The sequence below is a fragment of the Tamandua tetradactyla genome, chromosome 13 (genome assembly GCF_023851605.1).
Source record: "Tamandua tetradactyla isolate mTamTet1 chromosome 13, mTamTet1.pri, whole genome shotgun sequence".
NCBI classification, from domain to species: Eukaryota; Metazoa; Chordata; class Mammalia; order Pilosa; family Myrmecophagidae; genus Tamandua; species Tamandua tetradactyla.
In genome coordinates this window covers 96,419,250-96,491,338 of record NC_135339.1, presented here as the reverse complement: position 1 = coordinate 96,491,338, position 72,089 = coordinate 96,419,250, and the positions used below count along the sequence as shown (strand labels likewise).

General features: G+C 40.8%; 1 protein-coding gene across 1 annotated transcript; it reads right to left on the bottom strand.

The window, feature by feature from the left end:
- Positions 1-43,948: 43,948 nt before the first annotated feature.
- On the bottom strand, positions 43,949-44,881 carry LOC143654481 (olfactory receptor 13A1-like). The gene has a single exon (XM_077126466.1). It carries the CDS (start codon positions 44,879-44,881, stop codon positions 43,949-43,951), a length of 933 nt encoding a protein of 310 aa, XP_076982581.1.
- Positions 44,882-72,089: the final 27,208 nt, after the last annotated feature.

The window sequence follows — 72,089 nt, the reverse complement described above, 5'->3', positions numbered from 1 at the left end:
GGAAGTTTATTAAGTTACAAGTTCATAGTTCTAAGGTCATAAAAATATGCAAACTAAGGTATCCAGAGAAAAATACCTTGATTCAAGGAAGGGCAGATGAGTTTGGGGTATCAGGTTGGTATCTGCTAGATTTCTCTCCCAGCTTCTCATTTCAAAATGGCTTCTCCAAGGGCATTTTGTCTCTGCATCTCCAAACATCTCTGTCTGTCAGCTCTGAAGCTTTTCCCCAAATGGTTTCCTCTTAAAAGACTCCAGTAAGCGACCCACCCTGAATGGGGGAAGACACAGCCTCATGGAAACCACCTAATCAAAAGGTCCCACCCACAATTGGGTGTGTCACATCTCCATGGAAGCAACTTAATAAAAAAGATCCCGCATAACAATATTGGATCAGGATTAAAGAACATGGCTTTTTCTGGGGTACACAACAGTTTCAAGCTGGCACAGAAGGGCACAGTGAGAATTGCCTGTCCCTACCCCACTGACATGAGGATTCAGACCACCTAGTTGAACATTGAGGACCAAAACGTCCTTCACAGATGGGCGCTGGAACTGAGTTCCCAAGTTCTGGTAGAAGAGGTTGGTTTCAATTGGGCCACATTATGTACCTGCCACCTGACACATGGGGTTTACAATAATTAAAAAGGAATGAAGTTGTTCTTTTCTCATTCCCCTTCCCTGGGTCTGTGCCAATGTTTACATGCAGCTCTATGTCACTTTTTTTTAATTAATTAAAAAAATTAACTAACACAACATTTAGAAATCATTACATTTTACATATGCAATCAGTAATTCTTTATATCATCACATAGATGTATGATCATCATTTCTTAGCACATTTGCATCAATTTAGAAAAAGAAATAGCAAGACAACAGAAAAAGAAATAAAATGATAATATAGAGAAAAAATAAAAATAAAAATACAAAAAATATATTTAAAAAGACTATAGCTCAGATGCAGTTTCATTCAGTGTTTTAACATAATTACATTACAATTCGGTAGTATTGTGCTGTCCATTTTTGAGTTTTTGTGTCCAGTCCTGTTGCACAGTCTGTATCCCTTTAGGTCCAATTACCCATTATCTTACCCTATTTCTAACTCCTGCTGGTCTCTATTACCAGTGACATATTCCAAGTTTATTCTCGAATGTCGGTTCACATCAGTGGGGCCATACAGTATTTGTCCTTTAGTTTTTGACTAGTCTCACTCAGCATAATGTTCTCTAGGTCCATCCATGTTATTACATGCTTCATAAGTTTATTCTGTCTTAAAACTGCATAATATTCCATCGTATGTATATACCACAGTTTGTTTAGTCACTCGTCTGTTGATGGACATTTTGGCTGTTTCCATCTCTTTGCAATTGTAAATAACGCTGCTATAAACATTGGTGTGCAAATGTCCGTTTGTGTCTTTGACCTTAAGTCCTTTGAGTAGATACCTAGCAATGGTATTGGTGGATCATATGGCAATTCTATATTCAGCTTTTTGAGGAACCGCCAAACTGCCTTCCACAGGGGTTGCACCATTTGACATTCCCACCAATAGTGGATAAGTGTGCCTCTTTCTCCCCATCCTCTCCAGCACTTGTCATTTTTTGTTTTGTTGATAATGGCCATTCTGGTGGGTGTGAGATGATATCTCATTGTGGTTTTGATTTGCATTTCTCTAATGGCCAGGGACATTGAGCATCTCTTCATGTGCCTTTTGGCCATTTGTATTTCCTCTTCTGAGAGGTGTCTGTTCAAGTCTTTTTCCCATTTTATAATTGGGTTGGCTGTCTTTTTGTTGTTGAGTTGAACAATCTCTATAAATTCTGGATACTAGACCTTTATCTGATATGTTGTTTCCAAATATTATCTCCCATTGTGTAGGCTGTCTTTCTACTTTCTTGATGAAGTTCTTTGATGCACAAAAGTGTTTAATTTTGAGGAGCTCCCATTTATTTCTTTCTTTCTTCATTGCTCTTGCTTTAGGTTTAAGGTACATAAAACTGCCTCCAATTGTAAGATTCATAAGATATCTCCCTACCTTTTCCTCTACCTGTTTTATGGCCTTAGACCTAATGTTTAGATCTTTGATCCATTTTAAGTTAACTTTTGTATAGGGTGTGAGATACGGGTCCTCTTTCATTCTTTTGCATATGGATATCCAGTTCTCTAGGCACCATTTATTGAAGAGACTGTTCTGTCCCAGGTGAGTTGGCTTGACTGCCTTATCAAAGATCAAATGTCCATAGATGAGAGGGTTTATATCTGAGCACTCTATTTGATTCCATTGGTCGATAAATCCATCTTTATGCCAATACCATGCTGTTTTGACCACTGTGGCTTCATAATATGCCTTAAAGTCCAGCAGCGTGAGACCTCCAACTTCGTTTTTTTTCCTCAAGATACTTTTAGCAATTCGGGGCACCCTGCCCTTCCAGGTAAATTTGCTTATTGGTTTTTCTATTTCTGAAAAATAACTTGTTGGAATTTTTATTGTTATTGCATTGAATCTGTAAATCAATTTAGGTAGGATTGACATCTTAACTATATTTAGTCTTCCAATCCATGAACACGGTATGCCCTTCCTTCTATTTAGGTCTTCTGTGATTTATTTTAAGTTTTTTTAGTTGTCTTTGTATAGGTTTTTTGTCTCTTTAGTTAAGTTAATTCCTAAGTATTTTATTCTTTTAGTTGCAATTGTAAATGGAATTCGTTTCTTGATTTCCCCCTCAGCTTGTTCATTGCTAGTGTATAGAAACACTACAGATTTTTGAATGTTGATCTTGTAACCTGCTACTTTGCTGTACTCATTTATTAGCTCTAGTAGTTTTGGTGTGGATTTTTCAGGGTTTTCGATGTATAGTATCATATCGTCTGCAAACAGTGATAGTTTTACTTCTTCCTTTCCAATTTTGATGCCTTGCATTTCTTTTTCTTGTCTAATTGCTCTGGCTAGAACCTCCAACACTATGTTGAATAATAGTGGTGATAATGGGCATCCTTGTCTTGTTCCTGATCTTAGGGGGAAAGTTTTCAATTTTTCCCCATTGAGGATGATATTAGCTGTGGGTTTTTCATATATTCCCTCTATCATTTTAAGGAAGTTCCCTTGTATTCCTATCCTTTGAAGTGTTTTCAATAGGAAAGGATGTTGAATCTTGTCAAATGCCTTCTCTGCATCAATTGAGATGATCATGTGATTTTTCTGCTTTGATTTGTTGATATGGTGTATTACATTAATTGATTTTCTTATGTTGAACCATCCTTGCATACCTGGGATGAATCCTACTTGGTCTTGATGTATAATTCTATTAATGTGTTGCTGGATTCGATTTGCTAGAATTCTGTTGAGGATTTTTGCATCTATATTCATTAGAGAGATTGGTCTGTAGTTTTCTTTTTTTGTAATATCTTTGCCTGGTTTTTGTATGAGGGTGATATTGGCTTCATAGAATGAATTAGGTAGCTTTCCCTCCACTTCAGTTTTTTTGAAGAGTTTGAGCAGAGTTGGTACTAATTCTTTCTGGAATGTTTGGAAGAATTCACATGTGAAGCCATCTGGTCCTGGACTTTTCTTTTTGGGAAGCTTTTGAATGACTGATTCAATTTCTTTACTTGTGATTGGTTTGTTGAGGTCATCTGTTTCTTCTTGAGTCAAAGTTGGTTGTTCATGCCTTTCTAGGAACTTGTCCATTTCATCTACATTGTTGTATTTATTAGCGTAAAGTTGTTCATAGTATCCTGTTATTACCTCCTTTATTTCTGTGAGGTGAGTGGTTATGTCTCCTCTTCCATTTCTGATCTTATTTATTTGCATCCTCTCTCTTCTTCTTTTTGTCAGTCTTGCTAAGGGCTCATCAATCTTATTGATTTTCTCATACAACCAACTTCTGGTCTTATTGATTTTCTCTATTGTTTTCATGTTTTCAATTTCATTTATTTCTGCTCTAATCTTTGTTATTTCTTTCCTTTTGCTTGCTTTGGGGTTAGTTTGCTGTTCTTTCTCCAGTTCTTCCAAGTGGACGGTTAATTCCTGAATTTTTGCCCTTACTTCTTTTCTGATATAGGCATTTAGGGCAATAAATTTCCCTCTTAGCACTGCCTTTGCTACGTCCCATAGGTTTTGATATGTTGTGTTTTCATTTTCATTCACTTCGAGCTATTTACTGATTTCTCTTGTAATTTCTTCCTTGACCCACTGGTTGTTTAAGAGTGTGTTGTTGAGCCTCCACGTATTTGTGAATTTTCTGGCACTCTGCCTATTATTGATTTCCAACTTCATTCCTTTATGATCCGAGAAAGTGTTGTGTATGATTTCAATCTTCTTAAATTTGTTGAGACTTGCTTTGTGACCCAGCATATGGTCTATCTTTGAGAATGATCCATGAGCACTTGAGAAAAAGGTGTATCCTGATGTTGTGGGGTGTAATGTCCTATAAATGTCTGTTAAGTCTAGCTCATTCATTGTAATATTCAAATAATCAGTTTCTTTATAGATCCTCTGTCTAAATGTTCTGTCCATTGATGAGAGTGGCTAATTGAAGTCTCCAACTATTATGGTAGATGTGTCTATTTCCCTTTTCAATAATTGCAGTGTATTCCTCACGTATTTTGGGGCATTCTGATTCGGTGCATAAATATTTATGATTGTTATGTCTTCTTGTTTAATTGTTCCTTTTATTAGTAGATAGTACCCTTCTTTGTCTCTGTTCACTGTTTTACATTTGAAGTCTAATTTGTTGGATATTAGTATAGCTACTCCTGCTCTTTTCTGGTTGTTATTTGCATGAAATATCTTTTCCCAACCTTTCACTTTCAGCTTATGTTTATCTTTGGGTCTAAGATGTGTTTCCTGTGGACAGCATATAGAAGGATCTTGTTTTTTAATCCATTCTGTTGGTCTATGTCTTTTGATTGGGGAATTCAGTCCACCAACTTTTAGTGTTATTACCGTTTGGGTAATACTTTCCTCTACCATTTTGCCTTTTGTATTATATATATCATATCTGATTTTCCTTCTTTCTACACTCTTCTCCATACCTCTCTCTTCTGTCTTTTCATATCTGACTCTAGTGCTCCCTTTAGTATTTCTTGCAGAGCTGGTCTCTTGGTCACAAATTCTCTCAGTGACTTTTGTCTGAAAATGTTTTAATTTCTCCCTCATTTTTGAAGGACAATTTTGCTGGATATAGAAGTCTTGGTTGGCAGTTTTTCTCTTTAGTAATTTAAATATATCATCCCACTGTCTTCTTGCTTCCATGGTTTCTGCTGAGAAATAAACATATAGTCTTATTGGGTTTCCCTTGTATGTGATGGATTGTTTTTCTCTTGCTGCTTTCAAGACCCTCTCTTTCTCTTTGACCTCTGACATTCTAACTAGTAAGTGTCTTGGAGAACGCCTATTTGGATCTATTCTCTTTGGGGTGCACTGCACTTCTTGGATCTGTAATTTTAGGTCTTTCATAAGAGTTGGGAAATTTTCAGTGATAATTTCTTCCATTAGTTTTTCTCCTCCTTTTCCCTTCTCTTCTCCTTCTGGGACACCCACAACACGTATATTTGTGCGCTTCATATTATCATTCAATTCCCTGATCCCCTGCTCGAATTTTTCCATTCTTTTCCCTATAGTTTCTGTTTCTTTTTGGATTTCAGATGTTCCATCCTCCAGTTCACTAATTCTAACCTCTGTCTCTTGAAATCTACCATTGTAGGTTTCCATTGTTTTTTTCATCTCTTCTACTGTATCTTTCATTCCCATAAGTTCTGTGATTTGTTTTTTCAGACTTTCCATTTCTTCTTTTTGTTCATCCCATGCCTTCTTCATGTCCTCCCTCAATTTATTGATTTGGTTTTTGAACAGGTTTTCCATTTCTGTTCGTATATTCATAATTAGTTGTCTCAGCTCCTGTATCTCATTTGAGCTATTGGTTTGTTCCTTTGACTGGGCCATATCTTCAATTTTCCTGGTGTGATTTGTTATTTTTTGCTGGTGTCTGGGCATTTAATCAGATTTCCCTGAGTGTGGGACCCAGCAGGTTGGAAGACTTTCCTGTGAAGTCTCTGGGCTCTGTTTTTCTTATCCTGCCCAGTATGTGGTGCTTGTCTGTCTGTGGGTCCCACCAGCAAAAGATGTTGTGGCTCCTTTAACTATGGAAGACTCTTGTTGCTGGGTGTGTGGTGGAGACAGAGGAAAGTTTGTAGGTTGGTTTTTTTTTTTTTTTTTTTTTTTTAAAGGAAAGACAGAGAGAAGGAAGGAAGGATAGAAGGAAGGAAGGAAGGAAGAAAGGGAAACATTTTTAAACATTTTCTTGTTTTATTGTATTCTGTTTCTCCGTTTTTGTTACATGGGCTGGGGCCGGGAATCGAACCGAGGTCCTCCGGCATAGCAGGCAAGCACTTTGCCCGCTGAGCCACCGCGGCCCGCCTGTAGGTTGGTTTTAATAGCTTCAAATTGTGAAGTCCTGGGATCTGAATTCCTTGAGAGAGGGATTCCACCTGAGTTGCATTTCACCCCTCCCGCGGGGAAGGTTCAGGTGGTAGAGAGCCCTGAAAGCCGCCTGTTTCTGCGTTCGGGGTAGTTGCAACCTGTGTAATCCCAGCACTGAGCCCAGAGAACCAAGCCTCCGTAGAAACAGCCACAGAAGGCTTTGTTTCACCCCCTTTCCTGTTTTTCAGTTAGCCCAATAGGCAACTTCTGCCTTGATCCGTTTTACCTGAGCTGAGGGCCTATTTTCAGTAGTCAGAAGTTGTTCATTAATGCCACTATTTGTGTTAGGTTGGGCTCAGTCTCTACTACTGTTGGAGACTCTTTCCTTTCCCTCTGGGAAGTTGCCTGTGGGGGAGGGGTGCCCGGAAAGCCGTGTGTGTGGGAGGGGCTCTGGTCACTGGCCGCCGCGGCTTGAGGAACCACCGATCCGAGGCTCCCAGCTGGCCTGGGAAGGCACACGTGGGGGAGGGGCGATGGCCGCTGCGGCTTGGGGAACTGCTGATCCAAAGTTCCCAGCTGACCCGAGAAGGAGGGAGGGAGGGGCTCCAGCCACCAGCCACTGCAGTCCAGGTAAGCGCGCTGCTCAGGGGCCTCACCACAGTGGAGTCTCCCAGCCAGTCCAGTAATCCCAGACTGGGGTACACTGTGCATCTGGTTTCTGTCACGGCACCGGGAGCTGTTCTGTACTGTTTCTAGTCATCTAGTAGTTGTTCTGGAGGAGGAACTAAGACGCGTGCACCTTACTAAGCCACCATCTTCTCCAGAAGTCCTCTATGTCATGTTTTAACCACATTACCTGACTGCACAGCACTTTCCCAAATTCTTCTCATGGGCTCAGTGCCCTCTGTGTCCAGCCCTTAGGAAGGCTGAGATCTGTACTAGTGGAAGACTCCACCTCTGATATTCTGCTTCTACTATGGGACCTGAGGATGCTCTAAAAACTTGCTTTTCAATTCCAGACCACCTGACATCCTTTACCTGGTGGTAGGCATTTGGGATGGAGCCATCAATCTTCTAAACTTGGCCCAAGCTCTATCCACAGGTGAGTCTTGTCTTGCACCCTGAGTTCTGCCTCCCTAGAACCTGCTCCTTGTCACATTGTTCTTCGATTCTTTTAGCCCCCTCCACAACCTCTGCTTACCATCCCATCCCACACCTGTCCTGGGAAGATTAATCCATGTCCACAAACGTATAGAATCTGTTTTGAGTTTTGTTTCACCTGATTTTTGGCACCCTTTGGAGTATTATGGATTCAATTGGACTTAAAACAGCTTAATTGTGCCCATTTTCTACTTGCTCCAGATTTGCTGAGCTGCTTTAATCAGGGTTTGAGAAACTGTCTTCATTCTATGAATCCTTATGATGTCCCTGTGATATGCCATACAGACTTCAGACCCTGGGTAGACAGTGGTGAAGGCAGAAGGAAACTTCCATTCCAGAAGGTTGAAAGCCCCAACATTCCCAACGAGAACATCCTCAGAATCACCATGATCAGCCATTTCCTGTAGACCTCCAACCTGCCAGGACACACAAGCTCATCATTTCATGTTTCTTTGTTTTATCAATAAAGAAATTGAGAGGAATGGAAGCCACACATTTGCTCAATTATTCAGTATTGATAAATGGCACTGACAGTACTCAGACTGGGTTCTGGTTTTATAACCACAACTTTAACTATGTAAGGCTCCATTGTTGTCAAATCCAATGGCATTGAGGGAGTAATAGGAAATAGAAAACAAGTGTTGGAGACTTCCATACCCCATCAAAAAACTCAGAGTTTTGAGAGAAGGTGGCAGAGTAGGAAGCTCCATGGATCAGTCTCTCCACCAAAACAACTATTTAATTGGCAGGGACTATCTGAATCAACTATTTTGGAACTTTGAGGTCTAGTGGAACACTTTGTAGCATCCAGGGAAGAACGGACAGAATAGTCTGGTAAATTTCAGTAAATATCTGTGAATTTCACCCTCTTTGCAGTGATTATGTCCTCTATTCCTCAGCCATCTGGCAGGCAGCTGTGGGGCTGAACTCCAGGTTTCTGGTTCAGTTTTATAGTGCTGAGGTAGACTATAATGAATTATACAATAAAATGTGGTGGAGGGTTGGGTGTGTGTGTGTAGTCTGATTAACATCATACTTTGGATCACCTCCTTCAGATTGCTGGGTGGAGCCAGCTCTGAGCTCAGACACTTTTCCAACCCCTTCTTTGGGTAGAGAAGCAGAAAAGTCTTAAAGAAGCAGTACAATGTTTTATCCTTTTCTCTTTATGTTACCCCATTGGGAACAAAAATAATTTGAAAATGTCCCCACAAATTGATGGCTCCATCCTTAAGCAACCAGAAAAAAGGTAGTGATCCAGAAAAGTAGAAGAATTAGATTTCCACAGAAGTAACATAATATTCTGAATGTTCAGTCCTCAAAAAAAAAAAATTGCAAAACACACAGTGAGACAAAACAGTCTAAACCATTCACAAGAAAAACATTTTGCCAGAAACCCTCCATGAGAAGACTTATACACTGGAAATATATCTTCCATGAACTAAAGGAACCCATATAAAAGGAACCAATAGAAATTAGGGAAATATGGTCTCAACCAAGTAAAGAAATTTCAGTTACAAAAAATAAAAGAAACTAAGCAGAAATTTTGGAGTGGCAAAGTAGAATAATTGAAGTGAAACACTCATTGGTTAGATTCAACAGAGGTTTGAACCTGCAGAAGAAACATGCAGTGAATTTACAGACAAAACAATTGAAATTATCCAATGTGGAGAAGCAGACAGAAAAAATGAAGCATATGAACAGAGCCTGAGAGACCTGTGGGACACCATCAAGCATACCAATTATTCTAGTTTGCTAGCTGCCATAATGCAATATACCAGAAACGAAATGGCTTTTGAAAAGGAGAATTTAATAAGTTGCTAGTTTATAGTTCTAAGGCTGAGAAAATGTCCCAATTAAAACAAATCTATAGAAATGTCCAATCAAAGGCATCCAGGAAAGATACCTTGGTTCAAGAAAGCCAATGAAGTTCAAGGTTTCTCTCTCTCATGTAAGAAGCCACATGGCAAACACAGTCAGGGCTTCTCTCTCAGCTGGAAGGGCACATGGTGAACACAGCATCATCTGCTAACTTTCTCTCTTAGCTTTTGGTTTCATGAAGCTCCTCAGGAGGCATTTTCCTTCTTCATCTCCAAAGGTCACTGGCTCATGGACTCTCTGCTTCATGGTACTGCAGCATTCTCTGCTCTTTCCAAATCTCTCATTCTCCAAAATGTTTCCTCTTTTATAGGACTTCCATAAACCAGTCAAAACCCACACAAATGGGTGGAGACACATCTCCCTTAATCCATCTTAACAACCACTCTTGGTTAGGTTACATCTCCAGGGAGGTGATCTGATTACATACAGTATTGAATAGGGATTATTCTGCCTCTATGAAATGGAATTTTGATTAAAACATGGCTTTTCTGGGGTACATACATCCTTTCAAACCAGCACACCAATATACACAACATTGGAGTCCCAAAAGTGCAATAGGGAGCAAAAGGTGTACAAAAAGCATTTCAAATAATAATGGGTAAAACTCCTAAATCTGGTGAAAGACATTAATCTACACAACTGGGAATTTCAATAGTCTCCATTCAGCAGAGACTATAAGAGATCTACTCCAAGACACATTTGAGTTATATTATCAAAATCCAAATACAAAGAGATGATTTTGAAAACACCAAGAGAGAATTGGCTTGTGTATTACAAGGTTCCCCAATAAGAAAAACAGCAGATCTCATCAGAAACCATGGAGGCCAGAGATAGTGGGATGGCATAAAGTCCTTAAAGAAAAAACAACTGTTAACCAAGAAGCCTATATACTGTAAAATAATCTTGCAAAAATCAAGGAGATATCAAAACATTTACAGGTTAACAATAGCTGAAATAATTCATTACCAGAAGATCTGCTCTATAAAAAATGCTAAAGGGAGCCCTTCAGACTGAAATAATAGGACACTAGACAGTAAATCAATGCCATAAGAAGCCATAAAGAACTTTGGGAAAGGTCATCATACAATTAAATATAAAATCCTGTATTATTGAACTTTTGGCTAGTAATTGCTTTTTACCCCATATGATTTAATAGGTAACTATGTAAAATAACATTTTAAATCAAAATTAATAAATAACAATGATAAAGATGCTATCTGAGATTATAATAATTAAAGGGGGAGGGATGAAATATGCATAGGTTTGTACATAACTGAAACTGTTAGTAATAGTTGGACTAAGTTGTTCTCTGTTTAATATGTTAATTGTAATTGAAAAAGTAAGCCCTGGGAAAATGTCAAAATATATAGGGAAAAAGAAAATGCAAGAGAATAAAAATGATACACTATAAAAAAGCAATTAAATGCAAAAAATGGCAGTAATTGAGGAACAAAACATACAAGACACAGAAAACAAACAGCTATATTGCAGAAGTTAATCTTTCCTTCTCCATTATTACTTTAAATTTCAGTGCATTAAATCCCATAAATGGCAGAGTTTGGTGAATTGATTGAAAAAAGCATAATCTATCTATATGCTTTATACAAGAATCTCACTTGTGAAAAGAAACCAAGAATCTGAAAGTGCAAGTGTAGAAAAGATATTCCTTGTAAATGGTAACCAAAAGAGAGCCAGAGTGGCTGTATGATTGTCAGACAAATTAGACTTCAGATCATAAAAGATTACAAGTAACAAACAAGGATATTTATATTGATGCAAGTTTCAGTCCATCAAAGATATAGGGATTATAAACATATATGCACCCAACAGGCCCCTAAGATATATTTTTTTAAATGTCAGAATTGAAAGGAGAAGTAAATAATTCTATAATAACAGTTGCAGACTACAGTACATACCTTTCAATATTTGAAACATCAATAATGAAACAGAGAACTTAAACATTATTAACCAAATAGACTTAATGAGCATATACTGAATACTCATCCAGCTGCAGACTACACATTCCTCTCAAGTGCACATGGATCATTTTCAAGAATAGACCATATATTATGCTTTAGATTCAGTCTTAATGATTTGCAAAATATTGAAATTAGATGAAGTATCTTATCAGACCACAGTGGAATTATGTTCATGTGAAGTCCTTGATACATGAAAGTTTTTAGCATTTTTTCTTTTTCTGTTCAAATTGTAGGTGTAAAGTCTACGAAACCATTGTCTAGCACAATGTCTTTAAGATGCTTTATTATGTCTTTTCCAAGACTTTTATAGTCATTTTTCTTATACTTTGGTCATTAATGCATTTTGAGATGATTTTTGTATGTGATAAGAGGTACGGGTCCACTTCCATTCATTTGCCTGTGGACATCCAGATTCCCATCATCATTTGTGAAGGGACTATTCTTTCCCAATTGACTAGACTCAGATCCTTGTGAAAAATCAGTTGGCCAGCCTCAGGCTTTCCTCACCTCTGTCTTTGAGATAGTGCCACCACACCTCCTGCTTGTTTTCTCAATAAGATTTCTATCTGCTTATTCTTTGGGTGGTGCCTTTGAATTCTTTCTCATGGTGTGGTGAAGAATCTGAAGGCCAAAATCCAGTATCACTTTTTGGCCAGCCAGAAGGAACTTCAGAAAGAAAAGTGCCAAGCATCTGGACTGGTGAATACCAGCAAGCTTGGCCATGTGCTTTCACTTTTTTCTTCTATCTTAGCTCACTCCTTCACTTTCCAAGAATCCAGTGGAAGCCAAATTGAGTCCTCCTGCTTGCTTCTTCTGTCTTTCTCTCTACATCACTGTCTCTGTTGCTGTTTCTCTCCCTCCCTCCCTTCAACACTTCTCCAGATTCTGTTTCCTTCCCTCTGAGGACCCAGACCCTTCTTCCAGATAAATCTTTTCCTATTTTCATCTCCTCCCCAGGAATCCTTTCCCCTGCCTCCATGAGAATATCCTTTATCTTCTAAATGGCTTTCAATGTCTTCTAAGACATTCCATCTTTTCAAATGTAAGATTCTGGGCTAAGTATTCTTGTACCATAAGGTATCATCTTTAAGATTCTAGGGAGTCAACTCTGATTTAGGATGTAATGTATTCATATTTAACCCCCCTCTAATAGTTTAAAAACACACTAAGCCACATTTTATTGTGTGACTGGCCTTTCCCAGAACATTCCTCTTTAAGGAGAACTCAGTTTCCTTATTGCATGTTCTTTCCCTCTAGCTCAATCATGGCAACACCTGGGGTGGACACCCATGAGACCCTTTCCATAGAATTTCTTTGCTAATAGAAAATCCTTTCTAGTCTTAGCATAAATCTAAGCAGTAAGTTAAAAGCACAGACACCAAGGAAGATTAGTAGGTCAGCCCGACAGCACTGGGATGGTACCAGGCTATCCATCTCCTGAGTCTTTGAACATCTTGGGGACACCTGGGGATAGGAAATGTGATCCAAAAGGCCCAAAAGATCAGCACTCAGAATGGCAGGTTGGCAACCTTGGGCACCAGACACTGGTATGGAAAGCTGTCTTTTTCTTCTCTCTCTTCCTTAAAAATACATGGTGCTTCCAGCATTCCAGCTGACAGTCCACTGGGATGCTTGCCACAAAATTGAGATGATCTTTCTACAGAACCCAAAAGGGAAAACTTAGTTCTACTACAATACGGCTTGGACACAGTATCACATGGAGGGCAGTCAATATGGATGAGTGGATAGTACACTCATCCATAACCCTATTTTACAATTAAACCTCTTTTATAAGAAGGAAGGAAAGCAGCAAAAATTTACTTATGTACAGATTTTATAACTTATATGAAGACAAACACATAAAGGGCACTTGCAGCTGACTTCCAGGAAGATGGCCAAATAGAGTGGCTTGAGATTAGCCCTGATCCATGGAAAAGTTAGAGAAAGGACAGACGGCAACTGAGGTGGTGATTCAGGAGTGTGGTTGACCTGGGAGAAACTTCTGCACCACATGGGGAAGCCCTGGTTGCAGAGACCAAAGAACTGAGAGGCAGAAAGCTGGAGCCTGGTGCAGAGGCATGGAGCTGAGGAGCCCACGGGAGCACATGGACAGGAGCCCAGAACCAGGAAGGAAGCAAGGTTGCATTGCTTGGGTGCATTACCCTCACCAGTGCAGCCCTGTGACCAGCAACTCATCCCATACCCTATACACCTGAACCCTGTCACCCACTCCCTTTTCCCATGCTCCAGGCACCCCCACCCCACCAGCCCCCAGTGCATGTACCTTCCCCCTACCCCCACCCCAAGTGCAGCCCAACCCACCTCTCCTGTACCCCTCCCAAGCACTACTTCCCCCACCCTGTTCTCTACAGGCTGTTGCCAGCACATAAAGGCTGCAGGCACTAATCTCCATACCTAGGCTAACCCTGCATCTCCCCACCCATAGTATTGCACAGCCTCATTCTGCCCCGCCTGAGCTCTGCGCATCCATTTACAGCACTTCCAGGCCCATGCATGTGCGCAGGCCCCCAATCATGTCATTCAACTCTGGGAACTTCACTTTACAGCAGTCCTAGAACCACATATGTGCAGGGCCCTCAGCCACACTTCCCAGCTTTGAGAAAGTGCTTACCTGTGCACCCGGTCACATCTGCCCCCAATCCATGAAGTCATAACACCAACCTGCTGCCACAGCTCTACACATGCGCACAAAAGGCCCATGCCTTACACCAGCACACACCAGGGTTATATCCCTTAGGCCAGTGTACCCAGACAGCTACCTCCTCCCTGGTTGCTGGGTGCCCACATTCACAAGCATCAGTGTAACATCCCTGACCTGCACCTATACCTGCCCTAAAGGAAAACACTGCACTGAGTGCCCTACCCCATGCCCTGCTCCCTGCTATACAACTATCCTGAAAATACAAGGTCTTAAACTACTAAAAGAATCAACTCCCAAAGTAAATCAATCAAGATATTTACATGCCACAAAGACAACAGAAGATCACTAGGCATATCACAATGCAGACAGATATAGACAACAGAAGATCACTAGGCATATCACAATGCAGACAGATATAGCACTGCTTAATGATCACATTAAAACACCAGAGGAGACATAGACATTGGAACAACTAATCAAGAATGTTCATACAACTCTACTTAATAAAATAAGTGGGATAGCAAATGACATAAAGGAGATAAAGAACACAGTAGAAGAGCATAAAGAAAAATTTGAAAAAATAAATAGAAAAATAGCAGATATCACAGAGATTAAAAATTCTGTTGACCAAATAAAAAACATACTAGAGGCACACAATACCAGATTTGAAGAGACAAAAGAAAGAATAAGTGAAATAGTCACTTATAGTGAATAGTCAGGATAACTTACTTTGAAGACTCCAAACAGCAAATGGCAAAAAAGATATTAAAAATTGAATTGGATCTCATAGAAATTATAGACAAAACAAAGTGCACAAATGTAAGAATCATTGGTGTACCAGAAGGAGAAGAGAAGAGTAAAGGGCTAGGGAAAGTTGTTGAGGATATAATGGATTAAAAACTTCCTAACCCTCACAAAGGACATAAATATACAATTCCAAGAAGCCCAATGAACTCCAAACAGAATAAACCCAAACAGGCCTTCCCGAAAGCACATACTAATCAGCCTGTCAAATGTTGAAGAGAAGCAGAAAATCCTGAAAGCAACAAGAGAAAAACAATCTACTACATACAAGCAAAATCAAATAAGAATGAGTTCAGACTACTCTAGCAATCTGGAGGTGAGAAGGCAGTGGTATGATATACTCAAGATCCAGAAAGAGAAAGATTTCCAGTCAAGAATTCTGTACCCAGCCAAATTGTCCTTCAAAATTGAAGGAGAGATTACAGTTTTCACAAAGAAGTCCTGAGAGAATTCGTCAGCAAGAGACCTGCCCTACAAGAAATACCTAAAGGAGTTCTGCTGGCTGAGAAAAAAAAGACAAAAGTGGGAGGTCTGGAGAAGGGCATAAAATTGAAGAGGGCCACTAAGGGTAATTTAAAGAATACAAAGAGAAAGAGGGAAAAGAATATATAGATCTGACAAATAAATAAAAAAGATAAGATGGCCAAGAAACACATTTTCAGTAATAACTTTGAATATTAATGGACTAAACTTACCAATTAAAAGATATAGATTGGCAGAATGGATTAAGAAACATAATCTAGCTATATGCTGCTTACAAGAGACTCAACTTAGACACAAGGATACAAATAGCTTGAATGCGAAAGGATGGAAAAAGATTTTGCATGCAAGTTGTAACCAAAAGAAAGCAGGAGTAGCTATTCTAACATTGGACAAAATAGACTTTAAATGTAAAGGCATCATAAGAGACAAAGAAGGACAATATATACTACATAAAGGGTCAATTCACCAAGAAGCTATAACAATCATAAATGTTTATGCTCCCATAATCAAAGAGATCAAAAGTACATGAGACAGACATTGGAAAAACGGAAGGGAGTGATAGATGTTACAACAATAATAGTAGGATACTTCAATACACCACTCTCCTCTATAGATAGCAGAACCAGACAGAAGATCAACATGGAGATAGAAAAGTTAAATAACTTAATAAATGAATTAGACCTAACAGACATTTATATGTCATTGCAACCCAAAGCACAAGGTTATGCATTCTTCTTTAGTGCCCATAGAACATTCTCCAGGATAGATCATATTCTGGGGCACAAAACAGATCTTTATAAATTTAAAAATATTGACATTATTCAAATCTATTCCTTTGAACACAATGGGATGAAGTTGGATCTCAATAAGCACCAAAGAACGAGAATATTCACAAATACATGGAGGTTAAATAATACACACTTAAACAACCAGTGGAACATAGAAGAAATTGCTAGAGAAATCAGTAGCTGTCTAGACATGAATGAAAATGAAAATGCACTTCTCAGAACTTATGGTATGCAGCAAACTGGGTTAAGAAGGAAATTTATTACCCTAAAGGCCTATATTAAAAAAAACAAAGATCCAAAATTGAGGACTGAACAGCACACCTGGAGGAATTTGAGAAAGAACAGCAAACTGACCCCAAAGCAAATAGAAGAAGAGATATAACAAAGATTAAAGCAGAGATAAATGAATGGGAGAACCAAAGAACAATAGAAAGAATCAATAAAACCAAAAGCTGACTCTTTGAGAAAATCAATAAAATTGATGGACCACTAGCAAGACTGACAAAGAAAAAAAGAGAGAAGATACAAATAAACAAAATCAGAAATGAGAAGGGGTATGTTACCACAGAACCTGAGGAAATAAAACATAAGAGGATACTATGACGAACTATATGCCAACAAACTAGACAATTTAGATGAAAATGGACAAATTCCTGAGACACACAAACAAGCTACAGTGACTCAGGAAGGAATAGAAGATGTCAACAAACTAATCATAAGTACAGAGATTCAATCAGCCACCCAAAATCTTCCTACAAAGAAAAACCCATGGCAAGATGGCTTCATAAGAGAATTTTTTAAAACATTCCATAAAGAAGTAACACCAATCCTGCTCAAAATTTCCCAACAAATTGGGGGAAAAGAACTCTACCTAACTCATTTTAAGAAGCTTATATTTTAATACCAAAACCAGGTAAAGATGTTATAAGAAAGGAAAACTACAGGTCAATCTCCCTAATGAACATAGATGCAAAAATCCTCAATAAAATATTAGCAAATCAAATCCAACAGCACATTAAAAGAATTATACACCACGACCAAGTGGGGTTTATACCAGGAATGCAAGCATGGTTCAACACAAGAAAATCAATTAATGTAATACAGCACATTAACAAATCGAAAAGGAAAAATCACATGATCATCTCAATAGATACTGAAAGAGCATTTGACAAAATTCAGCATCCTTTCCTGATAAAATTTCTCCAAAAGATAAGAATCAAGCATAACTGCTTCAATATGATAGGGGGAATATATGAAAAACTGATAGCCAGCATCATACCCAATGGAGAGAGACTGAAATCGTGTCCCCTAATATCAGGTACAAGACAAGGATGCTCACTGTCACCACTATTATTCAACATTGTGCTAGAAGTTTTAGCTAGAGCAATGAGGCAGGACAAAGAAATAAAAGGCATCCAAATTGGAAAGGAAGAACTAAAGCTTTCACTGTTTGCAAATGATATGATACTGCACTTGGAAGATCCTGAGAAAACTATAGCAAAGTAACTTGAGCTAATCAGCAAATTCAGCAAGGTAGTGGGATATAAAATTAATGCACAAAAATCAGTAACATCTCTGTACACAAGCAAACAGTTAGCTGAGGAGTCAGTTAAGGAAAAAATTCCATTCAAAAAGCAACTAAAAGTTTCAAACACTTAGGAATGAACTTAGTTAGGGATGTAAAGGACTTGTACATGGAAAACTACATAACATGGCTAAAAGAAATCAAAGGAAGTCTAAATAGGTGGAAAGACATTCGCTGCTCATGGATAAGAAGGCTAAATATAGTTAAGATGCCAATTCTCTCCAAATTGATCTACATATTCAACACAATACTGATCAAATTCCAACAATCTACTTTGATGATTTGAAAAAGCTAACTTCCAAATTCATCTGGGAAAGAAGGAAATCCTGAATAGCTAAAAGCATCCTAAGAAAGAAGAATGAAGTGGAGGACCAACACTCCCTGACTTTAAAACCTATTATAAAGCTACAGAGGTCAAAACAGCATGGTACCAGCACAAAGATAAAAGCATTGACCAATGGAATCAAATTGAGATGGCAAAAATATACCAACAAATCTTTGGTCAACTGATTTTTGACAAGGTCCCCAAATCTTCTGAACTGGGGCAAAATAGTCTACTAATATTTGGGCATGGAAGAACTGGATATCAATACCCAAGAGAATGAAAGAGGATCCCTATCTTACACACTGCACAAAAATTAATTCAAGCTGAATCAAACACCTAAATATAAGAACTAGCGCCATAGAGTGTCTAGAAAAAAATTGAGGGAAACATCTTCAAGACCTAGTAATAGAAGGTAGCTTCCTAAACTCTATACTCAAAACACAAGCAACAAAAGAAAAAATAGGTAAATGGAAACTCCTCAAAATCAAATGCTTCTGCCCCTCAAAAGGCATTGTCAAAAAGGTGAAGAAGCAGTCAACTCAATGGGAGAAAATATTTGGAAATCACATATTGGAAAAAGCTTTGATTTCTTGTATATACAAAGAATCATACAACTCAACAACAAAGAACAAACAACCAAATTATTAAATAGGTTAAAGATATGAATAGGCATTTTTCTGAAGAGCAAATACAGATGGCTCAAAAGCACATGAAATGGTAGGCCACAGTGACTCATCAGGTAGAGTTCTCACCTGCCATGTGGGAGACCTGGGTTCAATTCCTGGTGCATGTCCATGCAAAAATAAAAAGCACATTAAAGAGATGCTCATTTTCATTGACTATAAGGGAAATGCAGATCAAGACTACAATGAGATACCACCTCACACCAATAAGAATGACTGCTATTAAGCAAACAGGAAACTATAAATGGTGGAGAGGATGTGGAGAAACTGGGACAATTATGCACTGCTGGTGGGAATGTATAATGGTGCAGCCACTATGGAAGACTTTTTGGCAGTTCCTTACAAAGCTAAATATTGAGTTGCCCTATGACCCAGCAATAATACTACTTGGTATATACCCAGAAGAACTGAAAGCAATGACACAAACTGACATTTGCACACCAATGTTCATAGCAGCATTACTCACAATCATTAAAAGATAGAAATAAACCAAATACCCATAAACAGATGAGTGAATCAACAAAATGTGGTATATACATACAATGGAATATTATGCAGCAGTAAGACAAAATGAGGTCCTGAAGCACATGAAAAGATGGATGAACTTTGAGGACATAATACTGAGTGTAATTAGCCAGACACGAAAGGATAGGTATTGTATGATTCCACTTTTATGACCAGCATAAAGGTATAATCAGTCTTATAATACAGAATACAGACTTAGAGGCACACAGAAGCTAGAGATGGATGAACCATTAGCTAATGAGACTGAACTCCAATGTAATGGAATAGATAAGTATGAATGTGGTTCTCTAGTGGGTCTATATGTAATATTACAATATTGAAGATGAACAGAATTGAAAGGGGTTATGTAGACCTATGAGTCCCACTGATTAACATTAGAAATATGAATTAGTTCTTGCAAGAACTACTTCAAAGATATGATTCTTGTAAAAAGAGTGTTAAGACCAGGGTACAGGGGAAAAAAGCTGTTGCACACCATGAGCTATGTTCAAAAGGAAACCATCAGCACTACCACAGCAATAGCAGAGGTAAATAATGGGGGGAGGGAGAAGAGCTAAGAGGAGGTTTAAATTTCATTTTTGGTGAGGGCGTGTTTATTCATTTTCTTTCTCTTGAGAACAATGCAATTATCTAAAATTGAGGATGTTGATGGACTGTGGACTTTGGGCCCTATACATGATACCTGATGAATGCAGGTGGTTGAAGTATGTGCTGATGGAGAAATTGATTGGTGAACAATGGTGTATACTTGTGAAAAAAGCTGTGCTGCTGCAAAAGGAACAAAATCATGAGGCATGCAATGATGTGTGGATGAACAAGTGGGACATTTGATGAGACAGAGTAAGCCAGAAACAAAAGAACAAGAATGGTATTTAGAAATGGTATTTAGAAAATGTTTATAAGAAAACAGGGGCCTAGATTGTAAGCTTTTAGAGAAGACACATTAAGGCCAGAGTGGTGATTATTATTTCTGGATTTTGAGAGGCTGTTTTATATATATATATAACCTGATATTTAGAGATAAGAATGAAGTTGAACAAGTTGGGGTTAAAGTAACTCAGAACATATGGAGCCAGTTGGCAAAAGAAATAGTCAAAATATCACCATTTGATTCTCCTAATGCTTCACTTGTATGAAGCCAGGCGATGGGGGATAATGTTTTTAATACCTTTACAGAGTTTTGCGGAAATAAGAGGTATAGAGATATTGGCTGGTTGTTGCTAGATACACTGGCTACATTAAGGAGTGAAAGGGATGGGATTAAAGCTTCAAACAAGAAGCTTAAATGCCATCTGACAGATGTAGGTGTTTTTATTAGTATCCTGAAGGAAAATCGCATTTCCTGTAGCCATAGACTTGAGATGTCTGAAAATCAGACTCAGAAACTTATTGTTAGAGTAGCAACTTTGCAACATAAACTGAAATCTCAATGTTGCATGGTGACTGCCATTAAAATGAGGGCATTGATTGGAAAGAAGTGGGACCCTGAAAACAGGGATGGTGACATATAGATTGATAGTGATGTTGGGGGTGAGGTTGAAACCCTAGGTCATGCTGAGTCTTCTCTTGATAACCCTGTAATAGTCTGCCCTGAAGACATAGCCACCCCACCTCCAGCCTGCCTTGAGGAGTTGGCCACCCAACCTCCACCTGAAGGGATTAGCCCTAGAGTGATTAATCCTGTTTCACCAGATGAAACTGCAAATGAAGGCCCTGAAGCAAAGGGCTTGGAAGATATTTCTAATTCTTTTCATGACCCACCTACACCACCCCTCATTTCTTCCAGACCGATATCTAAAGTGTCAACAGGCCTCTAAAGGTGAGGTACAAAGTATCACACTTGAGGAGGTATGTTATGTTCCAAAAGAACTGTGTAAGTTTTCCAATTTATATAGACAGAAATCAGGGGAATATCTGTGGCAAAGGATTTTAAGGGTGTGGGATAATGGTGGGAGGAGAATAAGGCTAGATCAGGCTGAATTTACTGATATGGGCCAACTAAGCAGAGATTCTGCATTCAATGTTATAGCTTGAGGGGTTAGAAAAGGTATTAACAGTTTGTTTGGATGGCTGTTTAAAACATGGATCAAAAGGTGGCCAATATTACCTGAGGTTGAAATGCCAGAACTGCCCTGGCATAATGTAGATGAGGGGATCCAGAGGCTTAGAGAGATTGGAATGTTAGAGTGGATTTATCATGCAAAGCCTGCTCTTATACCCCAGGAATGTCTGGAAGATGTGCCTTTTACCAGAATAGTGAGAAATTTCTGAGACTAGCACCATCATCCCTGAATAGCTCCGTAGTTGCACTTCTCTGTAGGTCAGATGTTATTGTAGGAACTGCTGCCACTGATCTGGAATCATTAAACACAGTAGCGATGGCCAGATCCTGAGTTGGCAGAAACCAGGTGGCAACATTTAATCACCAAAGACAGGGTAGACATGGCTATTTTAATAGATAGCAAATGCAAAGCAGGTGTCAAAATTATGTGACTCGCAGAGATTTGTGACATTGGCTAGTAAATTATGGGGTACCTAGAAATACAATAGAAGGGCAGTCTACTAAATTCTTGTTCATGCTGTGTAAACAAAAGAGTTTTAGATCAAGTGAACAGAAGTCTAACCTGAATTTAAAAACACAGAGTCATGGCCCCTTAATCAATTTCCAGATCTGAGACAGTTGACAGACTCAGAGCCCCTTGAATGAAGGGGAGGTCAGGTCCTTTTGGGGGAGAACCCTGTTATACTGCCACAAATTTATACTGTTAATCTTCCTCCAAGCCTTCCCCAAGGAGACCGATGGCCTTTTACCAGGGTAACTGTGCACTGGGGAAAAGGAAATGATCAGATATTTCAGGGATTATCAGACACAGGTTCAGAAGTGACATTAATTCCAGGGGACCCAAAATATCACTCTGGTCCATCAGTCAGAGTGGGGGCTTATGGAGGCCAGGTGATCGATGGAGTTTTAGCTCAGGTCCATCACACAGTCGGTTGAGTGGGCCCCTGGACCCATTCTGTAGTTATTTCCCCAGTTCCAGAATGTATAATTGGTATAGATATACTGAGCAACTGGCAGAATCCCCACATTGGCTCTCTAACTCATGCAGTGAGGGCTATTGTGGTGGGAAAGGCCAAGTGGAAACCACTAGAACTGCCCCTACTGAGCAAAATAGTAAATCAGAAGCAATACCAGATTCCTCAAGGGATTGCAGAGATTACCGTCACTCTTAAGGACTTGAAGGATGCAGAGCTGGAGAATTCCACCATATCCCCATTCAACTCTCCTATTGGGCCTGTGCAGAAAACAGATGGGTCTTGGAGGATGACAGTGGATCATTGTAAGCTCAACCAGGTGGTAACTCTAATTGCAGCTGCTGTTTCAGATGTGGTATCATTGCTTGAACAAATCAATACATCCCTTGGTACCTGGTATGCAGCTATTGATCTGGTAAATGCTTTTTGCTTGGTAGCTATTAGTTAAGGACCACCAGAAACAGTTTTCTGTCAGCTGGCAAGGTCAGCAATATACTTTCACTGTCCTACAGTTAGGGGTATATCACCTCTCCAGCCCTATGTCATAATCTTGTCTGCAGGGTCCTTGATCATTTCTCCCTCTCACAAGGCATTACACTGGTCCATTATATTGATGATATCATGTTGATTAGACCTAGTGAGAATGAAGTAGAAACTACTCTAGACTTACTGGTAAGACATTTGTGTGTCAGAGGATGGGAGATAAATCCAACAAAAATACAGTGACCTTCCACCTCAGTGAAATTTCTAGGTGTCCAGTGGTGTGGGGCATGTCAAGGTATCCCTTCTAAGGTGAAGGATAAATTGCTGCATCTGGCCCCTCCTACAACCAAAAGAGAGGCACAATGCCTAGTCAGTCTCTTTGGATTTTGGCAACAGCATATTCCTCTTTTGGGTGTGCTAGTCCAGCCCATTTATCAGAAAAGCTTCTAATTTTGAGTAGGGACCTGCACAAGAGGAGGCTCTGCGACAGTTCCAGGCTGCTGTAAAAGCTGCTCTGCTACTTGGGCCATAAGATCCAGCAAATCCAATGGTGCTGGAAGTGTCAGTAGCAATTAGAGAGGGTCTCTGGAGCCTTTGGCAGGCCCCTATAGGAGAATCACAACGCAGACCCTTAGGATTTTGGAGCAAAGCCTTACCATCTGCTGCAGATAACTACTCTCCTTTTGAGAAACAGCTTTTGGCCTGCTACTGGGCCTTAGTAGAGAATGAATGCTTAACCATGGGCTACCAAGTTATTACGAGACCTGAGTTGCCTATCATGAGCTGGGTGTTGTCTGTCCCACCAGGCCATAAAGATGGGTGAGTGCAGCAGCACTCTATTGTAAAATGTAAATGGTATATATGAGATAAGGCCAGAGCAGGTTCTGAAAGCACACGTAAGTTACATGAAGAAGTGGCCCAAATGCCCATGGTCCCCACTCCTGTCACATTATCTTCTCTTTCCCAGACCAGAGCTATGGCCTCTTGGGGAGTTTCTTACAGTGAATTGACTGAGGAAGAGAAACTCAGACCTGGTTTACAGATGGTTCAACACAATAGCAGGTACCACCCAAGAGTGGACAGCGGCAGCATTACAACCCCTTTCTGGGGAGTCCTTGAAGGACAGTGGTGAGGGGAAATCCTCCCAATGGGCAGAACTTCGAGCAGTGCACCTGGTTGTTCATTTTGCTTGGAAGAGAACTGACCAGAAGTGCATTTGTATACTGACTGATGGGCTGTTGCTAATGATTTGGCTGGATAGTCAGGGACTTGGAAAGACCATAATTGGAAAACTGGTGACAAAGAGGTCTGGGCAAGAAGTATGTGGATAGACCTTTCTGAGTGGGCTAAAAACATGAACATGTTTGTGTCCCATGAGAATGCTGAGGGTGACGTCAGCAGAGGAAGATTTTAATAATCAAGTGGATCAGATGACCTATTCTATGGATACCAGTCAGCCTCTTCCCCCAGCAACTCCTGTCATTGCCCAATGGGCTCATGAACAAAGTGGTCATGGTGGTAGGGATGGAGGTTCTGCATGGGCTCAGCAACATGGATTTATACTCACCAAGGCTGACTTGGCTACAGCCACTGCTGAGTGTCCAATCTGCCAGCAGCAGAGACCTACACTCAGCCTCTGATATGGCACAATTCCCCAAGGTGACCAGCCAGCTACATGGAGGCAGGTTGATTACATTGGACCACTCCCTTCATGGGAGGGGCAACAATTTCTTCTAACTGGAATAGACACATACTCTGGATATGGGTTTGCTTTCCTTGCACACAATGCTTCTGCCAAAACTACCATCTGTGGGCTTACAGAATGCCTTATCCATCATCATGGTATTCCACACAGCATTGCTTCTGATCAAGGAATACACTTCACAGTAAATGAAGTACAGGACTGGGCACATGCTCATGGCATTCTCTGGTCTTACCATGTTCTCCATCATCCAGAAGCAGCTGGATTGATATAACAGTGGAATGGCCTTTTGAAAACTCAATTATGGTGTCAACTAGGTGGCAATACCTTGAAATGCTGGGATAATGTTCTTCTATGGTGCTGTGTATGCTCTGAATCAGCGTCCGCTGTATGGTGCAGTTTCTCACATAGCCAGGATCCAAAAGGTGGAAATGGGAGTGGCACCACTCACTATTACCCCTAGTGATCCACTAGGAAAATTTTTGCTTCCTGTTCCATCAACCATGAGCTCTGCTGGTCTACAGGTTTTAGTTCCAAAAGGGGGAGTGCTTCCACCAGGAGAAACAACAATGATTCCATTGAACTAGAAGTTAAGACTGCACCTGGTCACTTTGGGCTATGCATGCCCCCTCGAACAAGAAGCCAAAAAGGGGATTGCATTATTGTCTGGGGTGATTGCCCATGACTATTGGGGGAAATAGGACTGTAACTATACAATGAAAACAAAGAGTTTTCTTGGAATGTAGGAGATTCCCTTGGGCTTCTTTTAGTACTACCATGCCCTGTGATTAAAATCAATGGAAAACTGCAACAATCCAGGTAAGACTACTAATGGGTCTGAAACTTCAGGAATGAAGGTTTGGGTTGCCCCACCAGGCAAAGAACCATGGCTAGCTGAAGTGCTTGCTGAAGGTAAAGGGAAAATGGAATGGGTAGTGGAAGAAGGTAGTGATAAACATGAACTACAATCATGTGATCAGTTACAGAAATGAGGACAGTAGTACTATTTTGTTCCTGTTATACTATTTAGGTTGTAAGATATCAGGTTTAAGAATGAATATTACCCAAAGACTTGCACCCTAGTCTGGAGAGAGTTACTGTGTTTCCAGTTGCATGCAGGACAGTTGAGTATTGTTAGGTGAAAGAAAAAATGTGTGTTTTAATATTTTATTTAGAAATTAGGTATGGTTATAGCTGTCAAGTTGACAAGGGGTGGACTGTCATGGTCAGGTTCGTGTGTCAACTTGGCCAACTGGTGGTACCTGTTTGTCTGGTTAAGCAAGTGCTGGCCTGTGCAAGTGCTTGCCTGTTTGTTGCAATGAGGACATTTCATAGAATTAGATCATGATCACGTCAGCTGCATCCACAGCTGATTCCACTTGTAATCAGCCAAAAGGAGTGTCTTCTGCAATGAGTGATGCTCAGACTAATTACTGGAAGCCTTTTAAGGAGGATTCAGAAGAGACAGGCTCTCTTCCTTCTTCGGCTGGCAAGCCTGTCCTGTGGAATTCATCCAGACCCTCCATCAGAATCATCAGCTTCACAACCTGCCCTGCAGATTTTGGACTCTGCATTCCCATGGTTATGTGAGACACTTTTATAAATTTTATATTTATGAGTGCTCCCTGTTGATTCTGTTTCTCTAGAGAACCCTAACTAACACAACATCTGAGACTCAGAGTTAAAGCTCTGAAGTCATGCAAGTCAGCAGTGACCCATACAGGAACTGTTTAAAAGATTGAAAAAGTGGACTTCTGGAGAAGATGGCGGCTTAGTAAGACGCACGGGTCTTAGTTCCTCCTCCAGAACAGCTACAAGGGAAGTAGAAATGATACAGAACAGCTCCTTGAGCCACGACAGGGACCAAGAAGACAGTGTACCCCATTCTGGAATGGCTGACTGGCTGGGAGAACCCACTTTGGTGAGATCGCCGAGGGGCACGGGCTTCCCCGGGCTGGGACGGCAGGCGGCTGGAGTCCCTCCCTTCTTCCTTCCTGGGCTGACTGGGAGAATTGGACAGGCGGTCCCCTCAAGCCATGGTGGCTGGCGCCCCCCCTCAATGCGCGGCCCCCCAGACCAGCTGGGAGAATTGGATCGGAGATCCCCAAGCCGCGGAGAATGGCGACCGGGGTTCCTTCCAAACACGTGGCTTCCCGGTCTGGCTGGGAACGGTGGATAGGCACTCCCCAAAGCCGCGGTGGCTGGTGCCCCCCTGCCATACTTGGCACCCCGCGTCGGCTGGGAAATTTGGACAGGCGCTCCCCCAAGCCACGGAGGCAGGCGACCCTCCCCACGTGCGGAACCCCGGGCCAGCTGGGAGATTCGGATTGGCACTCCACCAAGCCGCTTTGGCTGGCGACCCTGCCTACAGTGAGAGTTTTCCAAAGTTAAAGGAGCCACAGCATCTTTTACTGGTGGGACCCGCAGACAGATGAGCACCACGAATGCCACCTACTGAGCAGGATAAGAAAAACAGAACCCAGAGATTTCACAGAAAAAACTTTCAAACTGCTGGGTCTCACACCCAGGGAAATCTGATTAAATGCCCAGACGCCAGCAGAAGATAACGGATCACGCTCAGAAAATTGAAAATATGGCCCAGTCAAAGAAACAAACCAATAGTTCAAATGAGATACAGGAGCTGAGACAACTAATTATGAATATACGAACAGAAATGGAAAACCTCTTCAAAAACCAAATCGATAAATTGAGGGAGGACATGAAGAAGACATGGGCTGAACAAAAAGAAGAAATAGAAAAACTGAAAAAACAAATCACAGAACTTATGGGAGTGAAGGACAAAGTAGAAAAGATGGAAAAAACAATGGATACTTACAATGGTAGATTTAAAGAGACAGAAGCTAAAATTACTGAATTGGAGGATGGAACATCTGAATTCCAAAAAGAAACAGAAACTATAGGGAAAATAATGGAAAAATTTGAACAGGGGGTCAGGGAACTGAATGACAATATGAAGCGCACAAATATACATGTTGTGGGTGTCCCAGAAGGAGAAGAGAAGGGAAAAGGAGGAGAAAAACTAATGGAAGAAATTATCACTGAAAATTTCCCAACTCTTATGAAAGACCTAAAAGTACAGATCCAAGAAGTACAGCGCACCCTAAAGAGAATAGACTCAAATAGACATTCTCCAAGACACTTACTAGTTAGAATGTCAGAGGTTAAAGAGAAAGAGACGCTCTTGAAAGCAGCAAGAGTAAAACAATCCATCACATACAAGGGAAACCCAATAAGACTATGTGTAGATTTCTCAGCAGAAACCATGGAAGCCAGAAGACAGTGGGATGATATATTTAAATTACTAAAAGAGAAAAACTGCCAACCAAGACTTCTATATCCAGCAAAATTGTCCTTCAAAATTGAGGAAGAAATTAAAACATTTTCAGACAAAAAGTCACTGAGAGAATTTGTGACCAAGAGACCAGTTCTGCAAGAAATACTAAAGGGAGCACTAGAGTCAGAAATGAAAAGAGAGAAGAGAGAGGTATGGAGAAGAGTGTAGAAAGAAGGAAAATCAGATATGATATATATAATACAAAAGGCAAAATATTAGAGGAAAATATTATTCAAACAGTAATAACACTAAATGTCAATGGACTGAGTTCCCCAATCAAAAGACATAGACTGGCAGAATGGATTAAAAACAGGATCCTTCTATATGCTGTCTACAGGAAACACATCTTAGACCCAAAGATAAACATAGGTTGAAAGTAAAAGGTTGGGAAAAGATATTTCATTCCAATAACAACCAGAAAAGAGCAGGAGTGGCTATACTAATATCCAACAAATTAGACTTCAAATGTAAAACAGTTAAAAGAGACAAAGAAGGACACTATCTACTAATAAAAGGAACAATTAAACAAGAAGACATAACAATCATAAATATTTATGCACCGAACCAGAATGCCCCAAAATACATGAGGAATACACCGCAAACACTGAAAAGGGAAATAGACATATATACCATAATAGTTGGAGACTTCAATTCCCCACTCTCATCAATGGACAGAACATCTAGACAGAGGATCAATAAAGAAATAGAGAATCTGAATATTACTATAAATGAGCTAGACTTAACAGACATTTATAGGACATTACATCCCACAACAGCAGGATACACCTTTTTCTCAAGTGCTCATGGATCATTCTCAAAGATAGACCATATGCTGGGTCACAAAGCAAGTCTTAACAAATTTAAAAAGATTGAAATCATACACAACACTTTCTCGGATCATAAAGGAATGAAGTTGGAAATCAATAATAGGCAGAGTGCCAGAAAATTCACAAATACGTGGAGGCTCAACAACACACTCTTAAACAACGAGTGGGTCAAAGAAGAAATTTCAAGAGAAATTAGTAAATACCTCGAGGCGAATGAAAATGAAAACACAACATATCAAAACCTATGGGACGTAGCAAAGGCAGTGCTAAGAGGGAAATTTATTGCCCTAAATGCCTATATCAGAAAAGAAGAAAAGGCAAGAATTCAGGAATTAACTGTCCACTTGGAAGAACTGGAGAAAGAACAGCAAACTAACCCCAAAGCAAGCAAAAGGAAAGAAATAACAAATATTAGAGCAGAAATAAATGAAATTGAAAACATGAAAACAATAGAGAAAATCAATAAGACCAGAAGTTGGTTGTATGAGAAAATCAATAAGATTGATGAGCCCTTAGCAAGACTGACAAAAAGAAGAAGAGAGAGGATGCAAATAAATAAGATCAGAAATGGAAGAGGATACATAACCACTGACCTCACAGAAATAAAGGAGGTAATAACAGGATACTATGAACAACTTTATGCAAATAAATACAACAATTTAGATGAAATGGACGGGTTCCTGGAAAGACATGAACAACTAACTTTGACTCAAGAAGAAATAGATGACCTCAACAAACCAATCACAAGTAAAGAAATTGAATCAGTCATTCAAAAGCTTCCTAAAAAGAAAAGTCCAGGACCAGATGGCTTCACATGTGAATTCTATCAAACATTCCAGAAAGAATTAGTACCAACTCTCCTCAAACTCTTCAAAAAAATCGAAGTGGAGGTAAAACTACCTAATTCATTCTATGAAGCCTATATCACCTTCATACCAAAACCAGGCAAATATATTACAAAAAAAGAAAACTACAGACCAATCTCTCTAATGAATATAGATGCAAAAATCCTCAACAAAATTCTAGAAAATCGAATCCAACAACACATTAAAAGAATTATACATCATGACCAAGTAGGATTCATCCCAGGTATGCAAGGATGGTTCAACATAAGAAAATCAATTAATGTAATACACCATATCAACAAATCAAAGCAGAAAAATCACATGATCATCTCAATTGATGCAGAGAAGGCATTTGACAAGATTCAACATCCTTCCCTGTTGAAAACACTTCAAAAGATAGGAATACAAGGGAACTTCCTGAAAATGATAGAGGGAATATATGAAAAACCCACAGCTAATATCATCCTCAATGGAGAAAAATTGAAAACTTTCCCCCTAAGATCAGGAACAAGACAAGGATGTCCATTATCACCACTATTATTCAACATCGTGTTGGATGTACTAGCCAGAGCAATTAGACAAGAAAAAGAAATACAAGGCATCAAAATTGGAAAGGAAGAAGTAAAACTATCACTGTTTGCAGACGATATGATACTATACGTCGAAAATCCTGAAAAATCCACAACAAAACTACTAGAGCTAATAAATGAGTACAGCAAAGTAGCAGGTTACAAGATCAACATTCAAAAATCTGTAGCATTTCTATACACTAGCAATGAACAAGCTGAGGGGGAAATCAAGAAATGAATCCCATTTACAATTGCAACTAAAAGAATAAAATACCTAGGAATAAATTTAACTAAAGAGACAAAAGACCTATACAAAGACAACTAAAAAAACTGTTAAAATAAATCACAGAAGACCTAAATAGATGAAAGGGCATACCGTGTTCATGGATTGGAAGACTAAATATAGTTAAGATGTCAATCCTACCTAAATTGATTTACAGATTCAATGCAATACCAATCAAAATCCCAACAACTTATTTTTCAGAAATAGAAAAACCAATAAGCAAATTCATCTGGAAGGGCAGGGTACCCTGAATTGCTAAAAGTATCTTGAGGAAAAAAAACGAAGCTGCAGGTGTCACGCTGCTGGACTTTAAGGCATATTATGAAGCCACAGTGGTCAATACAGCATGGTATTGGCATAAAGATAGATATATAGACCAATGGAATCAAATAGAGTGCTCAGATATAGACCCTCTCATCTATGGACATTTGATCTTTGATAAGGCAGTCAAGCCAACTCACCTGGGACAGAACAGTCTCTTCAATAAATGGTGACTAGAGAACTGGATATCCATATGCAAAAGAATGAAAGAAGACCCATGTCTCACACCCTATACAAAAGTTAACTCAAAATGGATCAAAGATCTAAAAATTAGGTCTAAGACCATAAAACAGTTAGAGGAAAATGTGGGGAGATATCTTATGAAACTTACAATTGGAGGCGGTTTTATGGACCTTAAACCTAAAGCAAGAGCACTGAAGAAAGAAATAAATAAATGGGAGCTCCTCAAAATTAAACACTTTTGTGCATCAAAGAACTTCATCAAGAAAGTAGAAAGACAACCTACACAATGGGAGACAATATTTGGAAATGACATATCAGATAAAGGTCTAGTATCCAGAATTTATAAAGAGATTGTCTAACTCAACAACAAAAAGACAGCCAACCCAATTACAAAATGGGAAAAAGACTTGAACAGACACCTCTCAGAAGAGGAAATACAAATGGCCAAAAGGCACATGGAGAGATGCTCAATGTCCCTGGCCATTAGAGAAATGCAAATCAAAACCACAATGAGATATCATCTCACACCCACCAGAATGGCCATTATCAACAAAACAGAAAATGACAAGTGCTGGAGAGGATGTGGAGAAAGAGGCACACTTATCCACTGTTGGTGGGAATGTCAAATGATGCAACCACTGTGGAAGGCAGTTTGGTGGTTCCTCAAAAAACTGAATATAGAATTGCCATACGACCCAGCAATACCATTGCTAGGTATCTACTCAAAGGAATTAAGGGCAAAGACACAAATGGACATTTGCACACCAATGTTTATAGCAGCATTATTTACAATTGCAAAGAGATGGAAACAGCCAAAATGTCCATCAACAGAGGAGTGGCTAAACAAACTGTGGTATATACATACGATGGAATATTATGCAGCTTTAAGACAGAATAAACTTATGAAGCATGTAATAACATAGTTGGACCTAGAGAACATTATGCTGAGTGAGTCTAGCCAAAAACTAAAGGACAAATACTATATGGTCCCACTGATGTGAACCGACATTAGAGAATAAACTTGGAATATGTCATTGGTAACAGAGACCAGCAGGAGCTAGAAACAGAGTAAGATAATGGGTAACTGGAGCTGAAGGGATACAGACTGTGCAACAGGACTAGATACAAAATCAAAAATGGACAGCACAATAATACCTAATTGTAAAGTAATCATGTTAAAACACTGAATGAAGCTGCATCTGAGCTATAGGTTTTTTTTTGTTTGTCTGTTTGTTTGTTCGTTTCTGTCTTTTTTTTTCTTTTTCTTTTCTTTTTTATTATTATTATTTTTTATTTTTTTCTCTATATTAACATTCTATATCTTTTAATGTTTTGCTAGTTGTTTTCCTAAATCGATGCAAATGTACTAAGAAATGATGATCGTGCATCTATGTGATGATGTTAAGAATTACTGATTGCATATGTAGAATGGAATGATTTCTAAATGTTGTGTTAATTTCTTTTTTTCTTTAATTAATAAAAAAAAGATTTAAAATGTGATCAGACATTGAGTAGTGATATGAATGAAGCTGATCTGAATAGGACTAGGGTAAATCTGAAGACTGGGTAAAGGTTGATATTGTCCCTATTTTAAAACTTCAACTTCTGTGTGAGACTAAAGAGAGAGATGTGTATTTGGTGTAAAATTTATATTTTGAGTAGTGCATTTCCTAATTTAACTTGTAAGGTCAGTTTAGTTGAACACCATCAGTATATGGAATCTTGAATAGGGCATGAGAATTCATTGGTTTATCCAGATCAATCTGATATCCTGACAAATTCCAGGGTGTTTTTGGACAGTGAATAAAGAAGTATTTGCAAAGTCACCATGGGGGAATGCCGAGAAAAGGGGAAAAATTCAAATTCTCTATTTGGAGAATTTCTGATATTCTCACAAGTAGCGGGAACAAACAAACCAATAGGCCAAATCACTGATCTTGGGGTTCACCCCTATGAAACTTATTCCTGAAAAGAATAGGCTAAGCCTACTTAAAATTAGGTCTAAGAGGGGGCATGAGTGATTCAGTGGTAGAATGCTTACCTTTCACGCGGGAGACTTGTGTTCAATTCCTGTACCATGTACCCCCCAAAAGGAAAATTAGGCCTAAGAGTCATCCCTAGAGAGCCTCTTTTGTTGCTCAGATTTGGCCTCTTTCTCTAAGTCAACGTGGCAAGTGAACTCACTGCTTTCTACCCTCCACTATGTGGGACATGACTCCCGGGGATGTAAATCTCCCTGGTATCATGGAACCGAAATCCTGGGAATGACCAGGACCCAGCCTCAGGAATCTTTTGACCAAAAGAGGAAGATAGAAATGAGAAAAAAAAAAGTGTCAATGGCTGAGAGATTTCAGAGTCGAGAGGTTATCCGGGAGGCTACTCTTATGCATTATACAGATATCCCGTTTTTAGTTTATGGTGTAGTGGAGGGCTAGAGGGAAGTACCTGGAATTGTAGAGCTGGGTTCCAGTAGCCCTGCTTCTTGAAGATGATTGTATAATGATATAGCTTTTACAATGTGACTGTGTGATCATGAAAACCTTGTGTCTGATGCTCCTTTCATCTAGGATATGGACAGATGAGGAAAACATATGGATAAAAAATAAGCAGATAATAGGGAGAACAAAGGTTAAAATAAATTGAGTCGATGGAAATACTAGTGGCCAATGAGAGGGAGGGGTAAGGGGTATGGTATGTGTGAATTTTTTAAAAATTTCTTTTCCAGGAGTGATGCAAATGTTCTAAAAAATGATCATGGTGATTAATACACAACTATGTGATGATATTGTAAGCCATTGATTGTACACCATGTATGGAATGTTTCTATGTTAAGAATGTTTGTATCTTAAGTTTTATCAATAACAATATTTTTAAAAAAAGAATGGATTTAAAGAACATGGCCTTTTCTGGCATACATAACAGCTGCAAGCTACCACATCCCTTTTGTAATTTTTATTTACTATTTTACTACTCTCTCTTTTCCATCCTTCATTGATGCTTGATCTTAGATTATTCACTCAGGCAGGGACAGTTGGCCCCAGGTACTGTTTACAGCAGTTCTATTCAGTGATATCTTTCTCCCTAGTGGCCTGACCCCTTCTTGGAATTTGCACTTTGATCATCAGCCAGGTATGGCCCTAATTCTAATCCTGACTCATTGTGTCTCCACTCATCAATTAATTTCTCACAACTGTGGTGAAAAGTGTGTCCTCTGGACACTCTCAAGGTGGGTGTCTAATCTAACATTCAAAACTCTCTATGCCTTTGGATACCTTCCTATACATCATACTGGGGCAGTCCCAGCAGTTCAGCTTCATTCAGTGTAGGTCATGTTTCAGCCAAAAAAAAAAATCCTACTACAGCCCTTTATAACCCCTTGAGCAACAACATTGAAGACAGAACCTCAGTTTAGGGGGCCATATCAAGAAATTCAACCTGATTCAACTCTATCTCACTTCCACTGTTATCCCACATCCTTAATATCTATTTCCCACACAAAGCCTCCACATTTCTTAGATAGAGGGAAAAGCTATGGCTCTTTTGGAGTATAGTCCTCCCCTTGATAAGGAAGATTTGGTTTCTCAGATTTCATATCTGTTGGGATTTCAGTGTAGTTAAAGGTCTGGAAGCAAAGATGAGTGATGGGATGGGTCCTGAAGAGAGTCAGCAGTGTCTTAAAAGTGAACGAGTTCAGGGGATTCAATTGCATATTCATCCAGAAAGGCAAGATTAACCCCCTCAATTTGGTGTACAAAGTCTGCTTCTACAGCAGAATTCAGAGGTCCATTGACCCCAAGTGCATTAGCTAGTGCTTAATTTTGCTAAAGCTGCTGAAATGCAATATACTGGAAATTGGCTGGCTTTTAACAATATGGATTTATTAAGTTACAAATTACAATTTAAAGGCCATGGAAATGTCCAAGTTAAGTCATCAACAAGAGAATAAATTCACTGAAGAAAGGCTGATTGCATATAGGTTTCCTCAGTCACAAGGGAAGGCATTTGCTGGCCCTTTGCTCCAAGGTTCCATTGCTCTTAGTTTCTCTGTGTCCTTGCTTGCTTCTTTGGAGATATGTCTCTGAGCTCTCACTGTACTGCTGGTCTTCTCTTAGAGTCTCTTGGGCACTTCTCTCTATCTTGCATCCTTCACTTGGTTTCAACTCTCTGCTCTCTGTATCTGTCTCTCTATGCTTTCTGTCTTTTATCTCTTCATAGAAGACTCCAGTAAAATGATAAAGACCCACAGAGCTTTGGGTGGGTCACATCTCCATGGAAACAACCTACTTAAATGATCCTACCATCAATATGACTGCACCCAAAGGAATGGATTAAGAAAACATAGTCTTTTCTGGGGTGCATAACAGATTCAAACCAGGATATATGGTTTCCAAATATTGTCTCCCATCCTGGACATTATCTTTTCACTCCTTGATAATGTCCTTTGAGGGACAAGAGTTTTTTATTTTGATGAAGTCCAATTTACCTCTTTCTTCTTTGTTATTACTCATATTTCTGATGGACAATCTAAGACTACATTGCTTAATAAATGGTCCTCTACTTATTTCCCAACATTTTCTTGTCAGATTATATGTATATATGTATATATACAATTTTGAATTAATGCTTGTATATAGTGAGATGTAGGGGTCCAAATGCATTCTTTTTCATGCGAATTTTCAGTTATCCCAGCATCATCTGTTGAAGAGACAATTCTTTCCCCCTTTGAATGCACATGGAAAATCAAAGTGGCCCTAGATGTGTTTACTTCTGACTTTTTAATTGTATTCCATTGTTTCATATGTCTAACCCTTTCCAAGTATCACACTGTTTTAATTACTGTGCATTGTAGTAAATTTTGAAATCAAGAAGTGTATGTCCTCCAACTTTGTTCCTTATTTTCATGAGTATTTTGGATATTTGGGGCCCTTTGAATTTCCATGGGAATTTGAGGATTGACTTTCCCATTTCTGCAGAAAAAGCTACTGGATTTTTTATTGAGATTGCATTGGATTTGTAGATCACTTTAGTCAAAAGAAATATTAGCTGTATTAAATCTTCCAACACGTGAACATAGTATGCTCCTATTTGTCGAAGCCCTCTTTTATGTCTTTAAGCAATGTTTTCTAAATTCTGCTATAAAATACCCACTCTTCCTTGGTTAAATTTATTCCCAGGTATTTTATTCTTTTATATACTATTATAAATGTAATTCTTTTATTAATTTCATTGACAGATAGTTGATTGTTAGTGATTAAAATCTCAACAGATTTTTGTGTATTTATCTTATACTCTGCAATTTTCTGAATTGGTTTATTAGCCTGTTCTAGTTTGCTAGCTACCAGAATGTGATATACAAGAAATGGAACGGCTTTTAAAAACTGGAATTTTATTAAGTTGCAAACTTACAGTTCTAAGGCTGAGAAAATGCCCAAATTAAAGCAAGGTTATAGAAATGCCCAATTTAAGGCATCCAGAGAAAGATGCCTTGGTTCAAGAAGGATGATGACATTCAGGGTTTCCATCTCAACTGGAAAGGTACGTGGCAAATATGGCAAAATCTGCTAGCTTTCTCCTCAGGCTTCTTATTTCATGAAACTTCCCCAGGGGTATTTTACTTTTTCATCTCCAAAGGTCTCTGGCTGCATGGGCTCTAAAGCTTTTTCCAAAACTGTTCCATCTTAAAGGGCTGCGGTAAACAACCTGACCTTGAATGGGTGGAGACACATTTCTATGGACACCATCTAATCAGAAGTTGCCACCCACAAATGGGTGGATCATATCTCCATGGAAACAATCAAGAAGCTCCCACCCAGAAATATTGAATGAGCATTAAAAAACTTGGCTTTTCTGGGCTACACAAAAGATTCAGACAAGTCCATAACCCTTGTAGCATTATTGTGGATTTGAATGAGTTGATATAAAGAGAATCATGTCATCTGCGACTATGGATAGTTCTACTTCTTCCTTTCCAATTTGGATGGGCTTTATTTCTTTTTCTTGTCTTATTGCTCTGGCTTGTACAATGTTTAATAGCAGTAGTGACTAAGTGGGTACCCTTTCAGTGGGGGAAAGCTTTCAGTATTTGATGTATTCCACAAAAGCTCTTTATTGAGAGTTTTCTTCTATTCCTAGTTTTGTGAGTGCTGTCATCATGAAAGGATATTGAATTTTTAAAACTCTTTTTTCTCCCTCAAGTGATGTATTTCCCTTAATTCTAATAATGTGACGTATTATCTATTGTTTAAGGTTGAAAACTTTGATTAGATTGTTTCCATGAAGATTGATCCACTCAATAGTGAGAGTGACATTTTGGCTATTTTCATGGAGCTGTGACACACCCAATTGTGGGGGTGATCTTTTGATTAGTTGGAGATGTGACTCCACCCATTCAAGGTGGGTCTTGATTTGTTTACTAGAGTCCTTTAAAAGGGGAAACATTTTGGAGAAACCTCAGAGCAGATGTTTGAAGGACAGTTTCTCAGAGCCAAAAGAAACACAGACATTTGAAGATGCTTAGAGTCCTAATGGAGAGAGCACATGCCTAGACACAGACCTTTGAAGATTCAGAGCCCAGCTGCTGTAATCGTGGGCCATCCCATGAGCTACAAAGCAAGCCAGAGCCCAAATTTGTGTATAAGAGGAGCTAAGCAATGGCCTACAGACACTTGGAGAGGTAACCACTGGCTTCCAAATTTGGAAGCTGTTTGAAACCAGAAGCCAAAGGATCAGCAGACAAAAGCCATGTGCCTTCCCCCTTACAGAGGTATTCCAATTTGTGGCAAAGTATCTTTTACTGGTTGCCTTAGTTTGGACATTTTATGGCCTTAGAACTGTAAACTTGTAATAATAAATTCCCCTTATAACAGCTGTTCAATTTCTGGTATGTTGCATTCTGGCAGCATTACCAAACTAATACACCCTTTAAGGAATGTTTCAGACTCTTCTTGTGCTTTTCCTGCCACAGTCATGAAATCAATCACTCTTCAAGGAAGATCATTTCCTTTTATTAAAAATTTTCATTACAAACCTAGATCTGAAGATGGGTCTGTCTCTTGATATTGGGGTGTCTCTGCAGTGGGCAGAGTTAGCATATACACATTCCAAATCCAGGCATAATAGTCACCTACAAGTATTACTGTATCTATCTACCAATAAATATTTAAAAAACAAGAGTGCATATTAATTCCTCCATCATTAGACTAACAACACATGGCTTACTCTCCCCCATCCCAATCTTGGTCCATTCAGAATTTCTTTCTCCAGCACAAGAGATGCCCCAACTGTCTACAAGATATTCACAATTTGCCCAACCCTCACGTACAAGAAAAGGAGCTGCTGACATGCTACCCTGTACCCAGTGAAAAGAAAGTTTACCAACTTGAGTACCATGTTTGTTGGCAGTTCTCTTTCTGTTACCCTTGCAGAGCCCAGCTATAACATTGTTTTCCATGTCAGGCAGATTGGCTTCTTCCTTCCCATTTCCTACTGAGTGGCCACATGATTTATTATAAAAATATAATTCCTATATCATGAACTCACTCTCTGCATCCGTGTCAATCACTGTTGGACATTTGTGACAGGTGATGGAGCATCTCTGTATCACTGGAATAGCCCCAGAGATGTGTACTCACAGTTACTCAGCTGCGGGCACAAGAGACCAATTTGCACAAAACAGCCCACCCTGAACAAGCAGAACTGGGAATGGTTGGTTGGGTATCAGGGGCAAACTTCCTCACTGAGGCAGATCTGACGACATTCTGTCACCTGCGGGAGTTTCTTGGCTGAAACAGGGCTGGTGCTTTTGGAGACCAGTGTCCAAGCACTGGCTGTCCTACAGTGTTATCAAGGACAGAGCCTATATCCTGACTGACATGTAAGACAGTGAGGTTCTCTTCCCTGAGTCAGTCAACTAACTGGGCAGTCATGGCCCTCTTGCTTATATGGATGCACACACGGTGCAGCTCATCAGCTGGTCACCCCACTTCACCAGGTCCAGCATCAGGGAGGGACTGAAGGCCATGTGTGCCTGGCCTCTTGCTGGCACAGCTTCAGGGTTTTGCTTCCATAACTGCTTTATTCTCACAACAAACAGGTCCAGCTTCATCAAATCAAGGCAACAAGGCCTCTGGCTGCTCAGCCGACTTCAGGAGAGCTGCAGCCCATGACCAAAGTGACCTGTGCCTGTTTTTATAGGGTTCACAGGTTAGAAACATTTGTACTATTTTAAATGGTTAAAATAATCAAAACAATGATGTTTCAGCATAGATGGAAGTTTTATGGAATTCACGTTTCCATGTCCATAAACAAATTGTTATTAGAGAATAACTGTGCTCATTCTTTTTCATATGGTCTTCGGCTGCTTCATAACTGGAGAACTGACATGAGGAGTCCAAAGAGAGACCACATGGTCCACAAAACCCAAAATATTTACTTTATGCCCTTATGGAAAATGCATACCAGCCCCCACTCTATCCCAGATAGATGCTAGCCCAGAGCAGATGCTAAGCCTGACCTACATGGTCCCAGGAAGGTCTGGGCCTCGAGATTCCTTTTCACCTGACCTCCAGGGGTCGGAGAGGCCTGTTTGCAGGGCCTATGATGATATGAGCCCCTCTGAGCTGCCCGTCCCCTAGAGAGGGTTCCTCTTCCAGCTGATGACTCTCAGGATTCCAGGCCCATTGGTGCAAGAAACACTGGCTAGTGGGCACAAGCTCTTCTCAGACCTGCCAATCTGCTGACCTTTAATGGACACCCTCAGCTCCTATTCACTGTCAGGTCAGGTCTGACCTGGATGTCACCCCACCACCCCAGCACAGCAAAGGGGTTTAATGCCTTAATCCGGTTCTGCTTGATGTCAGGATGGGTTGGTCCCTCACTTGGACATGCAGAGATGGGGGACAGACCCAGATTTGTTGGGTCGTCTCTCAGTGGAAACCCTGAGGCCCTTCTGCCCCCACCTCTGGCCATTCCTTTGTCTGGTCAGTAGATCTCAGCCCCCAAAGCATGCATATACTTAGGACTGCCCCCTTAGGCCTCCCCACACTTATTCCAGCAGGGACCTAGCCATCCATGCACTCTTTAGGGGTCTGTGATTCACAGAGCTGTGTCAGGGCCTGGCTGCTTCCGCGACATGGGGGTGATAGACCCTGTGCCTTCCTCCCTCACTGACCCAGCACAGAGAGCAGTGCACACAATTACCAATGTTTTAACTTAGATCTGTGCCCACAACAACTTCATGCCTCCCGCTGACAGCTCACACCTGTCCATACATCCAGGATGTATGGCACCATGCGCAGACTGCAGAGAAAGTAGCAGGGTTGTCCGCTCAGTTACCACCAGGGCCCATGGCAGCATCAGATGGGGTAGAAGAGCGGATGCCCACTCCCTGGCTTGACGTGGACCAATTGTGACTACTTCAGACCCCAGACTTCCCTGGGGTGGCCAGTTGAGGCTGGACCTTACCTGGAATCACACTCCTGCATGGCTTCTTCCCCTTCCATCCAAGCCTCTCCGAAATACATCATGGATACAGAGCACTCATCTTGGTCTCTGCGTCTAGGAAACCCCGTGGGACCCCTGCCACCAGTGGTGATGGTTGAATGACAAGTGTTCAGTCAGAAGCACCGCATGGTTTAGATAAAGGGGTGCACCATTGGGGAGCTCATGTTCCCTGGCATGGGCACTTCTGGAGAGGGAACCTCCTAGGACACCCTTCCTCGCTGCACTTTCCCACAAGTCCTGGTTGATCCTCACAGTTCCGCCTCTTCTGGAAATTCCCTTTAGAGGGATGATGCATGTGAATTTCAATCCTTTCTTCAGAGAAAGGCCCCTTATCTCCACTGTTGTCACACTACTATCCTTCCCTCCTGTCCACTGCAGCCTCTTGGGCTCAGGCCTCCTTCTGGAGAGTAGGGTGGGTGAATGCTTGATTGCACTGCAGGTTTTGGTCACCCCCGACACTTTCCTTCTCTAACTTCCTGGTTGTCATCTAAAGCTGACATCGGTGGTCATAAAATATCATGTAGACAAGAGGTCCCGTCCTCACACTCATCACATTTACACATAGTAGTCTAGCATCAGAGCTCTCCAAAAGTATGTGGGTGTGCCATTCTCTCCACAAGTGTGTGTCAGGCACCTACTATGTGCCAGGCACTCTGCTTCACACTCAGCTCTAAATAGGCAGATTGGGTCCTTATTCTCTTAGGACTTGCTTTCACAGTGGGGAAGCATACATTCACTCAACTAGTACTTATTACATGCCTGCTGCATGCCAGTTACCATCTTAGATGCTGAGAACACAGCACTGGACCAAACAGACAAATCCTGTGAGCTCATGGAGCTTATATTCAAGTAAAGTGTGAATGAATAAATAATAAACAAGATAATGTCACATAGTGATTAATGTTTTAAAGGAAATAAACAGAATTACACAATGTAACTAGTGGGAGGAAAGGTTTTAGAAAAAGTGGCAGGAAAAATTTCCCAAGGTGGCATTTCATCTGAGAACGGTGGGACGCACATGCCTGGGCCAGGTGAAGTGACAGAGGTGAGTGAGGGCCTGGCAGGCAGGCAGACAGATGGAGAGCTGGACATGGGTACTCAAACAGGGGGGAGGGTTAGGGAGTAGGGGGTTAGAGGGGTGGAGCCAGGTCACAGGGCCCTTGGAAACCTGTAAGGAACACAACAAGGAACAGTTGTGCAACTGCTTTTTGTATGAAGATTTGGGGAAAGGAGAGGATAACTGGGTGGTGATTTGCTGATCTTCAAACTCTTTCTTAATCCTGTAGGTCATGCTTCCCTCTTCCCCATTCAACAACATGTACCAGAAAAGAGCATAAATGAGACCATAAAACCTGCCTTACAAGTCTAAAAGGAATCAAGTCATATGATCTATGTTCTGTGATAATAAATGAATTAATCTAGAAATCAACCACACAGAGATAACAGGAAAATACTCAAATATTTGGAAACTAAGTAACACACTTCTAAATAGCACCTGCTTGAAATGAGAAATCACAAAGCATGTAAGAAAGCATTGCAAATTTAATGAAAATGGTAGCACAATGTATCAGATTTTGCATGATGTTTGTAAAGCAGTACTTAAGGGGAAGTTTATAGTACTATATCCTATAGTAGAAAAGGAGAGAGTACAGGCCAGATCATGTGGAATTTGTAACTTCACCATGTACAATAGGAAGATACTCAATGACTTCAAGCAGGGAAATAGCATAATTAGATTTCAATTTTTAAAACATTTCTCTGTATAACACCAATTGTTTGTGAACATGTGAAGAACCAGAATTCTCACTTATCGGTGGTGACACTAGAAGTTGGAGGGGATTGACTGGACAAGAGCTGGAGGGAAACTTCTGGGGTGGGAGTTATATTCTATAGCTTATAGGGGTTTGGGTTATGCAGCTGTATGCACCTGTCATAACTCAGAAAATGTGCAGACATGTTTATACATGTCATTGAAAAGTTTACAACAAGGGGAAAAGAAACTAAACAGATGTTAAACCCATTTCAATGATAATCACAAAGATGTACTTGAGGAAAGAGTACTAGTGTTTGAAACTTGCTTTGAAATACTTAAAAAACTAGTTGAATTGATGGATAAATGGACAACTAAAAAACAATTGTGGGAACAGGTTAATGGGCAAATAGAAGTTAATTGTAAAATTCTTTCAACTTTTCTATAGCCTCAAAACTTTTACATAATAAAATGCTATGAAATGTATAACTCTGACTACAGGGCACAGCCTGATCTTGGGAGGTCACGAACGGCTGTGGACAGACCAGTGGAAGGTGTTAAGACATGCAGCAGGGGTGCAATGGCTCCTTCAGGTGAGTGTTAAAGAAGAAGCATCAGACCAGAGAGGATTCAGAATCAATCACTAGGAGGTGAGGATGCTTTGCACACATAGGCTAGGAAATAGGATCCAGAATCTTTCAGTGACTGTGACTCTGACAATTAGGTGGGAATCTTATCATGCATGTGGACTGTTGGATAAAATTTCTGGAGATTCAAAGTGGTAAGTTAGTTCAGCAGTTATCAATGAGTCTGGGGTTTGTAGGTGAGGAATAGTATATAGCTAAAATTTAGATGTTGCTGCAAATATTAATGATAATTGCATATCTGTACATGAGTGCAATTACTGAGAGAAGAAAAGATTACAGGCTAAAGCAGTGAAAACGCAAACATTTAGATGCTAGAAGCAGAAGATAAGACAAAGAAAATGATGAAAAGAAGGAGGAAGAGGAAAGATGGAGAAGATTGAGAATCAATGGAACCCAAAGAATAATGACAAAGAAGCTTTTGTATAAAAGAGAAACCAAAATTAAGAATGATGTTGCCCTTTTCTGAAAGGAAAAAATAAAATAAACCTGTGCTCTGCAGATCATGAGAGGGAAGGCTACTGACACCACCTCTCATACCCCATGGTGCCAAGGCTATGACCCTCCACAGACATGGTGAGGACCAGTGACTCTGGTCTCTTCCTCAAACCCTCTCCAAGAGGAGGTCCAGGTGAGGTCTATAAAGCAGAATATCAAGAGACTGATATCAAAATAGCCTAAGCAGTGAGCATAACGGCCCTCAATCCAGAACCCCAGACACCACTCTGAAAGAGGAAGAGGCAGTGTTACCCACACAAGAAGACTACAGCCATGTTCCCTGGTCCTCATGTTGGGATAAAAACATCAGCAGACCATGGAGGGAGGATGCAAAGGACATGCCTTGAAGAGCCTCCTGCTGTTCTTCCTGGCTATTGACTCCCCCTGTGTTTCCCACTTACTTCCTGCTTCCCTGAAGCCCTCAGAGCATCTGTTTAGTTCCTTGGAAAGTTTAAAGTTCCCCATAGAAGTTTGGCCTGTTCCCATTGGGAAAGCACATTGTTTATACATATATATCATACAAATTACCTTCTTCTCCATTCCACTTGTACCAGATCCCAAAATTTATTTTTTAATTCATTCCTTAGCATCTAGAAAAATTCACATTGGTCATTTTCAGTCATTTACTGAACATGGGAAATTCACATTGGCCATTTTCAGTCATTTACTGAACACAGGAAACACCCTCCTGAGAGCCACTTTTACATCCTTGTTGCGCAGAGTGTAGATGAGCGGGTTCAGAGTGGGGCTGACCACTGTGTACATGACGGTGACCACCTTGCCATTTTCCATGGAGGATCCAGACCCTGGGAGAAAGTAGGTGTAGATGACACTGGAGTAGTACAGACAGACGACCAGGAGGTGGGAGGAGCAGGTGGAGAAGGCCCTGCGCTTGCCCTCGGCCGAGCGGATGCGCAGAATGCTGGCAACGATGAAGGTGTAGGACAACATGGTGAGCAGGAAGTTGACCACCCCAAAGAACAGGTCTGCAAAGACAACCATCATGTTGTTCAGATATGTTGGGCCACAGGCAAGCAGCAGCAGTGTGGGAAATTCACACAAGAAGTGAGGGATCTGCTGAGAGCCACAGAACGTTAGCCGTGCCATCAGGCCAGTGTTCACAGAGGTGTTGATCCCACTGACCGCCCACACGCTGCCTGCCAGCAGGACACAGAGGGGCCTGCTCATCAGTGTGTGATAGTGTAGAGGCCGGCAGATGGCCATGTAGCGGTCATAGGCCATGACCGTGAGCAGCAGCAGCTCAGCTCCCAGAAACCAGGTCAGGAAGAAGAGCTGGGTCATGCAGCCTCCGTAGGAAATGGTGCTGCCTTCTCGCGTTAGGTTCTCCAGCAATTTGGGGAGAACAGTGGATGTGCAGATGATGTCCAAAATGGCCAGATTGGTGAGAAAGAAGTACATTGGGGTGTGGAGACCTGGATTCAGGCAGATGGCCATGACTATGAGGCCGTTCCCAGCAAGAGCAGTCAGGTAAAGGAGGAGGAAGAGAGCAATGAAGAAACCCTGAAGCTGGGGGGTTTTGGAGAAGCCCTGCAGGACAAACTCCACCACGGCTGTGTGGTTGGTTGCGGCCATTGGGTGGGGGTGTCTCCAGGGTCCAGGGAAGAAACCAGGACCTAGTAGAGGAAGACACAGGGATGGGGTGGATGATGGGTCCTTTCAATGCTCAGGTCCCACTAAGACACTACAGGATGTGTGTGGTGGTGCCTTCACCCTGGGAAACGCATGGCTAAGATTTAGCATAGGTTCAAGCACTAAGGGAGACAATCCAATGAATTGCTCTCCCCTCTGGAGCTACCCTAATACCCAGAACCCCTCCCAGCACTCAGAACCAACTGCCATGACAGCATCTGCTTCTAGGTGGTGGCTGGGGCAGCAGAGTTTAGAGCTTACATAGAAAGTACAGTCTGTGCTCACTTTAATTGTGACTATTTTTTATGTTAAACTGATATGTGAAAGTGGCTTATAGGTGGTTCATGGAGCTCAGAAGACATAGATGTCCAGATGGACATGTCAGAGGGCTCCAGACCTCTGTGCTCCCAAAGAGGAAAACCATCTCAGCTGGGGATGGGGCAGCTGCACACAGCACATTTTCTCAAAGAAAGAATGGAAATTTCACCCTCAGAAAGGGCAAGGTGGGTAGCACTGATGGGCTCAGGTGGGGATTTCAGGTAACCTGAGGGGTCAGCTACTCAGGGTGCAACCTGGGAAATGGTCCATAACACCAGAGCAGTCCAAGGCTTGGGGCGCAGCCATCATGCTTGGAGCAGGTGGGGGACACTGTCAGAGCTCATGTGCATTGACCTGATGTCAGGCTCTTCAGTCAAAACCACAGCCACCTCACCTTGGCCTGTCCACTCAGTTCTGCTACCCAGAAATAGGAGTGGCTGGACCACAGGCACCCAGAGCTGCATCTGAGCAGCTGGATGCAGGAGCCCAACTCCAGGCTTGAACCCTATCCAGGTTCTCATGGGCTAAGTGGGAAGCTTATGAGGTTGCACTAGGGCCAGGGATGCAGTGAAGAAAAGAACAGACCCTGACCAGAGCCCCCAGGGCATCCTGCCAATTCACCCACCCAGCTCAAGGCCTGTGACATTCTAACCTCCAGCATCCCAACACTTACCCTGGCCCCTCAGACCCAACCAAGCAAAGGACAGACAAGGAGACTATCTTTCTGGAGCTCCACTTGTCCACCTAGGAGCTGCTGATCCATCTCCCCCAAGGTAAATACTTCCCTCCACCCACCCCTGATTGCTGCACACCCCAGGTCCAGGCAGCCCAGGGAGAGAGAGGGTCCCAGCACCTGCCCTGGGAGTTTCCCCTGGGTAAGGAGGGTCTGAGAACAAGAATCTGTCAACACATTTGTCCCGTCCAGAGGGCTGGTCTCATCCCAGTGTCCCATGAACAGAGATGCTGTGGATTTGCAGAAATATGTACCTGGCTATGAACATCCAGAGGGTGGAGCTCAGGAGCAGGTGTGCTGGGGTCCTGTGACAGTGCTGACTGTGACCTGCTCAGTCTCCTCGCCCTGTTTGTCCCCCACCTTTGCAAGGGCCGAGAATTGCACAGGCTAGTGACCAAAGCCCAAGCTGTGTCCTTGCGGAACTGGGGTGCTAAAGGTGCACAGGACAGAGTGGGGCTCTGCACTCCAGGGGGCTCACCTTGGAGGGTCACACAGGGGCCATGGAGTGACCACCCCCCACGCCCCCTTCTCCCCTATGCACACGACCATTCCGGCACAGGCACAGGTGACCAAGCCCCCCTCTGGCCCCTGTAGACCAAGTCCACGCTGACGTCCAGGGCGCACTCTGCCTGCACATCTGCACATTCACCGCAGGGCCTCCCGCCCCAGATTCACAGGGAGCTGAGTTGCCACCTCCAGCTTCTGTAGCCAGAGCAGCTCCTTTTAAAGACCTTGACCTATTCTGGAGGCGAAACCACAGTGCCTGTTGCCCTCTTACTGATCAGCCTCACGGGTGGGGCCACAGGTAGTAGAACCCAGGAGCTCAGAGAGTCTTGGGGCCCCTCAGCGCTTCACACTGAAATAGTAAAAGACAAGAAGGATGCGAAGGCAAGGGCATATTTTCCACAGTAAAACTGTCTATTCGGAAACACTGATAAAAATCAGGGAAGATAGTTCAAGAGCCAATTGAAGGGGCAAACACATGGACAGCTATTGACAGTTAGTATACTCCCTGTCCATAGAAGGGAAGTGTCCCTAGTCACTTACTGTCTAAATAGAAGATGTTCCCATTTTCATGAGAGATAAACAATATCCTTACTCTGATGAAAGAGAAGTTGGAACCTTGGGAGTAAAAGCTCTGATTCCCTTCATCTGGGGCCTCCTTTGTTTGCTGCTGTCCTTTAAAGGACATCTGCCCAGGGTGGATGCCAGGTCACTGGGGAGGAGGGATGGCTGAGCAGCCAGAGTGGCCCTCAGGGAGCAATTACCCCAGCTGGAGGTAAACAGGGCCTTGTGGGCGCCGTATCCAGGGTGTGGCAGCTGGGTCAGGACCTGAGGCAGTAACAGGGCAGGACAGGGCCCTGAGGCTATGGGGAGGGCCCATGTCTGTCTCCTGGGACAAGCCCCTCACCCCTTGGCCTGAGCCTGGCAGGGGAGCTTCTGGCCTCTTGGCCCAATCCCAGGATCAAATGTTCCTCCTTTGATGACCCATACAAGGGCCTGTGCAAAGCCCACCCTGCAGGAAGGCAGAGTTCTTCCTAAATCCAATAAATTCCCCTCAAGTTGAAGATTTACAGAAACATGGGAGGTGGCCCTGAGTACTCCCAGGCACCCCATGCCCAATTCCCCGTGGGTAGTGTGCACTGCATCAGGGTGGAACATTCCTCTCCGTGGAAGGACCAGTATTGATCCATTATTGCTAACAGAGGTCCTCACTTACTCAGACTTCCTCGGTTTCCCAAATGCCTGTTTTCTGTCTCACAGTCCACCCCAGACACCACATGACATTTAGTGGTCATGTTTCCTTGGGCTCTGCTTGGTGCTGAGGTTTCTCAGACTGTCCTTCTTTGATGACCTTGACCGTTTGAGGATGACCACTCAGGGACGGTGTAGGAAGCCCTCTGGGGGATTTGTCTGATGCTCTCCTTGGGTGTAGACTGGGTTATGGTTTGGGAGGAAGACCCCCAAAGGAACGTTCCCTTCCTGTCACATCCAATCAGGGTGCATGCTCTCAGCAGGCTGACCACTGAAGAAGGTGACCGTGGTAAGATTGGATTGTTCAGTCACTCAGGGCCCCCATCCTTCAGCAGGGTCAGTCTTGCCTCTGGGCCAGGCAGCTCTCAGCCCCCAGGAAGTTCAGAGGGACAGACATGGAGCAGGTGCAGTGCTGAGGCCTGAGTGACCATGTAGTAAGCTCCTTGCAGCCTGCTGCCTCCCCCACATGACCGACAGGTTCACAACTGATCAGTAAGGACCTGCTGGTGGTCTCCTTACACATGTCCAGGATATGGAACTAGGAGGATAATACAGAGTTGGAAAACCCAGCAACGTTTCTTAGGAACCAGCTTCAGAAAACATGACATGCCAACACTTGTCATAATAAAAATGAGAAGTCTGTTAATAATTTAAAAGTAGTTCTTAACTTTGTGAAAGCAAAACCATAGTCCCTATAATTTTCAAAATGCCCTAGCATCCTTGAACTCTATCACTCAATGCATATTTTTAATTTTTGATCAGCTGTCAAATATTTCACATGATAGATAATGCAATTAAATTTCAACAACACAAAAATTTGAACAATTTAATAATTTAATGTAATTGAATTGTAATCTTCAGCTTCATCTGTATTTCCTGACTGAACACTCTACTCTCTGAGGGATGGCTTTGATTTATGAAATAATCAGCCATGAAGATCCCTGCCACTCTGACTCCAGGTTATCATGAACCCTAACAGGCAACCATCACTACACCCTATAAGTGTCATTATCTGTAAGAATCTGTTCATAACCTTTGTAGCTCCTGGTACATGTGCAGAGGTGTCCTGGGGCTGAAGGACCCTCACACAGTGTAACAGTCTCTCTCTTCCAGATGGTTCAGGTCTGCCAGGAGCAGGCCCAGCCCACAGAGCAGGGCTCAGCCTGGGGCTGCCTTGTCCAGGTTCAGCCAGCAGAGCCCACATTGAGGGGACCCTGTGCTCAGTCTGTGGAGAGGAGACTAGAAAAAGGGACCCTGGGCCAGGAGGGAGACGAGCTGCCTGATGTCAGGAAGAGGTAGGAATGCTCCCTTGGGAAGGGCCATTTATAAGGCAGGGGTAGGCCAGAAGACCAGGGTCCTGCCTGTGCCTCCTCAACTCTCCCGTTTGAAAAGCACCGTGTCTAGGGATTATTCTTGCACTTAGTTGCTGCAAGCAGTGGGGTCACTCTGTGGGATCAGGGGTACTGGGCGGTAGGAGAGCAGGGGCAGGGGTTCTACTGGAGATTGCACCAGGTGGGCATTAGCACCCCCGAGGCCAAGGTGATCAAGGAGAGGGAGATGGAGCAGGAGACAGTGAGATCTCCTGTGAGAGCCCAGAATTTGGAGGTCCCTCTGACCCCCTTCTAGTTGGCAGGTGCTTGGAAGGAGGGCTTGGATACAGGAGAGCTTCCTCCCAAGCTCAGTCTCAGACCATTGTTTCTCCCTCAGAAATTCCTGTAGGGTCTCCCCACATGATCCCACCTGAGAAGGGGTGTGTGGTGTACAAGGCTTGGTAGGGGGAGATGAGGAAGACAGGCTTGGAGGGAGGATATTTTGTGTGTTAAATGGCAATAGAATGCAATATACTAGAACAGGTTTTATAAATGGAATTTTTAAAGTTACAAGTTCAAATTCCAAGGCCATGAAAATATCCAAACTAAGGCATCCATAGAAAGATACCTTGAAACAAGGCAGGGCAAATGTTGTTTGGGGTTATCTGTCATCTCAGAAGGCACATGGCAATGTCTTCTAGCTTTTTCTCCCAACTTCTTCTTTCAAAATGGTTTTCTTTGGGGCATTTTCTCTCTGCATCTCCAAACATCTCCGTCTGCCAGCTCTGAAGGTTTTGTGAAGGTGGTTCCCTCTTAAAGGACTCCAGTAAGTGATGGGTCCAGTAAGACCCACCCTGAATGAGTGAAGATCCATCTTCATGAAAACCTTCTAATCAAAATGTCCCACCCACAATTGGGTGTGCCATATCTCCATGGGAACAACTTAAAAATAGATCCCACTCAACAATATTGAGTCAAGATTAAAGGACATGGTTTTTCTGGGCTTCACAATAATTTCAAACCTGCACATTCCACTCTCTGGAACCAAAAGGACATGTTCTTTCCATATAAAAAATGCCTTCATTCCACCACAAGAATACAAAGCATTAAACCATTTCAGTAAAAATACAAACACAATACAAACTCAAAACCAGTATTAAATGTCATCAAGGTCAGTTACAGGTATGGTCTGTCCTAAGGCAAATTCTCCTCTGGCTCTGAACCTGTAAGTCTCAGAGTAAATTATCCATTGCCTACTTACAAAGGAGAAACAGTCATAGGATAAATACATCCCATTTCCATAGGGAGAAATTGGAAGAAACACTGGGGTCACTGGACCCAAACAATTTTGAAAATCTGTAGGGAAAACTGTATTAGATTTCAAAGTCTGAGTCATTTATACTCACAACATTATAAAGTTACAATCCCATATTTTCCAAGGTCCTATGCAACATCCCTGATGCACAGTGAGAGTTTCAGCTCTGGGGTGCATTGGGGGATCCACCTTTCTCTCAACTCTACCCTCTCCAAACTTCAGGGCAGTACCCAGGACCTCCGCCACTTCTGGGATACAGGTTGAACACTTGCAGAACAATGGGGTGCCAGGCTCCTCACAATCCCTGGTTTATATGCTCTGCCTTTACTGAGGTCTGGGGTGGCAACTCTTCCTCAGCCACAAAGTAGAAGGCTCACCCTCTGCCTTTGGGGAAAACTAATCCTCTTCAACTGCATAGTGGTTCCACTCTCCTAGCCTGAGTTTTCTTGGCTTTAGATCTTAACTCATGGTTCTGCCTTTGAAGTTATTTTGCCTTTAATTTGCCCATTTTATGTCCCTTTTAGTTCAGACTGGCAGTGGTTCCATTTTTGAAGATCCCACAGTACTCTTGTTCATTTTCTCTGCAATATATTGGGATCATAACCACCAGACAGTTGGACTTTCCATAACTCCTTTCTGGATAACTCTATCTCCAATCCCGGCTTGTTCTGTAATGGCTGACTGGTTCCATGTTTGGTTAAATTCTCATGTGGGGCACTATTCTCTGTGGTCTCCCTTCCTGGTGGGGCACTATTCTCTGGGGTTTGCCTTCCTAGAAGCCTGGAATTTTCCAAACCATCAATATATGTTTTTGGGGGGATTTTTGTACCCAATATTCAATTCTCAGCTTATCTCTTTCTTGTTGCATTTCACTATAAGCTGTAAGTAGAAACCAGACTGCACTTTCCACATTTAATTTGGAAATCTATTCAGCTTATTATCCAAGCTCATAGCTTTTAAATTCTGCCTTCCATTGAATACCAGTGGTCAATTTTGACAAATTCTTTGATACATAAAAACAAGGATGGCCCTCCTTGAAGTTTGCAAAAGCATATTATTCTGTCTAAGGCCTTATCAGAAAATCTTTAGGTGTCACATTTTACCAACAGTCTCTTCAAAGCATTCTAGGCCTTCTCTATCCAGCTCTTCACAACTTTTCCAGAATCTTCCCCTTCTCCATCTAAAATGCCACTCGAACATGTTTGGTATTTGCAAACTGCAGCGGCAACCTGCTCCTGGAACCAAAATCTGTTTTTGCTTTGTTAAACAGTGCCAGAATGCAATATACCAGAAATTGGTTGGCTTTTAAAAAGGGAATTTATTAAGTTACAAATTCACAGTTCTAAGACCATAAAAATGTCCAAACTAAGGTATCCAAGAAAGCTACCTTGAATTAGGAACGGCAGATGATTGAGCCTTCTCTGTCAACTGGGAAGGCACACAGTGGTGTCTGCTACCTTTCTCTCCCAGCTTCTTCTTTCAAAATGGCTTTCCCATGGGTGTTTTCTCTCTGAATCTCCAAAGGTCTCTGTCTATCAGTTCTTAAGCTTTTTCCAAAATGGTTAATTCTTAAAGAACTCCAGTAAGTGACCAACCCTGAATGGGTAAAGACACATCTTCATGGAAACCACCTAATCAAAAGGTCCCACCCACAATTAGGTGTGTCATATCTCCATGGAAACTACTTAATAAAAAAGATCCCACTCAACAATATTGAATCAGAATTAAAGAACATGACTTTTCTGTGTTACTCAGCAGTTTCAAACCAGCACAGAGGGGCACAGTGAGAACTGCCTGTCTCCACTCCACTGACATGAGGATTCAGACCAGCTTGCTCAACCCTGAGGACCAAATGAGCCTACACAGATGGGCCCTGGAACTGAGTTCCCAAATGTTGGTAGAAGAGGGTGGTTCCAGTTGGGCCAGATTATTTACCTGCCATCTGACCTATAGGGTTTACATTAAATTATAAAGGGATGAAGTTGTCCTTTTCTCATTTCCCTTCCCTGGGTCTGTACCAATGTTTCCATGCAGCTTTATGTCACATTTTATCCACATTACCTGACTGCATGGCACTTTCTAAAAGTCTTCTCATGGGCTGAGTGCCCACTGTGTCCAGCCAACTAAGAAGGCTGAGAGCTGTGCTGGAAGAAGACACCACTTAGACATTCTGGTTCTACTTTGGGTCCTGAGGATGTTCTGAAAACTTGCTCCTCAATTCTAAGAGGACACCTGACATACCTTACTTGGTGGCAAATGATTGGCATGGAGTCATCAATCCTTTAAACTTGGCCCAAGTTATATTCACAGGTGGGTCATATCCTGCACCCTAAGGTCTGCCTCCCTGGAGCCTGCTCCTCCCTGTCCCACTGTTCCTGATTTCTTTTATCCTCTCCCATGATCATGAGCTCTGTCTATCTTCTCCACCCTATACCTGCCTTGTGAAGACTAAGCCATGTCCACAAAGGTATAGAACCTGTTTTGAGTTTTTTGTTCCACCTCATTTTTGGTACCCAATGTAGTATTATGGATTCAATTAGACTTAAAACAGCTAACCTTACCCATTTTCCTACTTGCTCCAGATTTTCAGAGCTACTTTAATCAACGTCTGGGAAACTGTCTTCATTCCATGAATCCTTATGCTGTCCCTGTGACGTGTCATACAGTCTTCAGACACTGGGTGGACAGTGCTGAAAACAGGAGGAAGCTTCTATTCCAGCAGGTGGAAGGCCTCAACTTTCCCAAGTAGAACCTCATCAGAACCACCATCATCAGTCACTTCCTATGGCCCTGAAACTTGCCAAGACTGCAAAATCATCATTTCACTTATCTTTGTTTTGTCAATGAGCAAGCTGAGAGGAAGGGCAGCCACAAAGTTGCTCAGTTCTTCATGGTAAATGGTACTGTCAGTGCTCACATCAGGTTCTGATTTTAGGACCACAACCTTAGCCATAAGGCTCCACTGTTGGCAAATCCAATAGCATTAATGGAGCAATAGAAAAGTCAAAATAGGTGTTGGAAATTTCCCTACTACATCAAAAAATGATACATAGAGGTTTGAGAGAAGGTTGCAGAGTAGGAAGCTCCATGGAGTCTAATGAACACTTTGCAGCATCCATGGAAGAATTGGCAGAAGAGTCTGGTGAACTGCAGTAAATATTTGTGAATTTAACCCTCTTTGCAGTGACTACCATCCTCTATTCCTCAGTCATCTGGCAGGCAGCAGTGGGGCTAAATTCCAGGCTACAGTGAAGCTTTCTAGTGTGAAATGGACTATAATGACATAATCAATAAAATGTGGTGGTGGGTTGGGTATGTGTGTGTGTGGTGTGATCAAGTTTGGATCAACTCCTTCAGACTGCTGGGTGGAGCCAGCTCTGAAGGCAGACACTTTTCCAATGCTTCTTCTGGGTAAAGAAGCAGAAAAATACTCACTCTTTTCTTTTCCGTTTTCATTACCCCTTTGGGAGCAAAAATAATTTTAAAATGTTACATATTGATGGCTCCAGCCCTCTACAAGAAGACAAAAAGCTAGCAATCCCAGAGAAGTGCAAGAATTGAATTTCCACAGAAGGAACATAATATTCTGAATGTCGACTTCTGAAAAAATATTGCAAAACACACACTCAACCAGAACAGTCTAAACCATCTACTTGACAAAAACATTTTGCCATAAACCATCCATAAAGATCTTGCATTGGAAATATATGTTCAATGAGCTAAAGGAATCCATATAAATGGAACTAAAAGAGATTAGGGAAATATAGTCTGAACCAAATAAAGATACTGCAATTGCAAAAATAAAATAAATCAAACAAAGATTTTGGAGTGGCAAAATACAGTAATTGAGCTAAAACACTCATTGGATGGATTCAACAGGAGATTTGAACTGGCAGAAGAAAGGAACAGTGAACCTGAAGATAGGCAATTGAAATTATCTGGTGTGAGGAAAAGACAGGGAAAAAGAGAAGAAATATGAACAGTGCCTGATGGACCTGTGAGATACCATCAAGCATACCAATATACAAATCATTGGAGTCCCAAAATGACCATAGGGATAAAAAGGTGCACAAAAAGCATTTCAAGAAATAATGGGAAAAACTCCTAAATCTGGTAAATGGCATTAATCTACACATCTGGGAATTTCAATAAAATCCAAGCAGGATAGACTCAAAGAGATCTACTCCAAGACACATCTGAGTGAAATAGTCAAAATACAATTACAAAGAGAGGGCTTTGAAAGCAGCAAGAAAGAATTGGCTTGTGAATTACAAGGTTCCCCAATAAGAATAACAGTAAATCTCATCAGAAACAATGGAAATCAGAGACAGTGGGATGGCAAACTTAATGCCCTTAAAGAAAAAAATCAACAATTGTTAACCAAGATATCAAGGCATTTACAGGTAAATAAAAAAATCCCTTATCATTTTTCTTTTGGCTTGTAACTGCTTTTTAACTACATATGATTTAATAGATAACTATGTAAAATAACATTTTATATCTAAGTTAATGAAGAAAAATGATTAAGATATTATCTGAGATGATAATTAAAAGGGGGAGGTAATGAGATACACATGAGTAGAGTTTGTATGCAACTGAGACTAGGTTAATAATAGTTGTACCAAATTGTTTTCAGTTTAAGATATTAATTGTAATTGAATAGGTAAGCACTATGAAAATGTAAAATATATATAAGGAAAAGGAAAATAGAAGAGAATCAAAATGGTACACTACTAAAAAGCAAAGAAACACAAAAAAGGAAGTAATGGACTAATTGAGAAGCAAAACATACAAGACAGAACACAAACAGCTAAATTGCAGAAGTTAATTCTTCTTTCTCTGTTATTACTTCAAATTTCAGTGATTAAATCATTATTAAATGGCAGAGTTTGGTGAGTTGGATGGAAGCAGTTTGATCCATCTATATGTTGTCAACAATAATCTCACTTGTGAAAAGAAACCAAGAATCTGAAAGTACAAGCGTGGAAACAGATATCCCTTGCAAACAGTAATCAAAAGAAAGTTAGAATGCCTGTATTATTGTTAGACAAATTAGACTTTATTCATATAAGATTACAAGAGACAAACAAAGGTATTTATATTGATAAAAGTTTCAGTCCATTAAGCAGCTATAGGGATTAAAACATATATGTACTGGTGTTAGGGTTCTCTAGAGAAGCAGAACTAACAGGTGAGATCTGTAAATATGAGATTTATAAAGATGTCTCAATCAACCGTGGGAATGGAAGAGTTCAAAATCCATAGGGCAGGCTGTGAAACTGGTGGCTTGATGAAGGGTCTGGACAAACTTCACAGGAGAGACTCACTGCCTGAAGGAACAATGGGTTTCTCTTCTTCCTTGAAAGGCTTCAACTGATTGGATTATCTCTTAGGTGACATTCACTCTTCAACTCAAAACCTATGACTTAAATACTATAACATGAACAATACAACTTATGTCATGTGATAAGAGGAAAACAAGATATTTGCTTGTTTACAAATATGAACATACTCATAACAAAACAGGAAGGAAATATTCATACAATCACAGTCCTCATTTCTGTAAGTCATCACATGGTCATAGTTCATATTTATCACTACCTTCTTCTACTACACATTCCATTTTTCCTTTACCCTCAACAATCACTTCAGCTGGTGATGGGTTTTTGCCAGGTGGGGTGACCCAAATTTTCATTCCTGAAGTTTCTGGTTCATTGGTAGTCTTGCTTGGATTAAGTTGTTATAGTTTTCCATTGACTTTAAACCCAGGGCATGGTTACTAAGAGATACCCTACAGGATCTCCTGTATTCCAGGAAAACTCTTCTTTACCTCCATTGTGTAATTGTAGTACTATTTTCCCTTGATAGTCAGGATAAATCATCACTGACAGAGCAGTAATCTCCTTTGGTGCCTATTGGGTTAATGGCATGAGAAGCCCAAAGTGACCAGGTATCAATCCTAACTTCCAGTTCAATGGAATCGTTATTGTGTCTCATGATAGGAGCATTACTCCTTTTGAAACTAAGTCCTGTGGACCAATAGGGCTTAAGGTTTTGGGGACAGGATGCAGAAATTTTCCTAGTGGATCACTAGAGGTGACAGTAAGTGGTGTCTATCCCATTTCCACCCCTCGATTCCTGGACCCATGAATCCTGGTGTTCTGGTTCGTTAACTGCCAGAATGCAATATACCAGAAAAAGAATGGCTTTTAAATGGGGGAATTTGTAAAGTTGCAAGTCCATGAAAATGTCCCAACTATAGCAAGGTTATAGAAATGTCCAATCTAAGGCACCTGGGAAAGATACCTTGGTTCAAAAGGCTGATGAATTTCAGGGTTTCTCTCTCAACTGGAAAGGCACATAGTGAACATGATGGCATCTCCTAGCTTTCTCTCCAGGCTTCTTGTTTCATGAAGCTCCCCCAGGAGCATTTTCTTTCTTCATCTGCAATTGCCTCTGACTGCATGGCTCTGCTGCCTCTCATGGTTCTAAAAGGGACTCTCCAAAATGTTTCCTGTTTTAAGAATTCCAGTAAACTTATCAAGACCCACCTGGAATGGGTTGAGTCACCGCTCATAGAAGCCATCCAATCAAAAGTTATACCACCTGCAGTTGGGTGGATCACATCTCCATGGGAACAATAAAATCTCCTACCCAATAATATTGAATTAGGTTTAAAGGATATGGCTTTTCTGGGGTTCATAAATTCAAACTAACACACTTAGCTATGGGAGAAACAGCACCATAGAGTGGACACTGATATAGAGTACAGTCTCCTGGAGAACACTGCCCCAGACCTGTAAGGTATTGCCACATAGTTGGCACCATAATTGGATATTCAGAAAGTCTTTCCACAATTCTATCAATCCAGCTGCATATGGAGGATGGGGAACATGGTAAGATCAGAGAATTACATGAGTTTGTTCCCATTCCCATACTTCATTTGCTGTGAATTGTGTTCCTTGATCAGAAGCAATGCTGTGTGGAATACCATGACAGTGGATAAGACATTCCATAAGTCCATATATGGTAGTTTTTGCAGAAGCATTGCATACAGGGAATGAAAACCAATATCCAGAGTCTAATTCTATCCCAGTTAGAATAAATAGCTGCCCCCTCCATGATGGAAGAGAGCCGATGTAATCAACCTGCCACCAGGCAGCAGGCTATTCACCTTAGAGAATCATGCCATATCCGGTAATGAGTGTGGGTGACTGCTGCTGGTAGATTGGGCACTCCACAGTGGCTGTAGCCAGGTTGGCCTTCATGATTGGAAGTCCATGTTGTGAGCCCTTGCATAAATCCATCCCTACCACCATGCCTACTTTGTTCATTAGCCCATTGAGCAATGGCAGGAGTGGCTGAGGAAGGAGGATGACATATCTATAGGCAGGTCATCTTATCCACTTGGTTATTAAAATCTTCCTCTGCTGAAGTCACTTTCTAGTGAATATTCACATGAGAAATAAATACCTTCATGTTCTTTGCCCACTCAGAAAAGTATATCCATATACCTCATCCCCAAACTTTTTTGTCACCAATTTTCCAATCATGCTCCTTCCAAGTCCCTGACCATCCAGCCAAGTTGTTAGCAACAGCCCATGAGTCTCAGTTTATAAATGCACCTCTGGCCAGTTTTCTTATGAAGCAAAATGAACAACCATGTGCACTGCTCAAAGTTCCACCCACTGGAAGGATTACCCCCTCACCACTGTCCTTTAAGGACATCCCAGAATGGGGTTGTAGTGCTGTAGCTGTCCACTTCCAGGTGGCCCTTGCATATTATACAGAACCATCTGTAAACCAGGCCTGAGTTTTCTCTTTCTCAGTCAACTGACTGTAAGGAACTCTCCAAGAGGCCATAGCTCTGGTTTGGCAAAGAGAAGGTAATGTGGCTGGAGTGGGGACTATGGGAATTTGGGCCACTACCTTACTTGTGCTTTCAGGATCTGCTCATGTCCTATCTCTAATACACTGTTTACATTTTATGATAAGGTGCTGTTGTACATGCCCAACTTTATGGCTTGGTGTGTCAAACAACCCCAGCTCATGATAGGCGATTTAGGTCTCATGGTAACTTGGTGGCCCTTGGTTAAGCATCCTGTCCCTACAAAAGTTGTTTCCCAAAAGGAAAGTAGTTATCTTCAGCACATGGTAAGGCTTTGCTCCAAAGTCTTAAGGATCTGCATTGTGATTCTTCTATAGGGGCTTGCCAGAGGCTCCAGCCAACATCCCCATTTGCCACTGACACTTCAGCACCATTGGATCTACTGGATCATATAGCCCAAGTAACAGAACCTCCTCTTTTTCTGGTCCCCACTCAAAACTAGCAGATTTTCTGGTCACTCTATAAATGGGCTAGAGTAGCACACCCAAAGAGGAATATGTTTTCTCCAAAATCCAAGGTGATCAGATAGGCATTGCCTCTTTTTTGGTTGTGGAAGGGGCCAGATGCAACAGTTTATCCTTTACCTTAAAAGGGATATCTCAACATGCCCCACACAATTGGACACCTAAAAATTTCACTGAGGTGGAAGTCCCCTATAATTTTGTTGTACTTATCTTTTATCCCCTGACACAAAAATGCCTTACCAATAATTTTATAGTGGTTTCTACTTCTTCCTCACTAGGTCCAATCAACATGATATCATCAATATATTGGACCAGTGTGATAGCTTGTGGGAAGGAGAATGGTCAAGGTCCCTGGGTACAAGGTTGTGACATAGAGCTTGAGAGTTGATATACCCCTGAGGCAGGATAGTGAAGGTATACTGCTGGCCTTTCCAGCTGAATCCAAACTGTTTCTGGTGGTTTTTACACTATTGAGAAAAAAGGATTTGCCAGATGAATAGATGCATGCCAGGTACCAGGTGATGTGTTAATTTGCTCAAGCAATGATATCACACTTGGAACAGCAGCTGCAATTGAAGTTATCACCAGGTTAAGTTTATAATAATCCACTGTCATACTTCTAGTTCCATCTGATTTCAGCTCAGGTCAAATAGGAGAGTTGAATAGGGATGTGTTGGGAATCACCACCCCTGCATCCTTTAAGTCCTTAAGAGTAACACTAATCTCTTCAGTCCCTCCAGAAATATGGTATTGCTTCTGATTCACTATTTTGTTAGGTAGGGGCAGTTCTAGTGGTTTCCAGTTGTCCTTTCCTACTATAATAGCCCTCACTGCATGAGCCAGAGAACCAATGTGGGGATTCTGCAAGTTGCTGAGTATCTCTGTTCCAATTATGCATCCTGGAATTGGGGAAATAACCACAGAATGGGCCGAGAGACCTACTGGACCCACTCTGAGGTGGACCTGAACTAAAACTCTATTGATCATCTGGCGTCTCTAAGCCCCTACTCTGACTGGTGGACCAGAGTGATGTTTTGGGTCTCCTTCAATTAGTGTCACTTCTGAGAAATGTCTAATAATCCTCAAAATATGTGAACATGTCCTTTTCCCCAGTTCACAGTCACCCTGGTAAAAGGCCATAGGCCTCCTTGGGGAAGGCTGGGAGAAAGGTTAATGGTATAAATTTTGGGCAGTGTAAAAGGGTCCTTCACAAGTGATACCTGACCATTCCCTCATTCTTTGGGCACTGGGTCTGTAAAATGTTTCAAGTCTGGGAATTGATTAAGGGGCTGTGAATCTTTGTTTTTGCGATTCAAGTTAAACTTCTGTTCACTTGACCTAGATTTCTTCTGCTTATACAACTCAAACAAGAATTTAGTAGGTTGCCCATCTACTTAACTTCTAGGTACCCCATAATCTTCTAAGCAACACTACAAGTTTCTGTAAGTCAGATTATTTTGACTCCTGTATTGAGTCTGCTGGCCTTTATGGTGGCTGTGCCTACCTTGTCTATGATGATTTACTGTCACCACCTGGCTTTTGCCAACTCAGGATCCAATCATCCCCATTGGGTCTGAAGATTCCAGTTCAGTGACAGCAGCTCCCACAGTAATATCTGACATACAGAGAAGGGTGGCAACAGAACTCTTCAGGGATAATGGAGCTACTCTCACAAATTTATTTCTCAAGGTTGTAGCAAAAGATGTGTTCCCTGGACATTCCTGGGGTATGTGAGCAGGTTGTTCATGCTAAAACTATGCTAACATTCCAACTTTTCTAAACTTATGGATCCCCTCATCTACATTAATACCAGGGCAGTTCTGGCATTAATACCAGGGCAGTTCTGGCATCTGTCAAATGTCTGGCATTTGACCACAGTTAATGTCAAATGCCACCTTTAAACCCATGTTTCAGCCAAACATTCAAGCAAATTATTAATACCCTTTCTAACCCTTCAAACTACAACAGTGAATGCAGAATCTCCACTTAGTGGGTCCATATCAATAAATTCTGCTTGATCTAACTTTATATTCCTTCCACCATTATCCAACAAGCTTAATATCAATTCCCCTACGTATTTCCATGATTTCTCTCTAGGTAGATTAGAAAATTCATGCAGTTATTTTGGAGTATAACATACCTCCTGATGGATGGCACTTTGTACCTCAGCTTTTAGGGCCTGTTGGGACTTTAGTCTAGTTATTATAGGTCTTGAAGAAAAAGGGGTTGGTGCTGTGGGTCATGTAAAGAAATAGAAGTGGATTTAAAGCCAATTACTTCCATACATTCCTTTGTGGTTTCATCAGATGAAACAGGATTAGTTGCCCCAGACAGAGGAGTGAGGGTCTTTTCCCCAAGGGAGGTAGTTACAGGGTTAGCAGGCACTGAAACCTTAATCTCATTAGGTGGAGGTTCAATGGCAGACTCCTATGGAGAGACTCATATGCCAGGAAGCTGTTTCCTTAAGGGAGACTGGAGATCAGGAAGCTCTTTCCTCAGAACAGTCCATTACAGATCTATTTAGCAAAGGCTCAGCAGATTCCAGGGATCCCTTCTCCCCATTGCCATCAATTTCAAGCCATATATCACATCCCACATTTCAGGGTTCCATTTTTTCCAATAAAAGCCATAACTTTAACAGCAGACACCCTGCAAGTTGATATTTTAATTTATGTTGTAAATCTTGCATAATGAGGCTTTGTCTGGTTTACAGAGATCTCAAATCTGCAACCACAGGAAATAAAATTTTCTTTCAGGGAATACAGGAAGCTAACATAGTTCACACAATGCATAAAGTGCAAATGTGGGGCTTTCAGCTCATCCCTTTCCCTCATCACTGTATCCAGCATATTTAACAACAACCAGCCAAAATAATTATTCCTCTTAATTCCATAAAACTCCATAAAGGTGTCAAATACATTCTCACCCAGAGCCTCATATAAACATACAATTAACAGAATCTAATGGTGATATTTTGAGTATCTCTTTTGCCAACTCACCCCATAGACTATTATTGACACCTTAATTATTATAAATGGCGTCATCAGTACCTCTGAATCTAGTCAGAGGAAAAAGACAATTGTAAACATCCATTTTTAAGATTCTGTTTCACAAAACCACTTCCAGTACCAAGTTGTGTTAGTCAAGATTCTCTAGAGAAACAGAACCAACAGGGGAGATCTGTAAATATGAGATTTTAAAAGTGTCTCATGTAACTGTGGGAATGGAAGAGTGCAATAATCCATAGGGCAGGCTGTGAAGCTGGCAGCTCCAATGAAGGGTCTGGTCTAACTCCACAGGAGCAACCCACTGGCTGAAGCAGCAGTGAGTCTCTTTCCTTATAAGGCTTTGACTGATTGGATTATCTCATTGTGGGAGATATGCCTTAGTTGATCACAGATATAAGCAGCCACAGATACAATCAACACTGATGATATAATACACCAATCATCTGGTTCATCAACCAGTCACAAAATACCCATACAGCAATGTCCAGGCCAGTGCTTGCCTTACCAGACAACTGGCCTTAATCACTTGGCCACATTGACACCAAAACCTAACCGTTACAAAACCTAACAGGTCTCTGAAATACATGAAGAAAAAAATGATAGAATTGAAAGGAGAAATAGATAGTTCTACAATAATAGTTGTAGACTTCAATACAGAACTCACAATATTTGATACATCAATAAGGAAGCAGAGGACTTAAGCAACATTGTTAATCAGTAGACTTAATGGGCAAATATTGAACACTCTATGCAACAGCAGACTACATGTTCCTCTCAAGTGCACATGGATCATTTTGTAGGATAGACCATATATTACACTTTAGATAAAATCTTAATACATTAAAAAATATTGAAATTAGATGACATATTTCACAGACCACAATGGAATCATTTTCATGATTAAAAACAAAGGTTTTTAATCTTGATGAGGTCTCACTTATCAATTTTTTCTTTTCCTGATCAAATTTTGGGTGTAAAAGCTAAGAAACCATTGCCTAACACAATGTCTTGAACATGCTTTCCTATGTTTTTTCCAAGACTTTTATAGTTCTTATTCTTACACTTTCATCTTTAATGTATTTTGAGATGACTTTTGTATATATTGAGAGGTAGGGGCCCACCTCCATTCATTTGCCTATGGACATCCAGTCTCCAATCATTATTTTTTTAAGAGACTGTTCTTCTCCAATTGAGTAGACTCAGTCCCTTGTCAAAAATCATCTGGCCAGCCTCATGTGTTCTCGATAAATTTTCTATCCATTTACTCTTTGGTCTGTGCTCCTGAGTTCTGTCTCATGGCGCAGTGAAGAATCTGAAAGCCAAAATCCAGTAACATGCTTTGGCTGGCCCAAAGCCTCTTATAGAGAAGGCACTTCTCTCTATCTGGACTGGTGAATGCCAGGAAGCTTGGCCATGTGCTTTCACTTTTTTTTCTCTCTTGGCTCTCTCCCCAGTTTCCAGGAGTCCAAGGGAAGCCAAATTGAGGCCCCCTGCTCAACCTCTCTGTCTCTATGTCTCTGTCTGTCTCTCTCTCCTTCCCTCCCTCTCTCCCTTCTCAGCTCTCCAAGACTTCCCCATACTTTATTTTCCTTCCCTCTGAGTCCCCAGACCCTTCCTCCTGATAAATCTGTTCCTCTTTGCACCTTCTCTACAAAGATCCTCTCCCCTGCCTCCAGAAGAATGTCTTTTCTCCTCTATATGGCTTCCATCTTTTAAAACATAAGATTCTGGACTAAGGATTCTTGTACCAAATAAGGTATTGTATTTAACATTCTAGGGAGTTGTCTCTGATTTAGGCTGTAATATGTCTAATACCTTAACCCCTCTTCTAGCCTATAAAGCATACTAAACAGCATTTTACTGTGTGACTAGACCTTCCCAGGACATTCCCCCTTAAGGAGAGCTCAATTTCCTTGCTGGATGTTCTTTCCCTCTAGCTCAATCATGACAAAACCTGGCACATATGAGATCCCTTCCCTGGGATTTCTTTGTTTGTAGCAAATCTTTTCTAGTCTCTTAGCAGAAATGTAAGCAGTCAGTTATAAACACAGACACAAAAGAAAATGAGTAGCTCACCTCAGCAGCTTTGGGATGGTGCCAGGTCATCCATCTCCTAAGCCTTTGAAGACCCTAGGGACACTCAGGGATAGGAGGCATGATCCAATGGGCCCAAGAGATCAGCACTCAGAATGGAAGACTGGCAAGCTGGGACACTGCACACTGGTGGGGAAATGTGCCTTTTTCTTCTCTCTCATCCTTATAAATGGATGGTGCTTCCAGCATTCCAGCTGACAGTCCACTGGACTGCCTGCTACAAAACTGGGATAATCTTTCTGCCACAGAACTAAAAGGGGAAAACTTATTTTCCACTACAATACTGCATGGATGCAATGTTGCCTGGACACAATATTACCTGGAACACAGCTAATGCTGGCCCACAAATAGGACAGTCAATATAGGACTATACAGTCAATAGGACTATAACCCTATATTACAATTAAACCCCTTCCATAAGCAGTAAGGACAGGAGCAAAAAATAGTTTATGTGCAGATTTTATAACTTATATGAAGACAAACACATAAAGGACTTATGCAAATTATTTGATTCTCAAGTGAACAGTCAAAAGCTTCTTCTTCAAAACTCTTCTTCACAGAAGGTGGCAAACATTTTAAATAATCCTCTTTATATGTTCCTCCTGAAGAAATCTTGTTTAGTCTCCATTGAAACATTTTGTGGCCGAATATAAAAGTTCTCATCTAAATTATGCTCTCTTTTTAGCCTTCAATAAACAGGAAATGCCAACGGTCAATATAAGCTAAAAAAGATAGGGAAGCATAACCCTCCAACAGGTCTCCAGTCTATAAAAGACATGCAAAGCAGTCAGAAATTACCTGTATTATTAAGACAAGTGACTTGTTGCCTGTGTTATGCCCATGTCTCATTTTCCATTAGAGGAAAAATCTTTAATGATCCCCTTTTAAAATTTGTTTGCTAAAAGTCATGAAAAAATGTGCCACCAAGCCAGTTAATTATAATAAGCTAAGAGAAATCACTCAAGAAAAAAGACACCAATCTCTGCCCAGGAGAAACTAGTGGAAGCCTTAAAAAGTCACTAATGTAAGTCAAGATTCTGGGAAGGTCAGATTTTGCTGGGCACCCATTTCATCAGCCAGTTTGCCCCTGACATTTGGAAAGAGCTGCAAAAGCCCTTCATGGGTCCACAAATTCCTCCTAATTGTTTATTAGAAACTGATTTTTCTGTCTTTAACTATTGAAAGAAAGCCAAGGAAGAGGAGAGAGCAAAGAGAAGTGAGCAAAAGTTCAGAGCACAGACTCAGTTTATTGAAGTAACTATTAACAGTGCCCCATACTTTCAGGGTCACCCTAATCATGGTTCCAAGCCACAAGAGCCTTGCTTTGACTGTGAGTAAAGGGCCACTGGCAAAAAGTGTTCACAAAACATCAAGAGAACCCTCAATCTTGGGACCCACTGGAACCTTGCATCATGTGCCACCAACAGAACTTCAGACCCAGGGACTGCCCTGTTTCCCAAAGTAGGGGCAGAACAACCTCTTGAGCCCTAATCACTACAAGTGAAGAAGATTGAAGGTGCCTAAGACCACATACAGCTCTCCTGACTTCACATCTGACCAACTTGAAGGAGCTCTTAATGAAATTTATAAAAAATCAATCAAGCCCCTTCTAAGCCACATTCCTGTGCTCCTTAATAAACGCATGTGCTCTCTTATTCCTCAATTAAGCAGGAACAAGCTCTCCAGCTAAGATTTACTTTTGGACCTTTCATTAATTTGATAAGTTGCCAGAATGCAATATATCAGAAATGGAATGGCTTTTAAGAAGGGAATTTAATAAGTTACAAGTTTATAGTTCAAATGCTATGAAGTGTCCAAATTAAGGCACCAAGAAGTTAGGTTCACTCAGGAAAGACTAACGCCATCCAGAACACCTAAGTCAGCTGGGAAGGCACATGGCTGGCATTGGCTGGTTCTTTTCTCCTGGGATCTGTTGCTTTAGGCCTCTGCTACTATGGGTGTTCCTCACTTTGCTTCTCCAGGACTGGCTTTCATTTCTTGCCTTCCTGTGGCTCTCTCCAGATTCTGGCTTTCTTAACATCTCATGGGAAGGCAAATGGCACACTCACAACTGGGTGTGCCACATCCCTGTGGAGATTATCTAATCAAAAGCTACTGCCCCCACGGTATTGAATCAGCATAAAAAGAAACATCTACCTCCACAAGATTGGATTAGGATTAAAGCATGGTTTTTCTGGGGTACATGATACTTAAAAAAATGGCCCAGGCCTAAAATTAAGGTAATTTCCTCCTCACTTCCTCAGTCTCACTTGGCTAATCCATCTTCTAAGCCCCTCACTTCTATCTTCCTCCTATTTTTAATTGGCCCTTGCAGTTTTAAGCTTCTCACCAAGTTTATTTCTTATAGATTAGAAGCCTTTTACACCAAACCAATGCTGACATGAGGGTTTTCATCAATTCTAGCCTCCCTTTGGACTCCTCCCCTCTCAACATAAATGAAATAGCCAGAAAGTTCTATGCCCCATCAGGCAGGGCCTGCACCCTCTGAAAAGCCAGAGCATAGAAAGAAGACAGACCCTTGTCCCTCAGCACCCCTACGATTAAGGGGTGAGAAATCTCTGATGAGGAAGTTGAGGTAGACTGGAACAGGGATGTGAGATGAGAGAGAAGTCCTTGAAAAGGAAGTTAATCAAGGTCAAGAAGGTCCCTGTTCCTTATAGTTCCCTAGGATACAAATACCATGCCCAGGGCTACCCACTTACAGAAAATACTCAGCCTTAGCCAATCAAGCTGAAGCTGAAGTCCCAAGCTATTTTGACTTAAACATAGTTACACAGTTTTAACTCTGCATTGAGAACAGATTCTGGGAGGTGAAATTGAGACAAGTTTGCTGGTCCAGTCTTTTGGACATCCACTGCTTATATTAGCAGTGACCTAAGGTCACACTATATGTGTGTAGAAGGGTTACTCAGCTCCCTCTGGTACAGGGCCAAAGACTAACAATGGGAACAAAGACTGCCTCCTGACAGACCAGGTTGGGGAAAGGGTGACTGGGGGGAATATAAGAGCACCAGGAGCTTCTCCTGTGGATCAGAGTCATTGGAAAGAGATCAGACAATAAAACCCCATAGTTGGAGGACTACATATTTGTATCCCAGGCTGGCACCAGCAGGCTGCCCCAGAAACCCAGACTGCAGTCTCCACTACCTCTCCATGAGGCTGAGGCTTGGCTGTGGGAGACACTGCAGAGAGGGGAAGTTCACTGGTACTTACCACAATTTTCAAGCGACTTTTTCAAGATCTTTTACAGTGTTTCACTAAACATTGGTGTTTCAAAGTAATTGATTTTCATTGTTCCTACCTGTTCAGTTACTGTTTTCATGGAAGGAATGATGTGTGGGCTTCCTGTTCTACCAAGTTCCCACAATCCATGTCAAAGGATAGATCTTGAGAAGATATTTTGTAAACACCAAAAAAAAAATTAGGATACCATTAATGCAGTATAAGAGGGATATTTAGAGATCTAAATGTCTATATTTAAAAAGGGAGCTGAAAAATCAATAACATTCCCTCATACCAAAAGAAACTAGAACAGGTGAAGAAAACAAGACGTATATATAGCAGAAGGAATGAAATGGTAAATATGAGCAGCTGTGAATGAAATAGAGGATAGAAAAATAATAGAGAGAATCAGCAAAACCAAAAGTTGTTTTTCTATAAAGATCAATAAAATTGACAAAGAGTATTTAGGAGAAAACAAAAAAAATCATATTCAAAGTTTAAACTTAAAGCTTTCTGTCTAAGATTAGGAATATGACAAGAATGCCTGCTATCAACATCATTATTCAACTTCATACAGAAAGTTCTACAATGAGTAATCATCCTTGGAAAGAAATAAAAGCCATCCAAATTGTAAGAAAAGAAGTCAGATTAATGATACCCACAGATAACCAATATATAGAAACATCCAAACAATATACAAGAAAGTTACTAGAACTAATAAAAAAATTCATCAAAGTTACAGGATATAGGTTAAACATGCAGAAATCAGTTATTTCTGTTCACCAGCAATGAGTAATTTGAAAAGAAAACAATTCCATTCATAATAGCACCTATAAAAAAATACATTACCTTGGAATAAATTTAACCAAGCAGGCAAAAGACTTGTACACTGAGAACTACAAAACATTGCTGAAGGAAGTTAAAGAAGACCTGAACAAATGGAAAAAACTCCCATGTTGGTCGCATTGGAAGATTTAATATTGATAAGATTTCAATACTGGGTAAATTGACCTACAAATTCAATGCAATCTTTACCAAATTCAAGAACCATATTGCAGAATTGGAAAAGTTGATCTTCAAATTCATATGGAATTGCAAGGGTAAACAAAATTGAAAAAGAAAAACAAAGTTTGAGGACTCACACTTCCTCATTTAAAACTTACTGCAAAGCTACAGTAATTAAAACAGTGTGATACAGGCATAAAGATAGACAGAGACTAATGAAATAGATTAAGTGTTCAGTGATGACTCAGTATACTATGGTTGTAGATTTTCAAAATGGGTTTCAAGTCTGTTCAATGGGGGAAATATGCTCTGACAAAGGGTGCTGAAATGACTGAAAATCTTCATGCAAAAGAATGAATGCAGATCCCTATATTTTGCCACATAGAAATGTTAATTTTAAATGGCCAAAGATTTTAATGTGTGGCTATATTATAAGCTGTTTACAAGAAAATGTGGGCATTTATCTTCAAGGTTTATATTAGGCAATAGATTCATAGCTTTTACACAGAAAGCATGAGGAACAGAAGAAAAAGTAGATAAAATGAACCTCATCAAAATTAAAAACTTTTGAGTGTCAAAGGACAATGTCAGAAAGTGAAAAGATAAACTAAAAACTGGAAGAAATTATTTGGAAATAATATACTGTATTAAGGTTTAATATCCAGAATACATAAAGAACTCCTACAACTCAAAAAAAGAGAAAAATGACCCAATTTTAAAACTGTGCCTAGGTTTTCAATAGACATTTCTCCAAACAAGATATGCAAACACCCAGTAAGTATATGAAAAATACTCAACATCATTAGCCATTAGACAAATGCAAACTAAAATTATGAGTTACCTCTTCATACTGACTTGGATTGATATTATTAAAGAAACTAAAAATAATTGTTGGTGAGTATGTAGAGAAATATGAACCTTGTCACATTGCTGGTAGCAATGTAAATTGGCACAGTGTCTGCAGAAAACAATTTGGCAATTCCTCAGAAATTTAAGCATTGAATTACCATATGGCTAGGCAATTTTATTCTTAAGTATATAACCAAAGTTACTGAGAGCAGAGACTTGGACAGATATTTGTGCACCAACAATCATTACAACATTATTCACAATGGTCAAAATGTGGAAGCAACCCAAATGTCCATCAACAAGTGAATGGATAAACAAAGGGGTACATCTATATGATGGAGTATTATTCAGCTATAGAATGAAATGAAGAGCTGATACGTATGACAACATGGATCATTCTTGAAAATATCATGTTGGGTGAAATCAGTTAGAGATAAAAGTAGTATATTAAATACTAGAAAAAGAAAACTCATAAACACAGAAAGGACAATAGTTACCAGTGGGAAGGAGAAAATGGAGAGGTATTGCTAAAGGACTGTGAGTTTTGCTTTGGGATGATGAAAACAGTCTGCAAATAGATAGTGGTGAAATTTACACAGTATTTTCAATGTACCTAACATCAGATGACTGTCCACTTAATGGATAAAATTATTTTTATGTTGTGTATATTTTGCTATAACTAAAAGTAAGGATATTATTTAAATGTTTTTAAATAGGGGCTACTATTCCCACCTGGCACCCCAATTACAGTCTAGGACTATATAGTCTAGGACCATAATTCAAGACTTCTTTATGGTATGATGAATTAGCTTGTGGTTGATGACCATTTCTGCTGAGATCATTAAGAAAATCCAAAGAAAATATAAAATTATCTATTTAAACATATATGATGCTGAAGCAGTGAATTCCAGAGAGTCTAAGATTCTAAACAGAGTGTAAATGTGGAAGTTTAACAAAGACTTTAACATAATTATAAGTATATTAAAGAAAAGCAAACTATTTGGCTGAGTTGGGAAATTTCATCAAAGAAATAGAATCCTAGGGGAAGAATTAGGTAAAAAATCAAGAACCATTAAATACACTTTCTTAATGTGTTAGCACTTTTTTAACAAAATGCCACAAACTGGGTGGCTCAAGACAGCAGAAATGTATATATTTTTCTGAATATATACATACATATATTTTTCAGAATATATATTCTGAATATGAATAACATTCTGAATTAAGGCCTAGGCAGGTTCATGCTTCCTCTAAATCTGTAGGATTCTGGCAGTGGCTTGCTGACCATCTATTGTGTCCTTTTGGTTGTGGCATGACTCAGGCAGTATACCTTCTCTCTGTCTGTGTCCAAATGTTCTCTTTTTATAAGAACAAAAATGATATTAGATTAAGGCCCACCTTAATCATTTGGTCTCCTCTCAACTAATAACATCTTGAAGGATTCTATTTCCACATACAATACTATTCATGAGACCTAGTGTTTATACTTGAATATACCTTTTGGGGGGGAGGACACATTGAGTACAAAACACATCATATACCTGGAAGAAAGAATTCAATATATTTGTCTAATTGCAGATTGGACAATGCAAGTGCAGAGCCAAAAAAAATGAAGATGAATCAATAGAAAATACTGAAGCACTGAGAGAAAAAGCAAAAATACATAAAATGTATGTGAGACAAAGTAAAAATGCCTAAAAAGTATGTCACTGAAATACCAGAAAGAGGACAGAGAGAGACAAGGATGAAGCTATAGTCAAAGAAATTGTCTGCAAGAATTTTCTAAATGGAGAAATTCAGAAACTTAAGAAACTGTAGATTTCCTAGGGAAAGAACCAGTTGGTTAGTAAAAATTATAAAACAGCCATCACAGTCTCTGCAAATTGTCTTGAGAGCATACAGCTCATGAGGAAACATGTATTGTTAAAATCTATTAAATCTTGCTAAGAACAGTGAGAGCCTGTGGCATTTCAGCAATGAACTTACTCCTCCCATGGCCCTTCTGCTCACTTGTAATGGAAACTTTAGGTCAGGTGGATGTGACCAGGAACACAGGCTGCCTCTTAACTAAGCTTCCAGTGTAGAGCTACAGATTCTCTCCAGGGCTGGGGGAAGACATTTGGCATTTGTTGTCCACCATGAGGATCTGTACCAGAGTAGCTCTATTCCAGGCAGATGCACTTGAGTGAACAGGGGCTAATTTATCTTGCCTGACCCCACTCGTATGGCAGAAGTTCTACTCTGGGCTCAGCAGGCCAAAGAATGCTAGACCCCTATTGCACCCAGACCAACTCACTCATAGATGGATGCTCCACAGAGGGAGGGGCAAACTGAGAAGCCTACGGGCTACTATTCCCACCTGGCACCCCAATTATAGTTTAAGGGCATTACCTCATGAGGAATGGGCTGCTGTCTATACCCTCAACTCTAGTGAAGTGGAGTAGCATTTCTGCCTGGAGCAAAAACCAGATCAGTAGAACAGAGGGCTCCATAGCTCTCCATAAGGGGAAAGGCATTATTTGAAAGAGAATGTGGGAAATACCAGCCTTTTATTAATATCCCAGGGTTCTCATAGCAACATATCACAATCTGGGTGCCATAAAACAATAGAAGTGTATTCTCTCACAGTTATGGACAGTTTGGTTCCAAAATCAAAGTGTCAGCATGACCATGCTCTTTCTGAAGGCCCAAGGGGAGGAATGTTTATTATCTCTTCCAAACTTCTAGCAATCCTTGGAATTCCATGGCTGGTAGTGGCATAGCTCCAGTCCCTTGGGCCTCCAAGTTCACATGATCCTCTTCCCCCGGTGTCTGTGTCAATATATCTTCTCTTCTTCTTATAAAGACAATGGTCATAATGGATTAGAAGTGACCCTAATTCAGATGGACCTCATATTAATTTGATTAGTTCTATAAAGATCCTATATCCAAATAAGATCACATTAACAAATCTGGCAGTTAGGACCTCAACAAAGATTTTTGGGGACATTGTTCAAGCCATAATGGTGCATAAGGGCATTGTTGAAACTGGAAATCTTGTTAGTGAGCAATGAAGAGGAGATAATAATTACAATAGTAAAACAGCTAGATATTTACAAAGAGAGAAATGGAATGTCATGGTTTAAAAGAGCTCTCCTGGGGATGAGGCAAGCTCCAACACCTGGCAAAT

Bases quoted from the DNA above. Each gene is read 5' to 3' on its own strand.
- LOC143654481 (XM_077126466.1), bottom strand. From the start codon at position 44,881: ATGGCCGCAACCAACCACACAGCCGTGGTGGAGTTTGTCCTGCAGGGC.